General features: G+C 46.6%; 1 protein-coding gene across 1 annotated transcript; it reads right to left on the bottom strand.

Moving 5' to 3' along the window:
• Nucleotides 1-31,126: 31,126 nt before the first annotated feature.
• On the bottom strand, nt 31,127-59,798 carry LOC146860998 (dispanin subfamily A member 2b-like). The gene is made up of 2 exons (XM_085644958.1): nt 59,129-59,798; nt 31,127-31,891 (listed from the first exon to the last, which is right to left on the bottom strand). Exons 1-2 carry the CDS (start codon nt 59,423-59,425, stop codon nt 31,742-31,744), a joined length of 447 nt encoding a protein of 148 aa, XP_085501084.1. The 5' UTR covers nt 59,426-59,798; the 3' UTR covers nt 31,127-31,741.
• Nucleotides 59,799-72,089: the final 12,291 nt, after the last annotated feature.

Raw genomic sequence — 72,089 nt, 5'->3', positions numbered from 1 at the left:
CCCCGGGGCTATTCTTATAGCCCATTGGGAGCCTTTTGAACTTCTTTTGTTTGCCACCCGAGGTAAACGCCGTCCACTCATAGCTATGGGGGGACAGATTATGGCTATAAAAGCCATTGGAGATGTCAAGTGTGGTTTTAAACCGTTTTCTCACGAGACTATCGACGAGAGCCGAACTGTGAGTATTTTGTACCGCGCATGTCCGGCAGTGCGGATTTAAGTGCCGGTAATCCAAAACTAGGCGGTACGATCCGTCAGGCTTCGTCACAGTGAATAAAGGATTATTCATGGGTGACACACATGTTTCAATTACTCCTTGATATTCCAATTGTTCAAGGATAGACGCGACGTGAGATCTTGCCTCGCGACGCATGGGATATTGGGGTTGTGGCTGGGGTTCTGACCGCAACGGAATCGTATGGTTGGGAGAAAATTTATCCCAGCCTACCTGAGTACGACAAAAGGAGGCGCGAGCACCTGCGCCCACTCCCCGGCTAACCTGTTAGAATGTTCCATTGGCACTGTGTGCCCAAAGGATGGGAGGATCACTGTCTCACCTCTAGGAGCATCTAAAACGAAAGCCAGGGGCCAATCCGCCTCCGCCAAAAGTATATCATAGGTGGAGGTTAGATTATCCCAAAAGACCACTTTAATTTTACGTTGTATGTCACCCTCAATAACTAGGACAATTTCAAACATTCGTTCAGGGGGAGCTACGCGAGTATCAGCAGTTTCAACACTTACAAATGTATCAGTTGCTGTCGTCCCCAGATACGGACGCAGCGCTTGTCGCACTACTGTAACTTCCGCCGCGCTGTCTAGCAGCGTTAGCGCCCATCTCTGGTTCTGAAGCTGTGTCCGTACCATCTGAGGCATATCTCGCAGTTAGAGCAGCAACTTTTTTCTTATGAAACGGGGGTCTCTGACGTGCAGATTCGTCCTGCTTGCCTTTTCCGTCACTCTGACGGGGCTGCTCACGACCTTGAGCACCCTTTCCTTTCCCACGATCTCCGCCACCGGATTGAAAAGCCGATGTGTCCTGTGAAGAACGAGGAGAGCGTTGTTCAGGAACCTGAAATCTATCAGGTGACTTAATATTAGAACGATCGCGCAAATCATAAGTGCGTTCAGTTTTTGTCTGTACCGGCGATGCAGAACGAGACCTCCGCTTCTCCTGCTGCTTCCCCTGTTTCTTGGATCGCCAACTTTGTTTCGGGAAGTTGGGCTTTTCGTCTTTAGTAGACGAACTCACTTTACTTTGCTGTACTACAGTAGGAATGATTTTTAACACCCAAGGCGCTACGACCCACCATTCTGTAGGCTTTCGCAATAATTTTAGCGAATTCCTTTGGCCTGTCGGCCGGATCCACAAGGGCTAACATATTGCCCACTTGGAACTGCATGGCATCTCCTTTGAGGTTGCCCATCACCATGGAACAAACCACATCGAAGCTGTCGACAAGCCTCATTCCCAACTCAATGGCCGCTTCCGCACCATGATTGTCCTGGACTTTCTTGATGACGGAAGGTAGTACGGACATAGACGGAGTGCCATAGCACTTCGCATAGGTCACAGCAAAGACCTTGCCCCAATTGTCACAATCGACAATATCAGGGACCAGGTCCTTCGGTAAAGTAATAGTGAGAATCCTGTGTTTATCAACAGGAGAAGTATGCGGAAACACGGCTTCTAGTTGATCAAACTTTTCAGCAAGCCAGTAAGGAAATTCATCCTTATTCTGGGGGCGCTTGCCGACAACCGCATTAACCATAACTGGACTAATGACCACCGCGTGGTGGGCAGTCGTGTGGCCCGCAACTGCAGGTGCCCCCACCTGTACATTGCGAGACACGTACTGCACTAACGCCCTATGGACCGTAATCAGGGCAGTGTGTAGTACACGCAACTCCGCCACCCCCACAGTTAAGTAGCGGGGATGAGGGGTATAACAGGCCAGCACCGGCCATGTGGCCCCTGCAATAGACAACGGGCCCATTCTCGCCGGTACTACCGCATGGGGAAGGGCGCCATTAAACCAAATGGTATGCTGCCAGGCAGTGAGAGGAATTTCAAGTGTCCTATAAGGGGCATAGGCTGCAGGCATCGCTGTGGCAGTATAGGTGTGGAACAAATTATCATTTGCATCCACTGCATCGAACGTCACCCAAGAGTAAAACAACTCATACGGGAACGCCGCATCAGCCCCTACCACAAAGATAACAGCCAACCCGTCATCAGGAACCCCATAAACCCGCAGATGTGCGGTCAGGCGAACCCGACTATGTGCGGCTACATCGACCGCCATTAGGATACACTGAAGAGTAACAACAAGTTCTACAGTAGCACTGGGGTTCAGAAAAAAGAAACCTTTTTAATTATCAAGCTTGAAAGAACCTTTAGTCGAAACCTAGGTAGGTTATGCCGTCACTCCCGCTATCCGGAAACTAGAGTGAGGGCGTTGTGGACTAATAAAAGCACTACTAAGGCGTTTCAGATCTAAAGACCAAACGTTACGTTGCGGGGATTCTGCTTATGCACAGAACTATGCGCAGGAAACCAGGACCTCAGAGAATTGTGGTGTACCAGAAACTCCCCTCAGAACCAAGAACCCCTTATCCGACTAGCTTAGTGTCCCATTCGTTATCCAATATTTAGCTCGGCGGTCCCAATGTATAGACAACCCAGAACAAGCGACTTAGATATTCTCAGGAGCGGTGGGAATCCGAAATACCTGTTTGTATCTATATATCAGTCCACAACAGAATAATAAAGACACAGTAAAGTTTAAAGAGTTTATTTTATTAACCTCGCGTCCTAAGATGCAGTACTTTGGCTAACACAAGCAGACAAATGGTCAAAATCAGAACCATCAGCATTGTTACAATACCATAGAAAATGAAAGGAGCAATCATAATACAAATGACAGTGGATACAACCACCCTCCTTTCCCTAGCAACTAATAGGTTATTATTAGACTAATAGAAGGTCTCTTAGGCTTGCATGGGGGACCCCATACCTTATGGATCAGCTTAGTGGAATCACATCACAGGATCAGCTAGGCTCTCTCCTGCAACAGCTCTTCGTTTCGAATGAATGTAAAAACATGCTGCTCTGTAATATTAAAGGACTCGTCTTTCAGGTATTGGCAGCTGCATGCATGTTATGGCTAAGAAGTGGTACGATCAACCTGAACACAACAACCTGCACCGTCTAGTGACCCAGACTCGTTCCTTACACGGTGTACAGACCAAGGTCACTGCTCACTGTTAAGGATGTTAAACAACAGACGGTTCTCATGTGAAGCAAAGTCGAGTCAGCAGTTCTCAAATGAATAACATGTAACAACAGTGTCACGTGCAAAGGCAGCAGAAGCGGCAAGCTGGCTTTCTAACAGCTGACGCGGTTATGCTAACTTAGCGTTGTACATAGGGAGTGGCTTAACCATACTACACTCCTCATCCCACACACTTGGCTTAAAAGTCTAATACCAAAGGTAAGAGCTTTCCTCTGAGGAAATAAAACTGCCAAGATCACATTTCACAAATGTACGTAGTCCACATACAAGGGAGGAATTGAAATGGCAGATCTGCAACTCTACTACTAGACTTCCCAAATCCAAGTGATCAATGCCTGGCTATTCATGGGACATGAATACCCTGCCTTTAGGCTTGAGGGGTACCTAATCCATGGCCAACACATAGGACTGTAACATAGAGATCCCCTCCCTACATCGCTCCCTCAGATAATAGGACTGCCCATCCTGTGCTGGCGAGCTGCCCTCTATTGGATCCGATGTGACCGTAGACTCACGCAGTAGACCCCCTTCTGGCACAGCACCCGGCTGCTACAGACAGCACGACTGGAGGGCTTTGACCATTGGAATCCTTTTGGTATCTTCAAGCTATATGACATCTGGAATGGTTCATAGATGGCACCCTATGCAGAGCTACAGACAGACTTTGTGCTTCACAAGTCTCAATAATATAAATATTTACAATTACACCATGCCCTGATGATCCACCGCCCCACCTTGATAAACTTGCCTGAATATACTCCTCGTTATGTTATTTAATTGAATCTTGGTATAGCGCAACAACTCGACCCCAAAGGGACATCTCGACTCTCTGACAGGCAGGAGATAAAAGAGACAACTAATCGCTCCTTGGAATCCAAAGTTACTCTGGGCCCATTGGGCAAGGGTGCCATCTCAACACTATACAGATCCCTATTAGTCAATGCCCGAGAACAACTTACAGCCCTGAGAGAACAATGGGAGAGCTGGGTGGGCCCCTTGGATGGGAGTGACTGGCAAGATGTGAACATGGCCTCAAGAGAGTTGGTCATTTCCTTCCGCCTATGCCTCATCATGCTGAGGTATCTCAACTTGGCATACCTCACCTCCAGACATCTTAAGAGAATTGGGGCGCTTACAGGAGCTGCATGTCCCAGATGCAGCAGCGACTGCTGTTTCTTCCACTTGGTCTGAGAATGCCCTGTTTTTGCTCGCTACTGGGCTAAGATTTTCTAGTCATTCTCCCAAATAATAGACCGCCTGGTTGATTGCTCTTCCTGTGTAGCCATGCTGGGAATCAAACACAATCTGGGCAGTCTCAGTGGGGAACGTACACATGTGGGTATTGGTGTGACCATGACTAAGAGAGACATTGGAAATCCGATCAGTCCCCTTCCCATGCCAAACGGAGGGTGTCGATAGACTGGTATGCTATGCTTGAAGATCTGGTTTACACTGCACTGGGATGCCCCACAAGATCTGGGGGAGATGGTGGGCTTACCACAATATAATTGTGCCTGAAATGATGTGTCATACTTTTTCTACATGACCTGCCATTCTTGTCTGCTAACAATTGCACTATGTACCTGATGTGTATTTCTTCCCTCGTTTTTTCCTTACCTTTTCAAAGGTTTTCTGTATAAAATCAACAAAATGTGGTTATCTAAAAAAAAAAAACATTCAGTTTGTGTATGTTATGTTATTTTTTTAAATAAACAACATTGTATTATGTTTGAAACATGTAACAACACACGACATGACCCAGGCACAGTGATAGTGATTCAAGGCACAAGAAATACATCTCTACATTCAACCCGTACATATACATTATAATAGTCCACGATATTCCAACCATTTACCCCATTCATTTGTATGTTTCTTGAGGCATCCCCTGGCCTCACATACAGCCCTCTCCTGTGTTGCGCACCAGTCCATCGCTTGTCTCCATGGTTCTAGCTGGGGCAGAGAAGGCAGCGGACATCCTTTAGCAATATCCGTCTTTGCCAGTGCCACTCCGATCCTCACCAAGGCACTGTCCTCCTGGCATCACACACCCCCTCCAGGACTCCCAATACAATAGGCAAAGGGGAGGTGTCAATGGGCCTTACCACCACTCTGACCAGGACCCTAGAGACCACGCCCCAGTACTTCGTGACCACTGGACAGTCCCACCCGCAACATATGGTAAACATTAGTGGAGGTCCTTGAGCACCGCCAACATGCCAGTAACTGCAGTATAGCTGTGCACCAGAGATACTCAGGTGTCTTGTATGTCATATGCAAGTAATTGAGCAATAAAAGTCAAAGACAGGATGGGATAGCCTGTGTTCTTGGTGCCATGCAAGCGTCAATCCAATCTAGGGGCCCTAACCACTGTTCCTAAACACAAACAGATCAGAGGATGGAATATGAGGGATTTGCAAATCTTTCTACAATAGGCCCCAGGAGGATCTCGAGCTACAGGGCGCCACTGTCCAGGATGTTCCCCATTGACCCATGGTGCTGCTCTAAAAAGTGTCTCAACTGCAGCTATCTATAAAATTGAGACTTTTGACGATCAAACTCCTTCTGCAGTTTCTGATATGATTTGAGGTGATCTCCCTACCAGATATCTCCCACTCTGGAGATCCCAATCTTGTCCCACCCATCAACCGCTCCAAGGAGGTCTGTTGCAGGTACGTCCCCACCCACAAGGGGATCACCTGTGTAATCTTTCGGTCCCACCCCATCCATCGCAGTGCCATGCGCCAAGTCTCAAGCACCACTCTGGTGGACTAAGGTAGGAAAGACAGAATGAGAACACCATATAGTAGCCCTTCTATCTTGTGTAATCTTATCCCGGCCACCTCTGGCCGAAACGCCAGGTCCCCCCCATCCACCACTCGCCCACTCATTGACCACTAATAACTGGGCTGCCCAATGATATAAACACACATCTGCAATACCCAGGTCCCCATCCCACGTGAATTAGGTACATTTCCCTTATGTTATATGGGGTGGATGATCCCGCCACAGAAAGGCTTGAATTTTGGCTTGCAGCTGGCACCACCAAAGCTGTGGTAAGCTCAAAGGATAATTATGTAAGACATAGAACAGACATTTTAAATAATGTGGTGCGGCCCAAAATATTAGGCGGCAATTTCACCCACTGTTTAATATCTGACTTAAAGCGTTACAACACAGGGCGAACATTCAAGCACCATGTAAGACCTGGCTCCAGAACCCCAATGCATGTCTAAGTATTGGAAGCTCAATCTATGAAATTGATGGCTGTATTGGTCATTCCACTTCTATCTGTGGCCCACTCAAGGGGACCAACACCAGTTTAGGCCAGTTAATAAAAAGACCCAAAGCCTTCCCATAGAACCCAAGAATCTGAAACACTCTCAGAATCGTGAGTGACGGGCGTTCTATATAAAGAAGCACGTCATCTGCATAGAGTGCAATCCAGTCTCTGTTGTCACCCCTCAGTCGAAGTCCCACAGCTGGGCATCACAGCAGATTCATACTGCCAATGGCTCGATCACCAGCACAAAGAGGCGTGGAGACAGGAGGCATTCCTGACGGTTGCAAATGAGGCAGAAAATGTACAGTTGACTCGCACAGGAGTCCTAGGGTTAGAGTACAGTTCCCGCACAAACGCTCGAAAATCCAGCCTCAACTTGATCAGCATCTCCTCCAGGAAGGCCCAGCTCACTGAACTGCAGGCCTTCTTAAAGTCCAACAACAGGAGGGCTGTGGGGTCCCCTAGTTAAGAGTCGTGCAAATGCCAAATAGAGTCTGAGTAGACAGTGCCTTCTACTTCTGTGAGCAATTTATTTATTTATTTAAGGTTTTATATAGCGCTGGCTAGACCCAGAGGTATCAGAGCACTTTACATGAGTATGAAGGTGGTAACAGTGTAAAACAATAATTCGACAGCTTGGAATACACACAAGTTAACAAAAGAGAAACAGTATAAATTTACACATATCGAATGAACAGATAGATAGAGCACGAGCTATAAACATGTATAGCATGAATATGGGAGATTAGGTTTTGTATAATGGTATAGGATGGTGATGGGCATGAGGGTAGCACGTAGGAAGGAAGTTAGACGTGTAGAAGAGGGTGGGAGGCAGATGGAGGGGTGAAATTTGTTAGGAGGGGGGTTGGGAAGGACTCGGAGAGGGAGCAGATGAGAGCCGTGAGGAAGGGAGAACGTAGAGCCAGTGGGATGTAGGGGGAGGATAGGGGGGGAAGGGAGACAATAGGAAGGTAGGGGGTTAGGCCTGGACCAGAAAAGTGGAAGGGGGAGGCTGAATACAGGGCGCTGGTTAAAGCTCCCAGTATTTATTGAGGAGGTGTACTTTGAGGCCTTTCTTGAAACTGATGTAGGAAGGATTGCATCACATGTCTTTGGGGAGGGCATTCCAGATGTTTGGGGCATTTCCGAAGAAGGAGCAGGATTGTGGGGATTTGTATATTGGGCATAAATATACATATGACTTATTTTTTAATTTGTATATACATGTTTATCCTTATATACAGAAGAATAAACCCATACATGTAGATAATCTCATCTACATACCCAAGCATACCTAGTTTTGTCAACTTTGAATATACATGCAGTGACAAAAAAAATTGTTTGTTTTTTTAACATCTAAATATGTTGTTCAACCCTTATAGAAAATATAAAAAACCCTATGCATAGGTACAGGTACCTACCCTATAATCATATTTACAAACTCTGACATACATGTATTATCATTCTTAGAAGCATAAACCCAAAGATAGACACTTATGTATATATGTTATGTACACACTATGACACACATATATGTAAAGCAATAAATCCACACTGCTCCGGATGCACCAGTTGTGGGAGGATCAGAAGTAATCAGTTCACTAACACCTTCGCGAATATCTTCACAGTTAATAAGCAAATTAAGATGCACATCGGTCCATAGGTTGGCTCGGTTTAGGTATCACTCCTATGGTAGCTAGATCTAGCTCAGGGGACAAATGCGTTTTATTAATTGGCTTTTGAAAAAGTCCAAGAAGGTGTGGCCTCAATTGGGCCGGAAAGCACTTGTAAAACTCCATGGGGAACCTGTCAAAGCCTGAAGTATTCCATGAGTTAATAGCATGGATGGCAAGAGCAATTTCCCGGGGTCCAGGGGGTGATCCAGCTCCATTCTCTCACTCGCTGAGATTGAGGTCATGGGGATGTCGAACACCAGGGGGCGAGTGGTCTCCCTCAGAGGCCGCTACCTAGATGCATACAATGTTTCATAGAAATTTGCAAGCACTACCGCTATGTCCTCAGCTGTTTCTGCCATCACCCCCATTTCAGATTGGGAGGGAACCACTCTGAAGCCATCCAACACTGGCGGACCTCTTCAAGTGCCAGCTGCTGGAGCGATTTCCGTTGGTGAGCCAGGCAATGCAAGTCAGCAGCGTCCATATTCTCATAGCCTCTACATTTCAAACCCAGAAAGTGGATTTCTGCTCAGTAATATGCAACTGCCGGGCCCACTCCTGCTCTCTCAAGCGCAACTGGGCCACTCTTCTGAAAACTACCATACTGGCTAGTCACAGGGTACCCGGTAAATCCACGGTGCCTCGTTGAGGTCAAAGTACCCCACCCCCCACCTCTTGAGCCAGGACATCCTGAAAGTCCCACTGCTGTAGGAACCATGCATTAGGGTTCCACGTCAGACGGGGCCCAGCTGGTTATCTACCAAATGAGTGTCACCGGAGCATGATCTGAGATCCACCGTGGGCAGGATATGCGACCCAGAGGTACAGGGCAGATCTAACACAGAAAGCAGGATGAAGTCTATACGGGACAGGGACCTATGCGCTGCAGAGTGATGCGTGTAGGACAAGACCTCATAATTCCACACCCTCCTTGCGTAACAGAGACCAAGGCCCATGACCGAAATGTGCAATCCCTTGCACTACCTTCTCCTGGACGTACCCTGCACCACCGTGTCTTCTCTAGGGATCATGACATCATTAAAATACCCACTGATAAAAGTTATACAGTGGGGGAGTCAAAGAATCTATTTGCACAGACTTCCATAGTCTTATGAATTAAAGTGCGTATAACATCAACACTGATGAAGTAGTGGATACGTCTTTGTAGGGTACCCGCAACTACCACAAATTTTCAAACGTTTTATGGAGACATAATGCTGCACCTCTGGAACCCCTAGTGTGCCCCGCATGGAAGACACTGACGTACCCACATCTAGCCAAGAAAGAGTACTTCTTACCAATTAAGTGGGACTCCTGTAGGAGAAGTACAGAGGGCTGTGCTGTTTCATGAAGTAGAGCACTGTCTCTCTCTTAATGCGGTTGGTTAGACCATTAACGTTTCATGTCATAAATGTGTAGGGAGCTGCTCCATACAGCAGAAACCATCACAGCTCATATGGACCCAATAGGTCCAATGGGTGTTTTGGGACGGCCTCGCTCCGGCTTGGTAAATATCAACATGTAGTGTGCCTAAAGAGTCCCCCCTGTCATCAAACAAAACACAAAGAACCAAAATCAAGAACAACAAAACCAACAATACCCAGTTTCCCTTCTTCCCCACCCCACATTTCCCCCAAGAAGCATCTGTCGCCCCCCTAAACGGAAGGTAACTCAGGCGATAGTTTGAAGATGTGCTTCCCACATGGACCTGTGCCAACCCATCACTTTTAAACGAGACCTTGGTGCTGACAGAATTTTCAAGACAAACTAGAGAGACTCCGGCGAGTCCTAGGCCTGGTCCATCTAGTCCACTGACAGATCTTGGGCAGATGCATGTGAGGGTTGTTGCTGTGAGGACACCAGTCCCTGAGAGTCAGTCAGCCCGGACCCCAGGCCCCGGTCCTACCCGTTCATAGAGTTTGCCTCAGACCCTCGCTGACCTCTCCGTCTCAATTTCCTCCTGTGGGTTGGGAATCCACCCTCTTCCCCCCGAAGGCCCCATCTCAGGTGGGTCCCTCATGCCTGGTGCTGGGATTGGCCACAATGTTCGCTGCTCCATTGCCCACTCCCATGCGGCCTCCGGTGTATCAAACAGACAGTTTTGGACTTGTGAATCACCCTTAGGCCCTCTGGGAACACCAGCATGTATTTCAAGTCTTAGGAGTGAAGTTTCGCCTTTACCTTGTCATGGGATTTCCAGGCCAGCTGCACCTGCCGAAAGTAGTCCAGGAAACTCATGATTCGTCGTGTCTCATGAACACCATTCCCAACCTGACGAGCCTCCTGTAAGATACAACCCCGGTCTCTATAGTTGAGTATCTTGGCAATTATCAGACAAGGCAGAGCCCCCGGGTGCGGCTTGGGCACCAGGGATCTATATGCTCGCTCTATCATGAAGCATGATGGCAGCTGGTCCGAGGGCACCCCTGATGAAACCCATTCTTCACGGAAGTGCCAGGGCGCTGCCCCCTCTGCAAATCCCACAAACCATAGGGTACAAGGCCAGGCAATATTCTATGCCTCCTCTCACCTTTCCTCCAGTTGCAGCGTTGTGCCCATCAGCATTTTGACCTTGGCCTGCAACTCTCCCAACATGTTCTCCACCACGGACATCTGCCCCACTGCCTCCATCACTCTGTCTGCCACTCCAAGGAGTTCCTGTCGCAGGAGGGATACTTCCACCCTGACCTCCTGGCCTGGATCGCCAACAAAATATCTCCGGAGTCATCCGCTGAGGAGGGGAGAGCTGCCAGGTCCTGAGCCCCCCTTGCGCCAGATGATGTGCCTATTAATAGGTCTATCTTTTACTGGCCCGGTGCACCAGCAGATTTGTCGTGCGCCACAGTGAGGGATATTTCACTGTGCCACAGCCGCTTACTCCACTTCACAACAGTCTTGGGCCTGGCCCACTTACACCACCCACTCAGTTGAGCAACACATGCAGGTGAAGCCCAGTCCCACAAAAACAGGGGGGAGGGGAGCACAGAGCCCAGCTTCAATTATCCCCTGGTCGGCGAGGGACCCGCAGCCACACCCCCACCCCCACCACCTGGTGCGCCTCCCCCCCACCGACTTGCTTACTTGTTGGGCCCTAAGGGACAGGTGGCAGCCGCCAACTTCCAGACTGTGCCTCTTCCACTCAGGGACCCCAGGTACCAGGACCCACCTGCACATCCTGTGGCCTGGTCTGCACTACTGTCTAATAATAGGGTGCGTAGGGGGTCTCTTGGTCTTCTATCGGGCCTTAGTGTTCATCCTCACTCACATTCTCCCAGTCTGGGAGGAGGTGGGCAATATAAGGGATGAAGAGGCCCAGTACCAGGGATCTCAGCAGTGGCGGCTCCTCCATAGGTGCGTTTGGGAGTTGCCCCACTGCTTTCTGGCAGTGCAAGAAGCAGAAACATAAAACAGTAAAAAGTCCCATTTTATGTTTCTGCTTCTCGCGCTGCGAGAAAGCAGAAGTGCCTGGTTGTGGGAGGGCGGGTGGGCGGTCCTGCTCGAGGGCAGGGGGGGAGTGGCTTGCCCACTGTTGTGGGTACTGACTGTTTGGTCAGCCCTGGAGCTGACCAAACAGGCAGTGCCCACAACAGTGGATAAGCCACTCCCCCCCCTGCCCTCGAGCAGGACCGCCCACTCTCTCTTTTTCCTACATGGAGAAAATGGCGCTGCTGGGGCGCTCTCCTGCAGCGCCTTACCAATCACTTGAGATTGGCTCCCATGTTAAGTCCCGGCCAGCGGCATCATGACTTGCGGGCCGCGACTAGCAGCGTGAGCATGACCAATCACCACACAGCAGCTTCGGAGAAAGCGCGGGCTCGAGGGAGAAAGAATGACTATTGTTACCGGCTGGCTGAGATTTGGGGAACAAATCCTGCACGGCGCAACCTGGAAGTTAAGTAAGTTACTGTGTAGTGTTTCGCTCAATGTGCTGTGCCGGCTTGTGTAGGTATTGTGGCCCAATATGGTGCTTTAAGCATGGTAATGTTAATTTGTTTGCTGTGATGTCTTTTTGTCTTTCATTGCCCATTATCTCTACACAAAAAGGTGCAATTAGCATTTGAAATAGCAACTCCGAGTGCTGACAGGTTGAGAATTCTTCGAGATCTCTTCGCAGCCTTCCCTCTCTTTCCTCGGCCTGGCGTTCTCCTTCACGGCTTTCCTCCAGCAGAAAGCATCTGATAGGGCAGATTTATTGTGGGCAATCAGCCTGTCTGTCGTGGCCCCAAAAATCCGATTTCTTGCTTATTGTTTGTCCGCATTTATTTTTCCCTCTTCTTTTCTATGTGTGAATTATTTCCGCAGTCGTCTCTAAAGAGGGAAAAATAAATGTCCGTTTCCTGCTCCACTTCTTGTAAGATACTTGGGAATATTTGCTTCCAAGACACGTTGATAATGTGTAAACGTGCAATTTCTGAAAGCCTTTTTTTAACATGGACATGTTTCAGACAAAAAAGTCTGCTGTGCACAGTGCTTTATAAACATGCAGCAGCTTTCCTCAGATTTTGAACTACAACTTTGTAATTGCTCTCGCTGTCCGGTGTCCAGTAGGGGCTCCCTTGCCTCTTGCTAAGTGCTACTGGGGGAAAGGTGAGCATTTCAGCATGAATGGTTTCTTGTCTTAATCCTGCGTAAATGCGAGAACACCTGAGGTTTTATAATCGTTAAAGCACAATCACAATGGTGTTGTTGTCAGTTATGCCAGATAGATAATCACACTTATTGGTAAAAGTGTGTGTGGTGGGGTAGGGTGGGGGGGAGGTGGTGGAGCTGGAGGCTTTCGGCTGCTAATCAAGCTGACGGGATTAAGGCTAGAATAAAAGAGCTGAGTTCCTTCTCAGTGATGAGTGCTCGGCAGATTTCTGCTTTGTGTCTCTTTTCGGCTGCACTTATTGGGCTCACATGAAATATTGTGTTTATATTAACTGTGTAATCAATTGAATGAAGTGGGGTGTCAACGGCGAACCTGGACGGTGTTTTGCGACCCATTTTCATTCCATATTTGCAGCGCTTATCTTAAACTCTATTTTCACGCCTAATTGTTCCGGTCAGAGCCTGTTTAGTTCCAGAATATGGGTGATGGGGAGAGGAGGAGGTGTTGATGCTCGCATCTAAGACCTAATTGATTGGAGTTTTGGGAAAATGGGGCTTTGAAAATTGTGCAAAGTTCCCATGTGTGCCATAAGATTCGATATGCTGTATTTTTGTTGTGGAGCTGGACACTGCCTAAACATTCCGGGGCAGATTTATGTTTGACTTGCGCCTCATTTACGCCGCCGTTGCGTCACTTTTGTGACGCAGCAGCGGCGCAAATCCTGCGCCATGGTGCGGGGTATTTACAACGTGACGCATCTGCGAGATGCGTCACGTTGTAAAGCCCTGTGCCACATGTAGGCGTTCCAGGGCGGTGGGGGCGTTCCAGCGCAGGAACGCCTCCTAAAAGTGGCTGAGTGAAATCTACAAGATTTCACTCAGTCACTTTTGAGCCCATGCTGCGTCAAAACCCTGCGCCTGCTTGAAGCAGGCGTAAGGATTGACGCAGCATTGTGCAGATAGGGCCCCCCAGAGCATTGCTGGAGCTGCGTCACGCTTGCGACGCTACTCCAGCAATGCACCACTTTTACGGCACAGATGCGTGACGCATCTGTGCCGTTTTTGCCCCATGGTGCGCCGCATTATAAATGCGGCGCATCCATGGTGGCGGAGCTGGGGCGCAAAATAACTGGCGCATCCCTGCTGATATGCAGGGATGCGTCAGTTATTATAAATATGCCCCTCCATGTGTAACTCAGAAACCGTAATAAATTTGTAATGTAGTTATTCCAGAGGCTGCGAAGAGCAAATTAAAATATTAACCACAAATCTGTCATTTGTGAAAACCGATGACGTGCTGCAAGGTATGTCACGAGACCCTTGTGAAAATGGCATATGGATTTACAGAATCTGTTATGTTTAATGTCTGACAGCACACACTCATCTGATGAGATATAAACTGTCCGCAGTTTTGAGTGGTCTGCATTAGTACGTGTGTGTACTGGGTTGTTTGTGTGTGTTGACTGGTGAGTGTGTGGTGTTGCGTTATCCCTGCCAGCGTGTGTCTGCTGTTTTTGTCTGCATTTGTGTGTGCACGCAAGGAGTCTGTTGGCTGGAAGTTAAGGAATTTTCCTTCTTGGAGGGGGCTGTTGTCTGGTCTGCTACTGCCTGCGATCTCTAAGTAGTTGGGTTGGCTCACTTCACTCGCTTACGATGTAAAACTCAGCCCCTAGTTTTATGCCTCACCACTTTCAAATGTCACCAGCCGCCACTGGATCTCGGTGTTCCCACTGTCTCAGGGGCACCCTCCTCTGCCACTCTAAAGGGAGACCGGGGCCGCTGGGAGTACATGCAGACTGGTTCCACTGCGCCACAGGACTCTTCGCCTCACGCCCCTTGACCTGCCAGAAACTCACGCTGTCCTGCTCCAATCCCCAGGGACTCGCACAACCCCATGTGATGCTAACCGCACCAAACAAGAGCCTCGTGTGACCGACTTGTTGCCCCAAGTGAAGGAGGGCAGGGAACCAGCAAGGGGCCAAGTACAGGGGACCAATGTGCCTCTGTTGTCCCAGGGCACCCGCCGCAATGCCAATAGAAGACCGGGACTGCTGGCTACACACGCAAGTCAGCTCTGCCACCTCACAGGTCGCTCAACCTCTCGTACCTGTCCTGGGGCCTACCGGCAACACACAGGGGCCTGAACCAATACTCTCTGGCCCAATTCGGTCTGTCCGTCGCTGACCCCATCCGACCCTGAGCCCATGAGGCTCGATTTGCTATCCCAAGAGGTGGGGGGGACCCGGCAAAGAAAGGAAGAAGAGAGGACATCCTGCACCCAGAGGCCCCACTGCCAGAATCCCAGGCCACCAGTCGCTTTCCGAGAGCCAGTTCAGGCTGCTGCCATTTTGAGGCACTTGCTGTCCACAGCATCAGGTCGGCTTCCTGGGTCCAGCAGGCACCTCTGGCACCACCTCCCACCAGGATCGAGTGACGCCAATTGGAGTGCTCCCGCAGGCAGGTTTGGGTCAGTCACTGAAGCCTGGCAGCAACAGGATGTATGTGACATTGATGCGGCCGTAGGGAGCTCTAGCAGAGAGTGTTCGTCATCTTGGCCCATCAAGCTACGCCCCCATGCATGTATGTTTTATGGTGCATTTTGGGCATCGAGGCTCATGGGTGTGAGAGGAACAGGTGGAGTGAGTTTTAGTGAAGTGTTTTTAGAGGGTCAGAGACTGAGGATTTGGCGAAGAGCATAGAAAATGGATCATTTAGGAAGAGGGAAATGGATTTAGTTGAATAGGTGTGGCCAAGTATACATATGTCTGGTAGAGCAATGGTTAGGTTTCTTGAAATGGCCGGGTATGAGAGGTACAGAAATATTTATATTTTGTCATCAAGATGAATCCAGATTTAGGGTGTTGAACTTGTTAGCAGTGGTGTGTTTGGCTTTGAGACAATCGAGCTTACAGCAGGACGATTATGGTAGCCATTAAATTAGAATTTGGGCTTTAACTGAAGATGCTAGGATGGGATGTTCATGGGCAAAGATGAAATAGATTGGGAGATAGAAGTCAAAATGTTATGAAAAATAGGTCAGGAAATAAGAAGAGAGTAGGGTTTCAGGTGTGTTTATGTTGGGTTGTCTTTTTCATTTCCTTTCTTTACTGCAGGTGTTAAAGGTTCAAGTAAGATGAGTATGTGTGAAACAAGATCGGATTCACACAAGTAGATGTTGTCGGTAGATGAAGGAATCGTTTATTAATCATCCATCCACATTGGACTGTCGGACATTCCTTTTAAAGATGGGCAGCGAAATATGCATACTAGCAGAGATCTACAGCCACTTCCTCGTATTACCAGCAGCACACAAATGGTGCTATGGTGGACAGGAAAAGGAAGAGGAAGAGGAAGTTTGGGACCTTGGGAAAAAACTAGAGGAGTTTGCTTGGTTGAAGATGCTTGCAGGGGTGTGAAAGAGATTGGCGAATACAAGGAAAAGGCTGTAAATAGGAGAAGAAAAAGGTGGAAGAGTATGGGGAATTGTGATGATAATGTGTACAAGTTAGGAGTTTTTGGGAAGGGGTTGACAGGAATGTTAATGTAGTAGTGAGGTTTGATTTTATGATTTACTTTGCAATGGTAATGAATTGATAATCTGTAAACCGATTGTAGGAAGCTGGCTCCCTATAGAGTGCACTATAAAGAACTACAATGTGTAGAGTTCAGTGGATCCCCAATTAGTTTACAGATGCTGAATTAGATGGTACTAACGCTCTCTTTTGTGGTACTGTGGGTGAGCAGTTAGGCTTATCAGAGGGTAGTGCTACACACTTATTCTCACAGAGCAATAAGTGAGACACACACTTAAAGAATAAATCTGAGACCAAATTAGAAAAAGAACACTTCTTTTAATATAATTTGTAAAACTGAGAACTTGGTTCAAAAGTAGGTGCTGTTTTTGTTAGCAATTTTTACAGGAGAGTAAACATTTCAAAGTTGTGCACCTTTACACACAATGCAATCCTATGGAAGGAAAAGACATGTATGCATAACGGTAAGTACTTTTGGTTTCATGGCTTCACCTTCTGAGTTTTGGGTTGCAGTGGGCCAAGGTCCAAACTACTATCAGCAGTTATTCGGGAACTGCACAGGTTTAGCCGGGAGCAGGGTGCTGGTGTGGTTGGTAGCTGTGCGCACTACGGAGAGGGAGGGCCACCTGAAACACAGTCTGCACAGGGGGACAAGTCGAAGGACTCCCAAACGGAGGCTTGGGTCACAAGGGGTCTTGGAGCAAGGGGACACAGCTTGTTCCTCGGTACCCAGGCCAGGCGGCTCGGGTGCAGAGTGGTTAGGTTGGCTGGGCCGGGTGCATAAAGTTGATAATCGCAGTTAGGGACAAACAGCGGGCAGGGCCAACATCAGGACAGCTGGGCCACTCACGAAGTGGGTCTCGGTGATACTGACATCTCTCAATGGCTGCTCATTCATGGTGCAGAAAGAATCTGGATTGTACTCTCACTGTTGCTCTTTGGTGCAGGGCATCTGGTACCCAAGGGATTAGTGCTGCATGGTTCCGGTTGGTCCTGGTGTCTTCACACTGGGTGAGGAGACAGATCTGACCCTCCAGAGCACGGTACCTCTTTCCAATCATCTGCGCCGTCGGTCAGGACAGTGGGCTGCTAGGCGGTGGACTGGACTATGCTCTTTGGTGCCTGCGGATTGCCAGGGAGTAGGTATTCTACTCCCAGGGAGACTGTAGGCGATTTTCAAAGTGCTGGCAGGCTACCCATGGCTGTGGTGGATCTTGAGCTTGTAGGACTAGTCACTCTGTCACGATTGTTGAAAGAATTGTGATCAGGCAGGGTTTCGCACCAAACGTTCACAGTGCTTCTGCAGTTCTTGCTAGGCAGTACCTCTTCTTCACTCTTCTTCTTTTGATCTGTCGAATCTGAGATCTTGGGTTCAGGAGTGCCACCTAAATACTCAATTTAGGGGTGTTCGGCGGGAGACAGGTAGTAGCCAATGGGCTGCCTACCTTTAGGGTGTCTAAACCCTCTATATGACCACTTCCTGTGGGAAGTGGACAAAACCTGACCCTAGAAGTCTAATTCTGTCCAACACAAGGTGGAGGAATATGAAAAGGTGGAGTCCAAATGAGCTAGTTCACCTTATGGGTGGTGCTGGCTTGGTGATGGACACTACTCCTAATCTTACTAGTTTTCCCACCTGTCATGCCACCAAAAGTGGGGTCTGGATGGGGGATGGGGGGAGGCAGCTTCACTATCCGGAGAGGCCAGGGTCGCATCACAAAGGCAGTGGAGCCTTTGAAGCTTCCCACCCTGGAATACAGATCTTACATGGAGGAGGTGTAAACACCTCTGCCCAGAGCAGGCTTTGTTCCTGACCTCTGGGAGCGAAGGCTCTCACCTAAGGGAACAGCAACTTGTCTGTGGCGGCTGGCTGGTCCAGATCAGTCAGTCAACACACTAGTAGTCGGTAGGTTTTCAGAGGGCACCTCTAAGGTGACCTTTGGGTGTATTTCTTAATAGAAATCCAACACGGGCATCAGTGTGGGGAGATGTTTGGTACCAAACATCTGGGGTTACAGTGAAACCATCATGTAGCTAAAAAAAAACGTAATCACGAGTGGCCAGCCTATGTACTTGTTATGGCTTCCCTCAAGCAGATATGCCCACACATGGGGTATAGTGCACCCTGACTTAGAGCTGTAAGGTCTGCTGTAGGGGTGACATCTATACCACATGTAGCGTTTGGCAAGCAAGGCACACAGGGTTGTGTGCCAAGTCAACTCTTTACTTTTCTCTGCTCAAGACACACAGGCTGCAATGGCAGTTTGCATGAGCTTGGCTAGGGGTCCCTGAAGGTGGCACAATTTATGCTGCAGCCCTTAGGGGACCCTCTTCAGTCCCAAAGTCCTAGGTACCAGGTGTACCATTTACTAGGGGTTCCATTGAGTCTAAAGTGGTGCCAATTGGGGAACAATGGTACAGTTTAGGGAAGAAACAATGGTACTGGTGACCTGGTTAGCAGGAACACAGTACACTTTCAGTCAAAGCTGCATCAGATACCAGGCAAAAAGTGGGAGGCTACTGCAACAAAAACGTATCTTAATAAAATGGCCTTTTTGGCTCATAATGGTAAAAGAACAGAAAAAAGCAGGTGCATCCAGTTCAGGGAAGAGCGGTGGGGTGGGGCAGGGCTGGGGGAAGTCAACAGACCAGGGGATAGGGAAAATAAAATAAAAAAATAAGTAAAACTACTTACCTGGAGCTTGACGCATCGCAGGCGATGCGGCAAGTAAAAATAAAGAAAATATAAAAAATGTGATTAAACTGCACCACTGGCCACCAAGTTTCTAAAACATTTGGTGGGAGGGGGTAGCTATCACAAATATCTTGTAAAAAACGTTTTCATCTCTATTCAACTGGGCATAGTGGCACGAAATAACAAACCTTTGCAGGGATACTCCCATAATTAAAGTGCAACTTTTTGCTATGAGGGGAACCTCCACAAGTTATTGTGATTCTGGTTTTGATGATGACTCCACCCTCACCATTCAAAATCTTAGTAACCTCCTGATGTTTGGACCTAGTTGCACCCCTGTATTCTGATAGGAGCGGAAGGTATGTTGGTTTTCATTATTAATGAATTTGAAGAGTAGTAGGGAGACACATTTTTCAAGTCTTTCCTAACCAAGAGAGGTTGGAGATTGGTTGGAGGTCTGGCTCAAGGATGGGTTTTCTGAGTATGGGGGATACTTGACCACATTTTAGATGAGCCACCTAGAGGGGGGGAAGCATTAATAATGTTACATCAAGCTAAGAAAAGTGCAAAATTAACTTTGATGACAGCAGCATGGATGAAATGATTCAAGTAAGGAGTGGCATTGACGTTTTTCACAATGTTGAAGAGATAGCCTTGTGTGACCAGTTTGAAAACATTCCAAGTATAAGCTGACTTGGTCATGATCATGGTAGTAGACACTTTGGGTGAGCAGCTGTATGAAGCGACAAATGTTGTTGGAAAAAAAAGTGCAGGACCAGCTTGAATTGTTAACAGAATTGTCAGAATGAGGTCTACCTGGAAAGGAGACGTCGGAATGTATGTATTGGAAGAGAGTTCTGGTTGGGATTGGAGAGGTCTGAAGATGGGTAATTAGAAAGCTGATTTGGACAGAAGGGTGAGGTATATTTTGTTCTAAGTTCTTTTAGCTTTGTGTAAGTTATTGGTGCTTTATAGAGTCTCCATTGTTTCTTGAGCTTATGGGTTTCTTGTCTTTTATAGTTCAGGTAAGAGGTAAAACAAGGGCTTGAGGGTCAAAGAAACTTGCTTGGATTTCAGAGAGCCAGTGGGTCAATAGCTTAGGTTATGACTTTGCTGTAAGTGTCAAGCATTGGATTAAAATCCACATTACACCGGGCGATCTTGGATTTCCCTGACAATTGAATTTCTTATAGTTACACTAAGGTTCAGAATGAGTAGCACAGAATATACAGAATGAGTAGCACAGAACATACAGAATGAGTAGCACAGAACATACAGAATGAGTAGCACAGAACATACAGAATGAGTAGCACAGAATATACAGAATGAGTAGCACAGAACATACAGAATGAGTAGCACAGAATATACAGAATGAGTAGCACAGAACATACAGAATGAGTAGCACAGAATATACAGAATGAGTAGCACAGAATATATAGACGTATATACACAGACACATATACTACACAACTTTCCCATTGACAGAAAAACACCAGTAAACGTTTCCAGATGGCCTTTTCGAGTAGCTCATGGGATAAAGTGGCTGTTGAAAACCCGCCTCAGTTACACATGTTGCCTGCACACTATATGCATTCTTTGGGTTTGTTAACTACTACTGCAAGTGGGCAGAGATAAGGTTTGTGTTAGAAGCTGACATCAAGTATGCATTCAGGTGTTCCCATCTGTGTTTGGCAGGATGGGTTTCCACAAGGAAGGGTCACCCTACAGTGGAGCACAACTTGCTTAAATATGACCTGACCGAGAATCGAAGACTGTCAGATGTTGGCTAGTGAGTTAGCTCTTTATCACTCTTAAGTGAGTGGACTAGTGGAGCATATGAATGTGATTGTCTCCAATGGGTTGTAGTGTGGAGGTAGCCACTGGCTGAGGCTACTCCTGCTATATAGTGGGCATACAGCAATACCACACTTACCATGATGGGGCACATACTTTGTGCACTTCTGACGGACAGACAGTCAAACTCCTCTCCGTGCCCAGTTTTGATGAAGAAGCGCTACAAGAGATGACTGGACGTGAACAAGCTCTGTGAGCAAGTGTCAGCAGAGGTGTCAGACTCCCCGAGAGTCTAAGAGGTGACACAATGTTACATAGAGCTGTGAAAGAGTGTTGTCTCATGGACGAAACTTGTGTCAAGGACCAATTATATCAAAGGTTTGTCCTGTGGTTGTAATAGGCATGTCAAATGGAAAATAAATGTCGTCATGAAGATGTAAGTTGTAGAGTTTGCTGTCTTTTGTGCCTAATATTATTCATCTTATATTCGGTTATTTTGGTTACTTCACTGTGTTGTTTTTTAATTCTGTATCTTTAATATTAGTTCTCGTTTTGATATTTTGTGTGAAAGAGGGATGTGTTATGATAATGCGTCTTCTCTGGCACCAGCCTTACAATTGTTTGAGGCTTACAGAATCTTAGTGTAGAATCCATATGTTGAGTTAATTGGAAATGTACTCTTTAGCAGTGGTGTTTATTACCAGTGTGGCTGCGGCTGCTTGTGGTTCGGTGTGCTGTGGAGCATACATTTCAACTCTACGTGCACCGTGTCCTCGTCATTACAAAGGCCCATCAGGTCTGCGGCGGAGCTTCACAGGGTGACTAGTAAAGAATAAGCCCACGGCCCTCAAACCCTCAGGTGGGCGCGCAATTACTCCTAGTCCCTCGGCACATGGAGGGCAGCAGAGTGGGACTGCGGCACCGCTGAGGTGGTCGACGCTTTTAGCACGAGTGCAGCCAGATGTCTGTACTTCAAAATGTCTGTTTTTCTGCTGCTCTGCAAGGTCATTGATTGGACGGGAGAACGGTGGGCTGGTTGCCTTGGGTGAGAGGTGGATTGAGGGAGTTGCCCCGGTCAGTGTGTTATGTGGAACGGTCACGATGCAGACACTGGATTAGTGACCACACCGTCATCCGCTTCAGTCAACACGCATACACAGACGTCACCCAAAGATTACACTGACACTTATTTGTGGGTGAAGAACTGCTGCAGGTTTATTTCATACAACACAGTATGATAATAAAATTGGGTTATCTTACGGGCGATCCAGGGCAGGCAGCCCCTTGCTGCTCCGCCCGCCTGGTGAGCCAGCACACACGGTGGGTCGATGCCCGGCAGTGTGGCACATAATTATTTACAGATCATCCACTGGGTCACGTGATCTGTCTCCTACTCCCGCCCCTTCCGACAAGGGGCGGAGCGTGTTGTGGCACACCCCCGGTTGGTCAGGCCCCCCAACCGCCCGAAGGACTAACGGGGCGCCGTCGCGGTCTTCCCAGAACCCCCTTCGGCTCCTGGACCTTGGCTTGGGCACCCTTACTGTGCCGGACAGGGGTACCCTTACTGTACCGCCTGTCGCAGAGGTACCCTTACTGTACCCGTCTGCATCCAGATCGCCCTGTAACTCCGCCTGCAACGCAAAAAAGAAAACATTAAACATTCCAATAACGCGCTGTGCCTGACACGTGGGGTAAGTGGAAAGGGTGGGATAACGCGTGTCCAGGCTGGAGCGGCGCGCAGGGAACAGAGGAGGAACTGGGCGAGCTGGCCTCCTAAGTAGGGGGGCAAGCCGCGCCCCCCGCCCCCAACGGCCCGCCTCCCGCTCCACACTATTGGGGGGCATAACCCTAGTGGGCGTAGCCTCGCGCACGAGGCAGCAGGGGGAAGGCTCCGACGGACGGCCACTAGAGATCTGCCCTGCTGATGTCCCACTGCTTGGGACGCGGGCAGCGGCATAGTGACCACACCGTCATCCGCTTCAGTCAACACGCATACACAGACGTCACCCAAAGATTACACTGACACTTATTTGTGGGTGAAGAACTGCTGCAGGTTTATTTCATACAACACAGTATGATAATAAAATTGGGTTATCTTACGGGCGATCCAGGGCAGGCAGCCCCTTGCTGCTCCGCCCGCCTGGTGAGCCAGCACACACGGTGGGTCGATGCCCGGCAGTGTGGCTCATAATTATTTACAGATCATCCACTGGGTCACGTGATCTGTCTCCTACTCCCGCCCCTTCCGACAGGGGCGGAGCGTGTTGTGGCACACCCCCGGTTGGTCAGGCCCCCCAACCGCCCGAAGGACTAACGGGGCGCCGTCGCGGTCTTCCCAGAACCCCCTTCGGCTCCTGGACCTTGGCTCGGGCACCCTTACTGTGCCGGACAGGGGTACCCTTACTGTACCGCCTGTCGCAGAGGTACCCTTACTGTACCCGTCTGCATCCAGATCGCCCTGTAACTCCGCCACAGCTCTGGGGAGGCTACCGTCGCTGCCAGAGCCCCCCTTCCTCCCTTCGCTGTTATAGGTGCCCTGCCCCTGCGAGCCAGCTTAGTGGGCTAAATTATGGGTCCTGTTCTGCAACCCGTAAATGACGGCATTAATTTGCAACATTACTCAGGAGCCCAGGGCAGACTAACAAAGGATGTCTTTTTGCCCCACTGCCGTTCAGCTTAGACGTTACTGGTGTTCCTAACTTTCTTTGCGATGCCCCTGCAGATCTTCTTAACGTAATATGGGAAGATCTAGCACCTACATATGGAGCCAGAACTGAACCATAGCTGAATTCGTCAATCCATCGATTCTCTTCATATCCTAGCACGAAGAAGGTTTTAATTTCCACTTTGTCTACAAAGGTGATGTATAGATAGCGTCATGGTTCCTGAATTGCTGCTGCTGCTGCGAGGGGTGCATGATTTCTCGGCAGGACAAAACATTTAACGTAACTGCTAAATGGCGGCTTTTATCATGACTCCGGATAAAGCCAATATGACTGACTGAGCTGCCGAAGAATACATCTCTCAGCTCGAGGACCAAACTTGTGAACGTTCCCCACCTCCCTGGCTCCAAGGAGAGGATGAGCGAGAAGAGCAACACCTAACTGTTTCTCAGGCTGGAAAATATGGCATGGGTAACAAGGCATTGGTGAAATAGGCGCTTATGGACCTGCAATCCTATTAAGATTTTTCACTTGGCCAAATTAGGTGCCTTCCTGGCTTGGGATTGTGTTCCCCCCAGCTACAGCACAATAAGCAGGGTGAAGGTAACGTGTGAGTTAACCACTTTACCTACGTATATAAACACAAGCTGACATCACGGGTATCTCAATTTTCTTCCTTTCACATCTTATTATCCTATTGTTTACTACAAACTGACCCCTATCTTAGCAACATCTCCTCGTTTTAGCCTTTCTATTTGCAAATAAAGTTACATTAAATTTGACGATAGTCTTATACTAGTCCCGCTGTTTATCCCAATCTTTCCGTACTCTCCACTGGGACAGCGTAACCAATTTCCTTGCTTGTTGAATAGAAGCTAGCTATTGGACTTTATTGCTGCTGAAGGAGTTAATAGGTTTGCCTGCTATACCGGTGTTGCTGGGCTATAGGTGATTCGTTGCACCGACATCGTGGCTTGAAAATGAAACTTCTCATTTTATCAAATAATATGTTGGGAGCCCCAGTGATGATTTCGTTGACATCTTCATAGTTGGCAGTGTCTCTATCTTGCCAATACCTGGGTCTCGTCCGCCTTAAATGACGACATTACATCTGGCTTTTCCGCTAGCCTTGCCCATTAACCTGTCAAATGTCTGTGGAGGTGTTAAGCCCTTTCCCTTACTAGAAAGTTTAAAAGCAAATTCAAGAGGTATGGTCGCTCTCTCAATTATTACCATGTAGCTGAGGGCATGCCATTCATGGGTGTCTGGTTGAAGTATGCACAGGTCATTGACACTCTCCCACGTGCAGTGCTGTGAACCGTTTGAAGTGGGCTCGTGTAAAACCCGGCCACACCTCCAGTTCAGTGAAATTTAGTAATTCACGACACTGACAACCCCAGGGGCCAAATACTGGGCTGTGTAAATGCGGCCCAATACCACCATGAACAATTAGCTTCGAGTGGATGGGTGTTAACCTAGGCTGGCTGAAGGCAAAACCTTTGACAATCACTCCTGGCAAGATGTGCCAACGCAGGTTGAATAAAGAGTTATCCAGCCCTCCTTACTTCCTTTCCCAGTTCGACACAGGTCGAAGAAGAATGCCCCTTCCAGAAGGTCATGGCCATATCCCTGAAGCCTATCCAACAGCATTCTACCGGAAATCAACAGCATTGCTTTGTAAAGCTTTTTGTGGTTCCACAATTATTTGTGGTCGATATGCTATCCCTCAGTTTGAACAAAATCTTAGCTAATCGTACGCCTGCCTAATTCCCAGGGCTGTCTGGCTTAATGCTTTACGCCTGTAATTGCCCCACCAAACGTGGCCTTGCACTGAAAGTTAACTTGGTTGTCTCAACTTTCCTTTTAGAGCTAGGAACGCCCCCTGAGCTGCTTGTGCTTACTAAATGGACCCGCTCCTTAGTTTCCAGCACACAATGCACTTAAATGTCATCTGGCCCTGGCGCCTATCAAACAGTAACCGCCTCTGTCACCTTCATACAATACATAAACAAACCTCACAAGGTCGCAGAAGCGGCAAGCCAGGCTAAGTTTCGGTAAACCATGTCACTCTGTGCTTTCCCTGGCCCTCTGTGGAACTGGGAGAATAACCTTAAAGATGTTATGTATGACACACAAACCCAGGCATTCCGCTTGTCTCCAAACAGCTCAGGCTGATGATTTCCTGTATAAACTAGCTGCCACTATGACTGAGTTGCAGAAAACATTACACCAGCTCTTTCAGAATCGCAAGGCTAAAGATGAAAGGCGGCCGCATCTCTTGACTTAAGCGTGGAACTCACAGTAATAAATACCTTCACGATGTTCTGTATGCCCCACAAACCCAGGCCTTCAGCTTGTCTCAAAACAGCGCAGGCTGCTGACTTTCTGTATAGACTGAGCTGCCACTATGACTGATTTGAAAGAAACCTTACACCAGCTGTTTTCATACTGCAAGGCAAAGGAACGACTTACACAAGAGGCTGGTAAAGCAGTGGATACTGCTAGATGTTGCACTTGGCCACACAAGAACTCACACACTAGGTCAGCCTGCCTGTCCCAACGCAGGCAATAACCGAGAAATCACACCTCCTTCCCGGCCAAGAGCCATTGACGGATCTCTAATAGTGTGGGAGAGCTGAAGATTGTCCTTGGATAAGGGTGAAACCCATCAAATTTAACAATGTATATGTAGACTCTATGAGTCACACACTGCACAAAAGGTTAACAAATTGTGACACCTAGCAAACTTCACCGCACTTTAACACTAAGTAAACCATGGCCACCAGAAGCGGCTTCCGTGAGATGGCCTTCTCAGTAGAGGGCGTGGAGCAAGCACCTCAACAGCAAAGTGCACCACCCTTCGCGCAAAAAACAGGCCCGAGAATCTCGCAGAGCATATTCCAGATAGGCCAATCATGCTGCGTGAAAATGCAGGATTCTGCAGCATATTCATTTGCTCCTTTGTGCCCCCTGCCACAAACTTCCCTGTGCAAGAGTGACAGCACCATCAGAAACCAGCGAGATGAAAAGGGGGTGCGCCTGGGTGGAAGCATCTGCATACTGAAAAGAAAGGCCAAAGGACTGAAAAACAACAAGCACCTTTGCCAGGTGTAAAACCCACTCTGATCTACGCGCATTGCCGCCAAATAGACAAGAGCAGTATAATACCGATAAAATCTGTTTCCAAAAAGCATCATCCTGGTGTTCCCCTTTGGGCCTCCCATCCAAGTACTAACCAGGCCTGACCCTGCGTAACTTTCAGGATGACCCATGAACGTGACATGGTGGCGTGAAAACAGAAACCTTATTTTATCAAACAATTCGTTGTGGGCCTTAAGAATCTGGCGCTTCCTGATCACATCTGGGATGACACTATGACCTTACATCCTTTGGCGCCCGATAAATGGAGTACCATTCAATTGCGCATTAATAGAACTTGTTATGTACAGCGCGTTGTAAGTAGTGCTGGGCTCTGATTAGATGCGCCATATAACAAATAAGTTGATATTATTATCACTCGTGTTCCATTCTGGGGGCTTAATAGAACTATCATCAGGTTGTCAGGCTTGGGACACACTGCAGCTGGCCCCTACGCTACTCTGCCAGTCTCAGGCCTATGACCGCAAAGCGCAGCAGCACGGGGCGAACACCGCAGATATTCTATGCGCTTACGGCTGAAAAAATGTTGCATATTTATATGGCGCGAACTCGTCCCGAAGTTATGGAGCGAAAATTTCAATCTTTCTCGACCACACAGTGCATTTCAGGTAAATAGAATGCTTTAGACCACACCGTAAACATCCCCGCAGTACAAGCGGCCGGAATTCGTACCGTTACGTTGCTGCTACGAAAACAATTGACGCCCCTGCCATTTAGGCTCGTCCCTCCGCTGAATATTACTTTTTGACCCAGAGTTCAGATATTAGGCCAGGATCGACCGAGAGTCTGATGGGAGGAGCCATATATAAATTGGGCATGGCCCGCGTCATCAGCAATTTTACAGACACTGATTGCGTGTCGAGTAATAGAACCATCCCCATAGTGTCCGCCAGGTGGCATATATCTATCCCCAGCCGGGACCCCAAACCACGCCACTAATGCTGTGTACTCATGGTGTGCCTGCCAATTTCCCAGATTCAAATAGTGCGCCGCCTTTCTTACCCAGTCCTTCGTGCTTCCTATGGGTACCTGAGATCAACAATATGGGAGCGGACCAGACTACAATTGGAACCTAATGTTCACCGGGGACCATCACACGTCTATAACATGCGCGTATTATCGCTGCATCCAAGCCATAATTATCCGCACATTCAACTGATGTTCGAGGGTTGCCTGACGTCTACAGTATATCCTACTTTAACCCCGAGGGATGTGTCCCCACCAATAAACACAGGACTTCACCGAAAAAAGCATTTCCAACAATGAAGCACAATTACACCAATACGGAATCTTTCCAATTTCCTGCAGGCTGCTTGAGGAGACCCAGGCCCCACGTGCGTTTGGAGGCTAAACATAGGAGGAGGACTTGATGAAGCGCCTGGGAAAGGATTCTTGGGAAGCTGTGTCACCCCCAGACTTGCTCCCGCCTTGTATGTGTCCGGTGCTCACCTCCCGCACTGGATATTGAATTCGATAATTCCAGTCTTTATAAATGGAATCACTATAATCACTAAAATCACTATACGCTATTGTGAATGTCCACGCATATTAAACTGGAAACCAGCATAAACGTGAAGTGTCTCTGCTCATAGACTCGACATTGAGACACTGTTGAATTTATTATCCAGTCATTTAAAGTGCCATGGTCAGGTTGTTGTGGAAATGAATCTAATCAATCAAATGTTCGATAGAGGTACTAAATGTGTAGGTGTAAAATTATGGGGGTCGAAGCACGATAGAGGATAGATTGTGCTTGCCCAGGTCTGTCATGGGCTGAAACGTTGCCGTCATTGAGAATTAAAGTTACTATACACCACTGGTGTACAGTTATTGTATATTGCAGTACAGCATTATATACAACAATATTGTATACCACAATTTTATCTGTGTTAAAGTCCAAGTTTGCCCCCTTGTATGCAATTCCTCTGCTATTTGTTTAGAATTTATCATGGCCTTCCTTGTGCATTTAGAAATCGGCATCGGCTAGAATTACATATGTAAATTCTGTGATTAAGCTACCCCCCTGTACGTTCCTCCTGGATGTAAAGCAGGAGGAGATTGTCCTGTGTTAGACTGATTTTTTCTGTGGGTAGGAACTGCCTGCTATAAAACATTTATTTGCCCGCCTAAGAGGGGCCTAACTCATAGCAAAGACACCAGCATCCAACATATCCCATTCTGGCCCCCCATCCAAGTGCTAACCAGTCCCTACCCTGCTTAGCTTCCACGGCGACCGAACGTATAATTTACCAGGACACGGTAGCGTGTGCAGGGCAGCACAACTGCATATAAACGCGAAACACCGCAAAAGCAGAGGGCCTGCAGTGCAACAGAGGAGGCTGCTTCCCCACCGCAGCGAAACACGCACTATGCGCGTCAAGCCTGCTGTGCCCACGATGAAAGAAAGGAGAAGACGGGAGATCTAACCTGAGACCTCATGCGCTAAACAATGCTCACAGCTGCGGGGGGCTTGTCCGCTGTCCGTTGCCCCGAGCAAACTGCACCACACCCACAATGCCAGCGACGGACGTAACCCTAGGCGCGAATGGCCCGCTCTTCTCCGTTGAATGCCTGACCCGAACTTGGACCCGGACCCAAGTGAGTATCGCTGTTCCCGCCACCAGATAAGACCGCTCGCAAGCAATGGCCATCCGATACCTCCAGGATGCAGTGCTCATTTCCTGGCCCTGACGGCTGTTCAAATCCGAAATGCGGGGAACCTGTCTACAAACATACCCTTTGCCGCTCATTATCCCTAGTGTCCGCCATGCATCAACTTTCCAAGCAGCCCGTCGTTGCTTTGGCAAAAATTCCAGCACATTTTTAACAGTGCAGGACAGCATCAATCATGGTGAATCGCGAGGCTTCCCACTTCCTTAAGTGGGACAGTAAAACCCCACTCCACGTGTCCCACCCTCGCCAGATCAGCCCGGATGCTACCTAATCACCTGCAACCCTATCCCGCCGAACTCGACCGCCGCATGAACAATGCCCCCCTCAACCAGGCACAGCTCGCTGCCCTCCCCTTATTTCAGAGGCAAGCGCGGCTCAAATGGGGATCTCGAGAACCGGGCTCTACCCTGTGCGAAATTAACATTATACTTCGAAGGCCTCTCGTAGAGAAAAGCTACGGCCTTGTTGCGCTAGAAATTAGACCATGTTTAAAAATGTGCATAATAATTGATTAACGACATTGCCAAGCAAATCCGGAGAGCCCGGGCCTCAGCCCCGAACCATCATGCCACACTGGCTCTCGACATGGAAAACGGTTCATAATTAAGACGGACGTCCAGGCTTTCCTTCTCTTAAATAGTTAGCCGGAAGTGCCCGAGGAGTAAAAGGGGCGCTCCCTGAACACCCAGCGACTTTACCCAAATAAATGTAAGACACGCGCCTCAACGGCACACAGAGTACCCGATAGGTGTCAGACGTGCTACAACGCAGCTCCAGACGACAGACCCTCCCCGCCGGGATGTACAACCGTTACTTACACAAACAAAATTAACATTCTCGACCCGCAAATTCTCAATACATAGCCGACACAACCCGGTCCCCTGACACACAATTACCGGCTCTTTTCCGGGTAAACGACCACGACAAACGGATCCGCCAGCCACCGATGGAGCCTCCACCGAGCACAGCACCACGCACGAACAGGGCGAAGCGCCCATCCGACTCCAGGTTACACGGCGCCATACGGATCCCGCGCGGGAAGGAGCGCACAATAACACAATAACGCGTGTCCAGGCTGGAGCGGCGCGCAGGGAACAGAGGAGGAACTGGGCGAGCTGGCCTCCTAAGTAGGGGGGCAAGCCGCGCCCCCCGCCCCCAACGGCCCGCCTCCCGCTCCACACTATTGGGGGGCATAACCCTAGTGGGCGTAGCCTCGCGCGCGAGGCAGCAGGGGGAAGGCTCCGACGGGCGGCCACTAGAGAGCTGCCCTGCTGATGTCCCACTGCTTGGGACGCGGGCAGCGGCAGTCTTCTCCTGGTGCCAGTGAATTAATTGTCAGATGTGAGGGGAGGCTGAATCATGGGGATGCAGGATGTTAAACGTGTTGTATGCATCACTGACAGCGAGACACACGGGGGCTTTCTTTACGGATAGACGACTCTGGGGAGACTGAAGTACAGTGAAATGTAGGGTGGTTGGCCACGAGGAAAGCTGAGGATTTTTAGACAGGCCGGCACTAGACTTTAGGGAAAGACACCAGGCGTTCTATAAACCGGTAAGGGTTAAGTTACACGTGATACTGGGGTTGCAGATGGGCTTGGGTGTCACGATCCCACCACCTAGTGGTTGTAGCCGAAAAGGACACCTTTGTTTTGTTTAACCTTAACTTTTAAGCCCACAAGAGTGAAATCAAAATCCCATATGAACAAAGAGGTTGTTTGACATTGAATTCAAGGACATAACACATTGATCCGACAAGGCAGCTGTATCTTAGAATCGTGTTTATTCGCACAGTAATAAAGAGAGCAAAGCAACGCTATAATTGTTAAAAGAACAGAATGACGGAGTGAGCGTCGAGCTTGCTTTCAGCTGACCCACACACAATGCTGTCGCGCTAGGCTTAGACAAGAGCTGCAGTTAACAGTCATTTAAGAGAGCATGGCTAAGGGCGATGAATTTCCTTCCTCCACAAGTTCCTTTTCCTCCCCATTCCCAGGGTTAACTCATGCCTGGCGAGTCTCTGAATGGATACTAGAGGGAGTTCATCGCGTACCTGGCTCACCTCTGCAAGGCAGTATGGCTTGGGCAGAGTCAGTCATTTGAAAGGCCAAAATGGCTAATGTCCACAAAAGGTAGAGAAGGGCAGGTACGACTGGGACAAAGTAAATCGTATGACATTCAGTCAGTCTCTTTGGATTGAAGGTGGTCCTGGAACCTGGTGTTTCAAGTCGTGTCCGTCATGCACGAACACGTTGACTGATACCGCTCAGGCCTCCCTGTTTCAAGATGGTGGTTCGGTCGCAATTGTACCTGGGTAATTGTTGGCCTTGCGTGCGCTGCAGCGTAGGAAAACATGTGCAGATCAACTTCTCAAAGCTTCTATGAGCCCCAGTGTCCAAGGCCGACTTTCAGCAAGAAGAAAGCGATGGTGACGATGCCCACTGCGACAGTGGCAACATTCAACCTCCGGGCACTGTCCCCATATCGGCGGGCGGCTGCGACATCCCTCATGACCATGCGATCTCGCGACTGAAAAATACAAAAACAAAATCAGGACTTGATATGTAATGGAAAGGCAATGTAAGACCCAAGCAGCTGCAGCGCGAGACTCATAAGCCAAGGGTACATTTGTATCCTGACAGACCTGGAGCACAAGGGTAGGTATCCTGACAGGAGTGCAACGGCCACGGGGCTAAGGCCTTCTCGGCTGCCATGGGCTGGGCAGAGACTGCTGGCCATGACTTCAGCCTCCCTCATCCTAAATATTCTGCTGGTTCTCTGAGGCCATTCACAGCTTGATGGGGCTGCCTGTAATATGCCATTGCTTTTGGTGTTCCCGACCCCAGCCTTGTTCTATCGGCCTGATATATACTCTTGCAAGGTAACCATCAGCCGCAAGGGAGAGGGTGGCATCATGGATGAAAGACCAATGGCCATCAGTACTGTCCTGCTCAGGCAGACAACAGCTAAAGTCAAAGATACAAGCTCATCACAATGTAACTACCTATGCAGAGCAATGACAAGCAACCATCTGAAAGTGAGTTTGCCTTTCAAAGTAAAGTAAAAAAAATTAACGAAAGCTGCTCTCTTCCTAATTTGGCTACTTTGACGCACGCACACACACCTTTACGCCATCATGCAAAGAAAGGTGTGTGTGATCTCTAGCGTAGGTTCTGCACTGGAAGTTAATAACACTGTGCTTAGACTAACTTTAAAACTTTTCCCACAGGAACCTAGTACCATTGCTTTTAACAGTGAAAGGGGCCCCCACGAGTAATCGTGTTTCTGTTTTTAATATTGTCTCTGCTCACACCATTCAAAATCTCAGCCACCCTCTAAATTTTCGGTCGAGTTGTACCTCTGCATTATGATAAGTGGTAAAGGTATGTTGGGGTTTCTGGCCCCACATCGGAGTGGCTTTCTGGTCAGCTCTTGATTGTCAGCATCTGCAGCACCTTTTCAAGGGTACATCACAGTGGCGTTCCAGACGCTCCACTTAAATCACGCAAACCAAAAAGCCCCGTATGGGCTCATGAAGAGGGTTGTCTGCACGTTGTTTAGGTCGAAGCCTACCAGACACCTGAAGATATCTTGAGGACATTCAGAAAGCTTCCCTGGGAATGCATTTCACATATTATTTACCATTGGCTTTGTGGTTTGTCACTCACATTTCCTTGTTTTTTATTTGCTGGCTCCATTTGTTTTAGGCTGTCCAGCTTGGGTTCGTCCCTTCCCTTGCCCAAATCGTGTTACTGTTTTCTTCTGAGCTCTCACTTTCTGTATACAGTCCTTTAAACCATGTTCTTATCTTGTCACATTTGCTGTACATTTAAACACAAAAGTCAAATGCCAGGGTACTTTTCCCAGTTCAGTTTTTATTAGAGATTTAGATCTTAAAATGAGATCTACAATATACAAATTAGATCCATTAATACAACTTTAAAAAGGAGCAAAACATTTTTTTTTACAGCAGACGAATTCACTAGCTAGGCAATTTCCATAGCATATTTTTTTAAGTGATTTTAAAAATCTCTGCTGAAAAATAAAAATAAAATACTTGTACTTGTACAGCGTAGCTAATCACCTGTGAGGGTCTCTTGGCGCTGTCCATAGCCACGGGAACATTCGGTGATTTGGCAAATATATCACAGTATGTTGAGTCGACGCCGAGACTCAAACCTGGAATCAAAGCTCCAAAGTCAGTGGCTCTGGCCGTTACGCCGCACCCTCTCACCCTGCTAAACATTTCAATATACATAGCATTATGCATCCTCGTACTCTATGTTACAGATTTCAGTTCAATTAGACTTGAAGAACTGCTGACTGACATGATTGGAAAATACTATGGCTCCTTTGTCCATGGGAGCTTGGTGTTAACTTTTCTTTTGGTGACTTCAAAGGGAGGGCATTTATAGAGGCATGCAGATTACTCTCCCCGGGAGTCTGCTCGTGCCTCTTCTGTGATCCAGTTTACGAGGCTGTACCATAACACCAATGCACAAAGGGAGGGACAGAGGGCAGATGAAGGTACAGCACACAGGCTCCCAGAGGTGCCGGTACACTCAGAGGTATGCAGTTCCTATGGAAAGGGAGGGTTGAGAGAGAGGAGTGGTCGGAAAGTACCTGATAGATCACATTAGGGGATCTGATCCATCAGGAGCAAGAGCCCTCACACACCTCAAGGGGTGTCATGCTTTCATCATCGGGCAGCTCTTCCTTGGGCTGGCGCTGCAATGTCTCACTCTATGCCTCTCTACTCTACTCTGCACCACTCTACTCTATGCCAATGCACTCTACCCCACTCTGCTATGCACCACTGCACTAAACACCAGTCCAGTCTAGGCCACTCCACTTTACTCTGCACTACTCCACTCTATGCCAGTTCACTCTGTCACTCTTCTCTGATCACTATGCCACTTTACTGGTTTCGTTTTGCACTTGCATACAGCTTCTCCCTCATATTCTCTTTTGGGTCCAGAGACTTTATAAAGCGCACACCATGAATGAAATGATCTCCGAGCCCCTTTATTCGAAATATTTACTTTTGGGTCCAAAAAGGGTGGTGTAGGGTCATTTGCTGTATTTTTTCCCTTTGTATATATTAAAAAAGCCCTTTTAAACTTGTGTGAAATGATACTGCAGCATGCCCACAGAAAGCATCTTGCCATCAATCCCAGTAAAGCAGAGAGAAAATTAAGTGGCCGGTGTGTGTAGTGTAGAAACAAAGTATAATCTCACGCAACACAACTGGAACAACTAACTCAACAGGTTTATTTGTGTGGTTGAGAGTTGTCCAATAACAATGCCCACGAAGAGCAGGCTGGAGCCTCTCGAAACGCTGCTGTCCAAGCCTATCATCTGGTTGGAATGTCAGATAGACAACAGCAGCAACCAGGGCAACAGAATCCCCAGCCAAAAGTAAACATGTATGAAGACACGTGCACATAAGGAACGCGTGCATGTGAATAATACAAAGCCCCAATACATCTCCCTTCCTTAACAAAACAAGAGAGTAAGAATTACATACACCATAGGATAAGAAATGTGCAAACCAAGCTGTAAAAACAAAAGCAATAAACTAAAAAATGAGAATAGATAGTATCACTTAATACAAATAATAATTTTATTTTACAGGCAACACAGTTTTCCTTCTAGTACCATTGCCCGTGGAATCAGAAGTAGAAGAATTACAAACATTAGTGTTGAGATCACTGACTCTTCAACCTCATCACTCTCTTCCTGGTAACTTGACTCTGTGTGAGCTTGAGATGGATTCATATTGTTTACAGTGACAGATTCAGGAATATGAATATCTGGCTGATCCATGGGATTTGTGGTAACACTGCCAGAAGTAAAGTCTTTTACCTCTATATCTACATCCCATGTAATACAACTACTTCTCGCACTATCTTAAACAAGCGTCTTTTTCTCTGTTGTCTCCTTCTGGAATGGTTTAATACTTACAAAAGCTCCTTTGTTCCAGCACCACAATTTTTAAGCAAAACAGCAGAATGTGTGACGCTTACAATTTGAGTAGGATATATGAGATTTGATTCTCCCTTAACCGTTTTTTTTACCAACTCCTATTCTCCTGTATCAAATTGTTTTGAGGAACTCTGCTCAAATTCACGCTCAGTCGTTTTATATTCATGTGTAAAATTCTCACTGACACATTCATCCACGCTAGAGTGAGATTTCCAACCCTTCTCAGCCAAATGTTGACCAGAAAAAGCAGCCCAACTGGGAGCAAGATTGCAACTCCTCCTCTCAGTAAAAAGAAAGTTGAGAAACCAGTGGTGGAATGGGGTGTGCTCAGATGGCTCCAAACCATTTTACGCAAATATGTGCGCACATGTAGATTGGAAGTGAATGCGGTTTGAATTCCTTCTTTTGAAGAATGTATTTAATCTCTCTACTAATCCATTGGCCGCCGGAAACTAAAGTGGTGTTCTTTCTTGCTTAATCTCATATTTTCGCAGAAATTATAGAACTGTTTTGGACAGGGCCGTTTCTACCATTAGGCAAGACTAGGCGGCCGCCTGGGGCGGCAAAAAGGCTAGGGCGGCAAAAGGAGAAAATAATTTTTCATTTAATCTATAATAATCTGGGCCATCAATCATTCATAGCGCGAACGCGCCACTCGTGACAGCCCTGCTTCTTGTTGCAGACCTGCTCTCAGAGAGAATGGACCAATGAAATTAGGAGGGGCAGCACTGTCATCATTCGATTTGCCTCTTGGCGCGCAGCGGACTCGGAGCTGAAAGGAGGAGTCAGGAGCGTCAAGGCAAGGACTGGTTGGCCGATACTGCAGCCTGCTTCTGTTGCACGTGGCGTGGGAGTCTTTAGGTGCCAGCAGGTGTATTACGGACACGGTAGGATTAATTTAGTGGTCGAAATCATTACCACTTTTACTTCTCTGACACGGTCAATTGCCCGTCTCTGTTCCTCTTCCTCTTCTTACCTCAGTTTCTCTCTCGCTGCTCCTCACTGTGTGTGTGAGGGAGGTGCATGCGTTGTAAATATGAACAAGCGAGGCATTTCTTGGCACGCTGTCTAGACATGGAATCTGTAGTGAGACGTGTAAAGCCTACAGCCACTCTCTTCTTGCTCCCTATCTTTACAGCAATTGGGGTTTAATTTCTAAAAACAAACCGTGAAATGCCGCCCTTGTGGTCTGAGGTGCCGGCCCTGTCTTTACACCAACTGGATAAGGGTGAAAAGGAAAGCTGATTAGTTGTTTCATTTCACGTTTCTTCCTCCCCCTGTACCCCTCTCCCCCCCCTCCCACACTCCTGGCCTAAAAGCTGTTTAAAGAACGGCAGTAGCATGTCTTGAGTAGGCGGGCAGGGGCCGCCAAAATCGCATCTGCATTCTGATCTAAATGCGAGAAGATAGGTCCTGTGACTGAGGGAGTTGAAAGGAAACCGGGAGGGGGCATCGTCTCCTCGCCCACTCTCGCTCCGACTGTCTAGAGTTTAAGGACTAACTTGCAATGCCAACGGCCCCAGTCATTTGGGTGTCCCTGAATGGTTCCCAGCGGCGGCACCTTCAGACCACAATGGACCCAGCTCCCGTCCATCCGCCCTCCTAACTGCCCCTTTCTGTGGGGCGGGGGCTGTCTGCCTGGGTGATGGCCCAGGAAGTTAAAAACACACACACAGCGGGACTCTGCTTGCAAGGGTACTTGAGACACGGCCTCGCCCCTTCTCCCGTGCTCTGGGGTCCGTTGGAGGAGCGAGGGTCATCAGACCTTACACCATAGGGAGCAACCATTCTGCATCTGTGCAGGCCTCGCAGGAGCGTGGGCGCTTTTTTTTTTATCTCTGTTTGCAATATAACCAATACTGTCCCGTTCAAAGCTCGTGTAAGACATGTCTGCTGTCAGGCAAACCGAGGGGTGCCATGGGAATCCATGTTCATCTAAAATGACTATAGGTGCAGTAGGCAGCCATCTGCAGGCGTGTGACACACACTTGTGTTCGTTTGCTTGCATAGTTGTTTAGGCCTTCAGTGGCTTCCGGGGTTGGTGTGTGAGGGTAGGTAGGGGTTATATTACTCTTGTACATAATTAGTAGTAATATGGAGGGTGGCGGCATTTTTCAGTTCTCGCCTAGGGTGGCCAAACTCCTAGAAACGGCCCTGGTTTTGGACACGAAATGAGTGTCATTGTCAGAAACGAGTATTTATCGAATTCCCTCATTAATGAACACTATCTCTAAGAATTCAATAACTGCCTCAGTAGTAGGCATAGAAACAAATTCATAAGATATCCATTTAGAATACTAACCTGTTGGTACGATAAAAAATGTCATGTGCCGTGGAAACATATGAAACGGTCCTGTATGAAACTATGGCCACTTTGAACCAAGGTTGCTAAGGTAGGGGATTAGTAATATCCTTATGTATGTTGAGTTTCCACTGCTTGTCAGATAGCAAGCATTCCGGACACTTATTTACAAACTGCTCCACACAAGCATCCATGCCCGGCCATCAATAATATTTTCTAAGTAGCTTTTTAATTGCAGACATTCCAGGATACCCTTAATGCGCCACACAAATCAACTTGTCTTTCAAACTTTCAGGTGGTATAAACCAATTTTATCTAGTTACCAGACCATTTTCTACAAACGTTTTTGCAGAAACTTGTTCATAAGGCACCATACTTTTCTGCAGATTTCTCACAGGTGGCCAGCCTTCTAAAATGTGTATTTTTACCTCTGAAGGACCATGTCCTTGCCAAAGGCTAACATTCATTGATTCTCAGAGATACATCCCATAGTGTGTTGTGAAGCATCCATGACAGACACAGCACACTCCTGTTCTTGACTTAACTCACAATCACACACATTCCTAATAGGCAAACAAGATAGTCAATCCGCTCTGTAATGCTTCCCGCCCAACATATGCCGCACATTAAAATTATACTCTTGTAATTTACATAGCAGCCTTACTAGTCTGGATGAATCCGTTCCATTTCCATTCATCTAATAAATCAAAGGTTTGTGGTCAGTGACCAATTCAAAACTATTTCCCTAAAGGTAAGTTTTGAATTTTTCTACCGCTAACATCTGTTCAGTTGTTCTGTAGTGAGTTTCAGATTTGTTCAGGGTACGTGAATTGAAAGCTATAGTTCGCTTTTAACCACAATGTGACTGAGTAAGTACTGCACCCAGGCCAACAGAACTGGCATCCACTATAGCAGCACACTTGTCAATACTGCAGAAAGGCTGTAACACTGTTGCAGTGACAATCATAGCCTCAATTACTTGAAAAGCTTTATCCTGCTCCAAATGAACTTCTCCTTTTCAGGTTGACCCTGGGAAGCGCATGCGAGCTCTGCGAGGTCTGCTGTATTCAGGTATGGACTTTACGCTCTGCCCATCTTTTCAATTGGCTCCCGTTACTGTCCTTTCTAAATCGTTGCTTTTCATTCATGAATAGGCTTAGTAGTCTCTCTTTAGTACCGACTTGTCTGCATTTTTAACCTCCCATGAGGATTGCACTTTTTATTTTTGTTGTTACACAGTCTACTTTATCAAGGCTGTGAGACCTAGTTTCTTCAATGATTTGCCCCTATTCTACCCACTCTGTGATTTCCTACAAGCAGCGCACTGCCCGCTTTTATTTTAATTAGTAATTTCAGGCCGCTTTAACTATAGCAGCTGCCCTTATTTATTTATTTAATTTGGCAGCGCAGTCCGCTTTAACTTTGGCAGCCGAACTACAAAACATTTTTTTTCTTCATTGAAAGCCCCCATACCATACTTTCACTTACATAGTGTCCGCGCCCCTTTCTTTAGACGCTGCTGCAGTATTCAGATTACAGGGAGCCGCGTTTAAAGAAAGGGGCGTGCCTACCATTAAAGTGAAAGCACAGCATGAGGCACTTTTACCCCCAAAAACCCATTTGTTTGTGAACAAATGTTTTTTTGTTTTTTGGGTAAAAGTGTCCCAAGACCTACTTTCACTTTAATGGTGGCCCCGCCCCTTTCTTTAGACGCGGCTTGCTGTAACCTGACTACGGTGAGCAGCGTCTGAAGAAAGGGGCGTGGTCACTATGAAAGTGGTCTCGCATTTGCGAGAGTTTGAACTATTGGCGTTAGAAATGGCAATGCTTTTTATATTTGTGTTGGTTTTGAAAACACATATACAACAAGCATTGAGATAGCCAATAGGTCTCGCCTTTGGGACCGTATAAGGGTTTAGCCATGCAACAGTTGATGTTGTTGCACCAAGGATATTGTGCTGCATAACTAAATACTTACAAGGTCCCAAATGCGAGACCTATTGGCTATGCCAATGCTTGTTATTACCTTACTTACTGGTTTTATTTCAGCTCATAGCAGCGGTGCCTGCACGTGCTTCTGGCTGCCTCCTCCACTGTCTCGCTCCCTCCTCATGCTGGGCCTCTCTCGCTGCTGTTCATTACTGGATTTCTCCCTGCACTGTGCTCATCTGCTACTGCTCCCGTAGATTCTTCTAGGCCTCATACTTGCTCTCTTTTGCTCACGATGTCTTCCTGTATTTGGAAGATCATTTGAACTACGTCATCACGCCTTCAGTTCCTACTTCCTGGCTTCAATGTCAGCTTTCAATTGGAGTTCACCTACTTCCTCTCCGAAGTTCGTGTTCCATCTAAGCTTGTCTATAATTGAAATAGAAGATAGACTGTGTTTTTCTTTCTGAGGGAAGATTCCATTTTGGGTACTGGACTGATTGGTTTGCTTTCCAATAATGTCATCAAGTTTCTTTTTATGTGGATTTCGGTTACATGTGTGTGTACCGGATTAATACATTGATGTTATACTTTTTTTATTTTGTTGGTGAGTTTCTTTTCGCACGTCTTCTTTTTTGTTCGTTTTTTGTGTTTTATTATTCCTGTGCTCTCCTGTTTTAGTGTTTTTCTTTCTTCTCTTATTTTCTTCTTTCTTACTCCTTCCAACATGCAAAAGGGCTCTCCTGTTCCATTTGTTTTGGTTTTTCCAGGTGAACCTGTTCTTCCATGGTCTAAATAGAAAAAAGTCTTCATAAATTATTTTAAATTTGTCTCCAGAAAGGAAAACGTCTATGTTAGTTCATTTCTATGTTGGTTCATTTTTTAGGACCTGCCTAATATTGAAAGTAAGAGTGAAGATGAGGGCGCTACACAATCTTTGAATGACTTTGAGATTGCCATTAAGTAATTGGATATTCGTTTCCTATGTAAAGTGTCTATTATTTTACAGAGATACTACTTTGGTAAAAGAATGCAAAGGGAGGATAAGCCCATTGAAGATGCTGTAACCACTTTACGTAAACTAGCTTCTTCCTCCAATTTTCGAGACAGTACAGAATAAAGGATAAAGGACCAATTCAGGTTGGAATGTAAATGTAATAAAAGTGAAGAACTCTGGTCTAAGAATGATCCCAAGATTAATGAGGTATTAGTAATTGATAAATGTGTTGAACATTCTATGTTGTGTATACAGGAATAATGTAAAGACAAAGGAACTTGTCATTCTGTACAATCTGTTTCTCCGAATCAAAAGAAAAATAATTAGTTCAGGAAAGACAGTGCTTCTTACTCCTCCAAATGTATCTTTCTTTTTTCCTCATTGCAAACCTCAGCCTCCAAGATTACTAGGACTTGTCGCCTAGATATTCCAAAAATTAACAAAGTACAACCTGTTGATTAGACTGTCTATGATATTCAAATTAGGTGCTATAGATATCTAGACGCTGCCACGAGAAAGTACTTTTCAATGCACATTTAAAGTGTGCCTAATCTTACCAAAGAGCTCTTTTCAGTTGCCAACAATCTTTTCCCACTTGCTGAGAAGTTCACACTGGGACGTGTGTGCTGGCATTCGTACATCTGCTATTTCTTTCATCACAAACCTTGCGACACGTGGTATCTACTTGGTATCCATTTTTTCTGAACTAGACATTCCTTCCCTATTCTTTTTCTTGACATGTTTTTACCCGGTTCAGAGTTGGCGTTTCTGGACATCTTCCTTTGCTGTACATTTGAAAACCTATAAGTAGCCTGCCTTTCAAACATCTGAAAACCACGACTTCGCTGGTTCTGCTCATTTGCTTGCTTCCCTGAACACAGGAGTAGTTCCTGAAGACCTCAAGGGAACCCGAAGAATGCTACTCTACTTATTAGTCTATGAAAGTACCAGGTGATTTTGTTTTTTGCTTACCCCCAACAAAAGTGTGCAACATTTGATTAGATGATCATGCATTGATATCTGAAGCGAATAAGCCTACATAGGTCGGTTTCTGCTCCCTCAAGAAGCATTGAATAGATTCTGGATAAACTCAGAGAAGTTTTGGATTTGATGGTATTGCAGCCTTCATTACGGACATTAGCACAGCATTCAAACCCGCAAACCACTCTAGCCTTATTAATAGACTCGTGTCTACCTGGGAATAGCTCTTGGCTGCATTACATCTAGTTTTTGCCTCCTTCAACTTCTTCATTCCACTCTTTGGCACTCAGAGGTCTGCAGGACTTGTCCATCAGCCCTTTTCCATTTGTTGCTTATGTCCAACCTCTAAACGAACTCAAACTTTCATTTGATTTCTATGTATATGACTAGAACACACAACTCGTTCACTGTATGTAAAGGAATCTAATTTTTGTGTCTTCTGCGTTGAGGTCCACATGCGTGTTATTAACTCATTGATGAGGGATAATTTGCTTAAACTGAATTCCACAAAAGTCGAATCCATGATTCGCAGAGGCCGACCCTATATCGGGTCTTTGAACTTGGAATCTGCTCTACCTTGATGGAAACTTCTCCTGTCTCTGAGTAAGGGGTGTAAATTCTGGCTCCTATAATCCACTCTGAGCCACTCCCCTCAGTTTCTGAGCCAAGTGACATCCTGATGTTTCTTTATTTTATCCCCGGTAAAGATGATGACAGCTGCTTCCTTCAATTGCTAAAGGATGTTGCTGGGGAATTCTGCCAGCGCTCAAGCGCTGACACTTCTGGCCTCGCCATGTACTGCACAAGCGTTCTGTGAGCAAGGGTGTTTCATTTACAGGACTCTCGTGCTCAAAAGGCTTGTGGTGTATTTGACCCAACTATTTTATACGAAGTCTCTCACGCTATCAACCGAAGGTACTTCTGTGCTCCTCCAATCAGGTTCTTCTGGGAGCCGCTCTCTTTTAGTGCAGAATCTTTGGAATGTAATTCCGCTTGTTCTTTGCCTCACCGCAGATTATACTAAATGTGGTAACCAGCGTAAAACCTGGGTTTTTCTGCTACTTAACACTACCTTTCTTTTTGGTTGCTTAAGAGTCTATTACCAAGAAGTCCTGGGATATCAGTGAGCCCTGCAAGGTACAATAAAAAACAACTACCCCTCGCCCTCACACTAAAAAAAAAATCGGATTTTTATTTAATGGGAACAGTGTTAAGGATGCCAGTATTTTTCAATACAGAACATTGGCTGGGGAGCCTTGGAGAAAGAATTATAAGTCACTGAAAAGCACTAGGATCAAGGTAGACTGAATAGAAGTATAAATAAGATAGGCAGCCCTTGATAAAGTTGGTAGCTTTAAAGAACTGGCCTCCTTCAAATCTCACTCCTTACACATAACTAATCACAAACGCAACTCACTCATTCCCAAAACAACTAGCCGCTTACATTAAAATTCCACTCCACTTACTCTTCTTTTAAATATTCAAAGAATACTGTAGTACTGAAATGCAACCGGGAGAGGGCACCAAATTACAAGAAATGGTTATCTATTTTCTTGCAAAATAAACAGTACTCCGTGACACACCCAAACATGAGGGGTAACGAGCATTGGCAAAGTCAAGAGGTCTGTCTCTGGCTGCCTGCTTGCTTGTTTTGTCATGGATCCTCTATGTTTTGAAATGAGGAAGCTGTCGTGCCTCCTCAATCTAAAAAAACGGCCTAAAAGCAAAATTATTTTTTGGTCTCAAAAAGCAACCATTGCCATGGTAGCCCTTTTAACTGAAGGTAACTACTTTTCGTGTAGATGTGCTTCTTGAGAAAGGGCAGAATCCGGTCACTCACAGTGAAGTTAGCTGACCCATTGCTCCATGCTGCAGTGGGGTGAAGAAAAATGTGAATGACACAATAACATACCATTGTATGAAAAAGGTTGGCTGAAAAGCCCAAATAAGTACTTTGCACAAATTATTTTATTATACATATAACTGTAGTAAAATCAAAAGGGTTTGACAATCACTAGTCCTAGATATGAAGACTCAGGCAGAAACAAATGTGTAGAGAAAAGCAGATCTGTGCACTCCAGAACAAACAGGCCTGCCTCCACACAAGCAATGCACACATGCACACTTCAGTCCTACACCTATTGGTCCACTGTCGTGACCTTATGAGGCCTATGATGTAACAGATCACAGGAGACACCAAAAGGTTGGCATCCTATGATATGCTTAGATGAAAGGGATGCCGAGTGCAGCACCTGGCCAAAGGCAAGGCACTGGAGTCAGGCGGCTCTGGACTGCTAACGCTTGTCCTAGAAGATGGGTATGGAAGTGTCGCTTCATGTAATGCCCCCTTTAAGACCATTCTCTGCAGCAGAACATAGCTATGTATGTTCAGCTATGTCTTCCCATCTGCATCTAGGCAAAGATCCAACCTATCAGGGCCTAGAGGAAGGGGTAGTGAGCTCCGGATCCGGGCAAAGAGCAAACACTGTGGCTAAGGCATGCCTGGCACACCCACAGGCTGCCCAGAAGGCAGTTTAGGTGCAGGGGCTGAGTGCTGCACCTCACTTCACAGGTTGTGGTGTTGTAGCTTGATGGTCACAACAACAAAGAGCCTGCGCCCAACCACATGAGGAATTTAGAGCTACTAAGCGACTTCTGAGATGCTATCAATGGCGATGTTGAATGTGGTGTCATCAGTGATGCCATCAATATTGTCATTTATGATACCATTATGTATGAGTGGGCGTTAAGGCTGCTTAGCTACTTCAAATCACCAATTTAAGGTGGTTTTAACTTTATGTTGTAGACACTGACGCTCTGAATTAGTGCTGGACGGATACCCGGCATCTGACGAAATGGGACAGGTATCCCATCTGCCATATTCAGGGTGTATGCAAGTCTATATACTCTAAATAGGGCGTCAACCATATGGAAAGTATCCCCTCTAATTGGTGAATATTTTGTGCTGAAACTATGCCTGCCACAATGCAAGTAGTGCTTTAATGAAAAAACAGAGAGAAGGCCAGACTCCAATTAAGCATGGTGGCCTGATCAGAACTTTTTCTACTTTTCAAGCACACACTCAAAGTCTTTTTTTGGAGGGGGGAGTAAAAACCTCAATGTCCTCATGCGCAGGACATCTGACTCTTTTGCCTGTCCAGGATAACCCTGCACACCATGGTGGTCCAGCAGAGATAAAAAGCTGGTAATAGCAGCATAAGAAGGATACCTTAAAAGCGTGGCCCACTACAGATATTTTCACCTGTTTGTATGAGGCGGGTGGTGCTTTGGACAGCAGTGCAGAAAGCTGCTCCATCATTGGATAGACGCGCATTGTTCACGAACAGCATATATTGTTAGCCAGATTCCCGATTTAACTTTTTCCTGATGGCTGCAAACTTGTCATTCACATTTTACAGTGACATTTTTGCTTATACATCTAAGGTGTCTGGATAAAAATGCACCAAAAAAAAGCAAGAAGACGCCAGACGCGGCCCATGCAGGTAAGAGCGGTGAGGCCATGTGGGGGGTATTTCGATAGACAATGACAAGGGGAAATTAATTATTTATTTAATTTTCCCTCATCATCGTCTGTCGAAATCCCACCCCACCTCCCAACCCCGCCTCACCACTCTTACCTGCACCGGCCGAGACATGCAGCGCTAGACTTCTTTCTGTGTCTTCAAGACGCAGAAAGAAGTCTAGCGCTGCATGTCTCATAAATCGGTGTGCTTTCGTCCAACCATTTTTTCACTTCAAGTTCCTTATTTGGGTGCCAGAATATGATTTTGGGATGTAGAGGAAATAACTATTAGGCTTTTATTTTCATCAGTGTTTTATTAAGGATTTGAATAACCTAAAGAATATATGTAATATTCACTGAAAAAACAGTTAGGATCAGAGTTATGGTTTTTGCTCAAATGCGACAAACCACAGAAATTCACCAGTTATGATTCGCACTGCAAACCAATACTTGAGCCAACACCTTGTGCTGCATATGACATTGCATCACTAATGACATCACAAGTGACATTTATAACATCACTGCTTGTCGGTTTATAACGAGTTAGAACGTAACCGGTGAATTTTGATGGTTTCACATGTTTGACCCAGAACCATAACTTTCCTTTGCACTTATGTTTTTGCCTGGAATTTCATGTTTTTCAAGCTGTACCCAATTTCCAACCATTGTTATGCACAGCCAGGCCCTGCACCAGTTGCGGCTGGCATGACTCGCAGACGGGGTGCAGGAGAGGCGCGGGGTGGGTTAATTTTAAATAAACCGTACCTAATCGGTCCGGTCCCACATCGTCCTCGACAGGAAGCAGACTCAGGCAGCCTCCCTCCCATCCCCTAAGTCAATCACAATGCTGCAGTGGCAGCATTGTGATTGGCTGGGACGCCGATCGCACAGGCATCTATGGGTTGGCCGTTTTCACCATGTAGGCAGCATGCAGCCTACATGGAGAAAAGGGAGAGTGTGCATGACTGGTTTGGTCGGCCCTGGAGCTAACCAAACAGTCAGCACCCACAACATTGAGCTAGCCATTCCTGCCCTGCCCTCGTGCAGGACCGCCCACCCGCCCGCCCCCAACCAAACCCTTCTTCCGCTTTCTCGCAGTACGAGAAGCAGAAACATAAAATGGTATTTAAACAATTTTATGTTTCTGCTTCTCGCAGTGCGAGAAAGCAGTGGGGCGATACTCCCCCCTCCCATATGGAGGAGCCGCCCCTGACCTGCACCCAACCAGCTGTGGGCAATCAACAGAGGGATGCATAGCGGGAGTAAGACTCAAGAATTCACCTTGTTTAAGCCCTCCACTGAGCCCACTAAGGACGGCCAACTGTTGCCCAGCCCTGGTGTGCAGAGTCTTCACTTAGGGGTAGGCAGGGGTTGGTAGTGTGCCCTGAGCTGCAGCCAGGCCCTGTCCTGACTTCAATACGTGCCCATTTTTCTATTCTTTTAGTTCCATAACTTGCTTTGTTGGGTGCAGAGATATCATCAGGTGTCATTAAGTGACGTTAATGATGTCACATGTGAAGTCATCGATGATCTCGTGTGATGTCATAGGCAGTACAAGGATACTGGCAAATTTCTGTACTTTGTCACGTTTGAGACAGAATCGCAACTGAGTTTGCTTTTCTCACTAAACATCGCGAGTTTTTAAAAACATTTTGCATGCCATCATCAAACTTGCAGTACAAGGCCAGGCCCAGCACTAAACTGGCAGGCCGCTAACTTCCACAGCGCACAGGCCTTGTCCGTGCGCATTGGAAGTTGAGTACCTCTAGCCAGGACTTGTGCCCAACCCTGTGCTAGGCTGCCACCCCTCCGTTTATGGCTTTGAGACATTTGCAGTGGTGGATGCCAGCAGGACTGTTTGAGCTAGCAGGACGTGAGCTGCAGCTGGGTCCTGCACCCAACCCACTGTGCAGGGCCTCAGACTCAATTCACGGTGGCCAGAAAACCCCACTGTGCTTTCTTTACATATGGTTCTTGGAGTAGAACTCTTTTGTTTGGATCTCTCTTTATACTTAAAAAAATATATATATTGAAAAAAGGTTTAAGTTTTTAAAACTATTTCGTAAAACTGTATTTTGTGTTCTTCACTTCTTCGACTTTGTGGAGAAGACGTTGTGCTATTTTTTCAGGTGATGGTTCATTGCACGAGAGAGGACAACTTTGTTAATTTCCCCCGAAAATGTTTCCTTTTTTTACATTTATTGCAGTACATGGGGGAATATCTGCAACCTTGGGCCTTCTTTCCGATCCACGGCTTGAAGTAGTTCCTCCTGCCCTTCGTCTAGTTGTTGCTCAGGTGCATGGCTCATAGGAGTTTAATCACTTCACGTATGCCAAAAGAGTGCATCTTTGAATGTCTGCGCAGTATGAACTGGTCGCACAAATTCCTTGTCACCTTTCCTGCTTTTACTTTCTTCTCTATTCTGGGGTATGTGAAAAATGTCCAGAATAGGGATTCACATGCAGAAAGCTCTGCTCTTCCACCTTCCAAATCTTCATCCTTGTGTGGGACCACATCAGATCACTGCACTTTATTGGTTCCCGATGCTTGCGGCCTCTGTCCAAGTTCCTGCGCAAATATTTTGGGCACAGCAGAAGCTTATCTCTCTCACTCTCTGAGTAGAAAGTGGAAATAACGCACCCCAAAGCGTGGGCTCCTTTTTCAACAGGCTATGGACTTGTTTTTTATTTTTATTTTTATTAATGTGGAGTATTTAACGAATCAGATGTTTTTTCTTTGCAGAATTTGTGGTTCCATCGATGCTCCTCATATAGGAACAGGGCTACCATACTGCAAGTCTTTTATGGATCTGATGATGGCAGCGCAGGGCTTCTTTTACAGCTACTGGAAACCCAAAATCAAGTTTAGCAAATCCAGTGCATCTTTTAAAGTTGTGTTGGTGACACAACAAATTAAGATATATTGTTTGAGGGTAGGAGTTAACTAAGTTCAACTTTAAACTCACAACTGTAGTAGCATATTTAATATTTTCCACGATTATTTCCAGAAACCTTGTGAACCACTGCAGAGGGTTGATGACTTCCTGGGACTGTACTGTTCCACATTCAAACAGGTATTGACTATCCTGCAAAGATTACTGACCTCCTTGTGATAGGAGATCTAAGCAGTAAAGGAGACTGTTTATTATTATTTTTTTTTGGGGGGGGGGGGGCTGCTGTACGTTTCTTGTTTGGGAATCCAAAACATTTTGCTCTTTTACCTCCTGGCCGAGAAAAGCAGGACGGAAATCCAGAGAACACGGGAGGGGACAAATCAACTGGAAGATGTTCAGCCTAAGGGTTCAATATAGCCACCAGATTCCAGTGTCTGAAAATGTTTCACCATCCCAGCTGGTGAAAGAACATGTCTTGACGTTTGCTTTGTACTACCAGAAGCTGAGCAGAGGTAGCCAGGGAAACATTGCTTCTGAACATATCAGTGACCAAGCATCTTAGTGCTTGGCATGAACAGCAGTTCAGCGCTGAAATGAAGAAGAGGGAAGCTGATGGGAGTACATCATCTCCAGTGGTGCAACAACACCTCATCCCTCCTAAAGAGAGATAGCCTGGAGACATCTTGCAGGAGACGCACGACCAGAATGCATTCCTGGGTGTGCCACAAGGTGCTGCACAAGAGTATCTCTTGCAGAGAGCAAGCTGGAGGAGCATGGAAACATCAAGCATTTCTCCACCAGCAAAAGTGTTCGTTTTTTTACCCCGTTGTTGACGTTGAGTTTTTGTTTCATTTACTACCGTTAAAACCCATAAAACTAAATGTTAACAAAACGTTATTTTCAGAACCAAATGTTATGGTTGTAAAAAGATAAAAATCCATGTTGTCTGTTTTGAATGTAAGTAAAAGGGAGTGGGAGTGATGGCCAACAGTGATAAACAGCAGGAGAGGTGGGTGAATAAGAGAGTGAGACACCATGTGAAAGTGAGGTGAGGGACTGCGCAGGTGGGTTGGCACCAACTTGCCACGGAAGGCCAATTCCTGCAGTGCAGCCTTCATCCCTTCACTGTGGGGGTTGGGCACAGCAGCTGGCCATAGGCCAGGCAGTGTGCCTAAACAACAGTGGGCAGCCAATCGCTGCTGTGTATGCCTTTTGGTTATGTAGAGCATGGGTTGGCCACAGGGCCTGCTATCAATTTGCCTCAGGTGGTCAACCACCACTGTGCTGCAGGAGTTGGCCGCAGGGTCTTGCCTCTGGCCAGGTCAAACTTTTAAGCTGCCATGGGCAGCCAACAGACTGCACGCAGCCAATACCCTATGCAAGCGTCAAACCTCATTGCCAGGCCAGGCCCTGTGTCGAACCTTGCCAGGTCCTGCGTCCAGGTGTAGGAAGGTGGATATCTGACTATGGTTACCCCCAACATTTTGCCTAGTGTCTAGCTGGTTTTTCGACTTAGTTGCCCTGAGATCCTGCCATTCAGGGTCTCAGGCTGTCTGCTCTCTCTTTAAAATGGACTCCATGTACCCTAGGTACATACCCAATTGGTAAGGATCACCTTATTGGACCCTGTACAGTGTACCCTAGGTACCCAGGGCATAGGTGTATCCTAGGCCTCCCAGGGGCTGCAGCATGTATTATGCCACCCCTGGTCTGGCCTTCCAATCAGACACAACTGGCTGATCACTCAGCTGGGGCAAGGTCATGTAATCACCCCTTGCTTAGATATAGTATACCTATATCTACCCTTATATATAGACACATGTGTACCATCAGCCACTCCTATGGCAGGCCGTGACAATCCTGGAGGCAGAGTGCTTGGTAACATGTGAGATGGTGCTCTAGCATGAGCTGAGCCTGTCTGCAGCTTTCGGAACCATGTCCTTATAGCTGTTCTATGATATAGCCTACCATATACTCTTAAAGTACCTTATAATCTTAAATGGTTATGGTAACTATGGTTTGGCTTTATCAAAACATGTTGTGTAAGGTGTCTAACACTTTGGAATAATACCCCCATACCATTTCTGGTAATGAGGATATTATTCCTCCCTTCTAGAGGGAGAGACATGTTAAAATCCTACTTTGCTGTTTAACTCTCACCAAAGCCTCAGCATCACAAAATAGATGCTGCTGCCACAGACACGAGTCTGACCTCCTGCTGCTGGGAGCCCTCCCAGCCAGGGAGGCCTGGACAATAGGTTTCCTGCTTGGGGAGGTGCTAGCACCTCCCCAGACAGACTTTAGTGTATTGGGGCAGGGAGGGCTGAAAGGAATGAGACATGCCTGGGGCACACAAGGTGCTCCATGCATAGTCTAGTTCAAACCGGTGCTGGGGCACTCCAGCCCCAGCTCTGGCGCAAAACTGGACAAAAGAAAGGGGGTGTAGCCACTCCCCTTCCTGGTCCCACCCATAGGAGGGACCTTGCAGGTAGCCCAGCCCACTAGCCCAGTATATTAGTAGCTAGTTGGGCCCTGCTAAATTAGATTATCCTGAACCTGCAACTTGAACAGAAACTCTGGACCTTCGACATTCGACGAAAGAAGAAGACTGAAGAATCTCCCTTGTGGCCAAGGAGTGGCTACCCTGTGCAAACAGGCACCATCAAGAGACTACCCTTTGCTTTGCTGAAGTTCTACGAGGGACCAACTGCAGAGCCCTGACTTCCAGACTTCTCCGACCCTGATCCACATCCACAGCCGAGCTGAGATCCGTGGAGGCGACGAGAGACGTGGGACCGGCTACCTGGGAAAAGTGGCGAGTATCTTCCAGCGCAGCTTCTGAGGCACCCTCGAAGTTGTGCACCGGGGATTGAGAAGCCCCAACCCCAAGCACCATCTGCACCGAAGATCAGCCCCCCACACTCCACGAGTCCTGCGTGGGGCCCTTCTGCATTTTCCTGCTTGCCGCGTCTGTCCGGTTGCTTGCCCATTGGCTAGCGGCCTTTGCGACGACACACCTTTTAATTTCAACTGCTGGTTTGGCTCCTCCAGACTGGCGCCTGCTCCTCTGCAAAAGAGAAGCACCCCAGACCTTCCTGGTCTGCACCAGAAGCAAGTCCTCCATTCTTCGTGGGTTCCGCTTGCCAAGGCTTGGTGAGTCCTAGTTCGACTTCGATGCCGCCGACAGCAAGAGCCTTCGTGGGACAGCTCGCCTCCTGGTCCTGGTCGTCCTCGACGTCTCCTGGTACCCGTGGCTTCTGCGACAAGCTTCACCTCTTCACCTGCATCTTCACGACATCGTCTGGTTCCTTCCTGGTTCCACGTGGTCACTGGCTAGTGACCCAGACTCTGTCCCTTCTGCTTGCAGGTATCCTTCCTTCTTGATCCCGGCCTTGGGATCCACCGGACACTCTTAACTGACTGCCTGTCAGCAACTTTCCTTCAGGCATCCATAGAAGTCCACGACGAAACCCGACGCAAGTTCACACCTATGCACCCGCAGCCCGTGGGCTAGGTAACTTGGGTACTTCGGTGCTCACAAGGGTACTGACTATCCTAGGGTCTAGTTTCCGAGTCTCGACTTTCTAGCTATACCAGAAGTGTCCTAAAACTGCTTATTTCTAACTGCTAGTGATTCTATCGACTTTTACGCATTACGCGTGAGTGTTTCCACTCTGCACCTGAATCCCGTGGGCCTCCCACTTCCTAACTGTTGGTAGGGTAGTGTAGCCCCAGCGATTCCCTAGGCCTAGGCCTATTCTATTTCCGTGACAGTGGTCCTTATACCACTTCTTTAGTATATGGTTTGCGTGGCCCCTAGGGCCTAACTGTATTACTTGCCTGTGTGACTTAATGTATGCTTGAATAAGACTGTGTTGTACTTACCTCGAATCTCATAGAGTGCTGAGGGTTTGACTAGAATAAATACACTTTATTTTATATATATATCTGTTGTGGTGTCCTTTCATTTGGTATTCAAGGGATTATATATGGTATAACAGCTGGCTTCACATGCCATTCAGAGTTTAGCCTAAGACTGCTCTTGTCCATGCTACCACTAGGATAGCTGGTCTATAAGGTTGACTTTACAACCAATCGCCATAAGGGTTGCTTGGACTGATATAAGGTGTACACTAGAACTAGTGACATCATACATCAGGCCAACTTCTCACACCAGGCCACCAGGCTGTGTTTTTTTGGAGGGATCGGTCCACGGATCCTCATTTTACATTTACTATCCAGGTCAAACGTCATGCTTTAGAACAGAAAAACCAGAGCAAACTTCACTGGCCCATGCCTTGGTGAAGCTTACCTTAGATTTGCAATACCAGGCCATGAAACTTGACCTGGATCTGCAGTACATTTTTGGGATGCCAGGCACCTCCACTTTTGGCTACGGTCCAAGGTAAGTTTGTTAGTACCATTGATCAGGCCATCATTTTAGGTGCCGATGATCTGCGGCTCCCAAAAAGGTACTGTGGATCCCACAACTCTTTTCCTTTTTTTTTATTTCCCCAAAGGGACCCTTCTATGATCCCCTCACTTTTAGTGTAGGAGTCAGGCAGTGCTCATGCTGCCCCATCATAAGACGTTTTATTTTTTTATGCAAGCCGCAGGGATCTTGCCCTGCGTCCTGAAAGGTTTTTTCCAAGTGAACGTTTTGTCATACACCCGCCTATCAGAGCTCTTAGATCCACCATTACAACTTTGGAACCGCAGATTTGAACGTTTTCAATTTCTGGACTTGTATGGGAACTGCAGATCCCAAATGGGAGAGATATGCATAAGTGTTAACCCTTTATAGACCACTTGCCAACTTTTTTAAACGCTTGTATCGCCAACACAACAGAACTCATTTAAACCCAATCAACAAAAGCATGTCTACAGTATAAAGCTCTACTTTCAGGCCAAGTTTGGTATAAATCCTTTCAGCGTTTTGAGCTATAGCGCAAACTTTTTTTGTGAAAGCTCCTGCACTGGTGGGGTTGTTAGGGCCCAGTTAAAGTGTGGTGAACCTCTAGACACTGTCCCTCTCATGGGTGTGCCTGTGTTTGTGATGGGCAGTTTATACACTAGTGAGTGTGCCCATATTTGAACGGATGTGTGTGGATGCATATACATATTCATGTGCTTCTGCGTCTTGCCAGGGGTAGTAAGCGCTATATAAATGCCAATACAATATATATGTGGGCACGATCAAGGTTCAAGACTGTCAATGTTCAAGTTCTACCAGATGACTGCCTGGTTTAGAAGTCAGGGTAGAATTGAAGCTAAGGGAAACTCGATAGAAAAGGATCTTCAGGATCTGAAACCAAGGAAGGAGGTCTCATGCTGGTATGAATACATGGTGGCAGCAGCGGAAGAAGGCATGCCAGCCCCCCCTATCTCGTTTTGGAAGGATATTTGTCAAGTGCGGAGATAGAAGAACTATGGAAAGTATCTATAAGCATGCTTTATACTGGGATAAAATCTGCTGCCCGATGGAGAAACCGCTTCTTCACTTTGCACAGAATCTAATGGACCCTGGTGAAGCTGGCAAAGATAAGAGGTGATGGGGATTCCAGATGTAAGCGATGTGGAGCCCGCAAAGTGGACAATGTTTATATGTTTGCCAGCTGTCCCATCCTGACTGAATTTTGGAAGACCGCAGGTTGGGATGTGAAGGTATGCCACACATTGGTCATGATCGGTGTGGTACAGCAAGATCGAAATTTCAAAGCCTTTTAAATATTTTATTTGATTCTTCTGGCAAGAGGGGAGATATGTAAACAGTGGTGTCAATCTTTACCTCCAACTGTGCGGGTGGTGGAACTCAGTGAGATACTTTAGGGAGATGGACAACATGCTCAGTCGGAATAGGGCTAAGGCAGAACTTGGGTCAGTTTGGAAATTGTTGGAATTGGATTGGTGTCTGTGACGTCCGATGATTATACCCTTGGTCACTCTCAGGTGCATGGTGTCGGAAGGTGCTTCGGCCTGGACAGTGCCTGATAAAGGGCCCTGAAATAAGCAAGGGAGTGGATGGATCAAGAGGGTGCTTGCGAACTTGAGATGACATGAGGACAAAATTAAATATATATATGTGTGTGTGTACATTTAAGTATATTTGTGCATGTGCATACATAAGTTTGTTTACATGGGTATAATTGTATACTCTAGCATGTGTGTCCACCTGTGCAAGATGTTTCTGAGGTAAGTGTGAATATTGGTATGTCTGCTTCTGCATATGGCTCTGTAATGTACATATGTTTGTTGGGTACACATGCACAGATGTGCATGCATATTTGACTGTGTGAACAGATGTATAGTTACATGTGTGTACACAGATTGTGTATGTGGGTGCCCATACAAGTGCCTACATGTATATTTTTTATTGTGGTCAAATGCACATGTAAGTGCATGTAGGTGTGCGTATTTATAAACAGGTTAGGTATGTATACAAGCATGTGTGCTAAATGTGTACAGATATGTATCAGTGTCCGTGTATTTATTTGCATGCCTGTCTATGTACATACGCACATTAATATGTAAAATGAAGGCATGCAAAAGAGGGGAAGGAGATATGGTCTAGAGGAAGGTAGGTACAGAAAGGCAAAGTGACAGGTAGAGAGAAACAGAGTGGGAGGTGAGGAAGGGAAGGAGAATGACAAAAGAGTACAGGAGGGGAGTGGAGAAGAGAGAGGAGCGCAAGTGGAATACAGCGCTTTTCTATTATACAGTATTACTATTGTTATAATACATGGGATGCTGCAATCCCTGTATAAAAACATGTCTCTAATTTCTTTGATACGCACCCAGTTGTCTATTATAAATAAATTACATTAGAACTCAACGGTAACAGCCTATTATAGTTGAGTTCTGCAACAGTTTTGCAGCTGTTTAAGGAACAAACTGAATGCCTAGCTGTATAGTGACAAGCAGAAAGGAAATATTTATGGCAACATGTTTATTTTTATTTTTTGCACTGCTTAGGTAAATATAGAAAAGTTAGAATCTTTCTGCATGTTTCCACACCTTCAAAGCTACTGCGCCTCCTTTCAAAAAACACTGACTTGTATCAAACTGATTCTAATATCTTTTTGCAACAAATATCTAACAGCTTTTTTCATGTGTTTAATTGATTTTTGGGTCATTTTATCTGTACGTATCCACATTTATTTTAATAACAAGCAAGATAAGGATGCTGCAGCTAGTATTTTTTCACATTTATTTAAATAGACAATGCGCACTAGGTTTAGATAGATTTATGTAGATGGGTAAATGGGTTACTATTTTTAACAAAAAGATCCTTTTGTTACTTTCAGTTCATAAATTGAATTCCTTCTAATATAGCACAGTGAGCTATGAAGGACATGTGGTTCTTACACCTTGTAACCAGCCGCGGTTGGTAGTGGGAGTAGCTGCCGGGCGGTGGCGTGGGGAGGGGGAGGGGCAGGGTGGGGGTAGTAAACTATGGATTAAGGAGGTTTACTGGTAAGTACACATATAAATAAATAAAACGAATTTCGTTGCGCGCACTGCATCCCCAAATGTGATGCAGTGCACGCAACGAAATTTGTTTTATTTATTTATATGTGTACTTACCTGAACACCTCCGTAATCCATAGTTTACGACCCCCCACCCTGCCCCTCCCCACGTCACCGCCGGCAGCTACTCCCACTACCAACCGTGGCTGCTTGTAACCCTCACTGTCTTATGTAACACATTGATTTACACACATATGATTTATTGTCAAAGTATAATGTGTATGTGTGAAGCAAAGCGCTCCGAAACCCTGCATTGGGATGAGTAGTGCTATAGCACTACAAAGGAAATCAAACAAATTAGAGGTACTTCAATTGTTATTTGTGTAAATACTGGGACAGACCAACACATCTAACATTCCTACAGTGCATGCCTACATCTCATTTACAGGGAATGAAGAAAGTAAAAAGCAGGCCTCTCTCAAGCGCCTGAGAAGTGATCGGCTGTGGGCATTTGTTTTCCCTCCATTGCTTTTAGGTGTGAGTCTCCTACCCACCCCCATAGCTCCCAGACAGGATACTACAACAAAAGGAGGCCTGATGGCCCCTTACCATCTGCCTGTGTTATGGCAACAACCTAGTCAGTCTAGTCCAGGAATGGCGCACTTCCCCACACTGGAAAACAATGCTGTTCAAAGAGTGGAGAAAACGAAAGTAGTGCTTAACTGGCAAACTTTGCAAAGTGCTGCTACTGTGTTTGAGCGTGAATAAAAACCAATCTGGCCACTTTGAGACTACCGTATCTTGTTTTGTCTATTTTTACGTGTTTTTAATGTGTTGTTCCTTCTTTTTTTTCTCCGTCCCAAGGCTGCACTGTGGAAGAGAAAAATGTCAGGAAAAAGATGACATTTCCAGCAAAAGTGGTTCTTTTTTTGTATCCATTTCACAGGGGACCCCTAACAAAAAGCCAGCGTTGAAAGCAGCTGAAACCTGGTTGACCAATCCACAAAGGCAAACATGTTACATTATTGTAAAAAAAATCTCAGTTAACATATTTACTTACATTTTTCCGTTTCACTTTATAACTACAGACAAAGAAAAAATATTTTTCCGTCTGTATTTATATGCAAAAATCCATTAAACTGAAAACCGGGAGCCTTAATTATATGGAATAACATACCCCCTGCTGCTCATTGTAAGGATATTGAAAGTTACTGAGGAGTTCCATGACCATATATATATTACCTACTGGCGGTCGCCAGTAGGTAGTTATAGTTAGGACCACGTTTCCATAGGAAATACGCAACATTCTATTTTGAATAACTTTGGCGCCGGTCGACGAATCCTCGCGAATTTTTCAAAATAGGTGGGGCGCTACGCTCCGCTCCTACCCTGAAAGTCTCGGGGGGATTCGTCAAGCGGGGGCTGAGATAAAAGGGGGGTCCCAAAACGCGTTTTTCCCATGCATTTTTCCATAGGACCTTTAGACACAGCTACAGCCCGAACGGCTGAACAGAATTACTTGAAATTTGGCAGAGAGGTAGTCCTCAGGTCAAGGAAGTGCCTTTTGTAGGTTTGGTGTAAATCTGTTCAGTAGATTCTGAGAAAATAGCCTTTAAATCAATATATATATCTGAGCCAGCTTACGGTGCGCTTACGGTGCGCTTACCGTACGCGTACGGTGGCGTGCGCGAGCGCGATTCTGATTGGCCCTTAGATCTTAGTAAACATTCGAATCGGTCGAAACCAGGAAGCGGCGGCCGCCATTTTCTCTCTCGCACTCTAACAGGGGGTTGAAAAACAAAGTGCAAAAACATGTAAAGGGGCTGTTTACACAGCTCCCAAGCACCTAGCCATGTCGAGGGAGTCCCCAACGATCCCCCAAGTGAAAAAAAGCAATTTAAATTTTTTCGAAAACTTCGCCGATTACGCTTACCGTACGCGTACGGTAAGAAATAATAAAAAAAAAATATATATATCCACATTCTCCCCACCCCGTGTGCAAAAGGTGCCCGAAGGGCACCTTTTGTGCATGGCTGATCAGAGCTAAACAAAACATATATTTTACCTGTCACAACGATGCTCATCATATGTAAATGTTGTAAATGTTGTAGACTTGTAAAGCGCACAGCTGCCCCAGCAACGGGGCGTCCCGGTGCTGTAGACCGCTGGGGAACCCGTCCTGGCTATCCCTGTGAGATGGTCCCTTTCTGGGTATCTCCAAGGTGAAACCAGGCATCCCCGGCGTCTGTGGGGGGCCGTTGTAGAGATGAGGCAAGCTTAATGCCCAGAGTTGCCGAGTGTGTTCCTGGTTAGAGTAGGTACCGAGGCGAGAATTATCAAGTCTGTTTTGACCCTGGTCCACGACCCTGCCGCGTCGGGAATTGAACCCTGGTCCCTAGCCGATTCTCTGCTTACGGGTCTGCCACCTCTAACCAGTGAGCCACACCTCTCCACCATGTCCACCATGTCCTCCATGTGCGCACGGTGCGCGAAGCGCATCGTGCGTTCATGGCCCATCTAGCGTAACGTGGGCACGCGGTGCGCAAAGCGCACCGCGTGCTCACTGTGCGCGCACGGAACGAACTGCGTTAAGTGGGCGCGCACGCCACAAATGGCGTAAAGTAACTTAGCATTTAAAAAACCGTACAAATTCACTGAAAAAACCATAGGTTTCACACACGTTATAGTTAGGAATTAGCATTTAAAAAACCTTGCAAATTCACTGAAAAAAACATAGGTTTCACACATGTTATAGTTAGCTGGACATTTTACTGATAAAAAACCAATGAAATTCCCCCGTTATAGTTACTGTAGGCAACTATAACTCACGCGACCGTAATCCTCTGCTGATGACATATGTGTCTTTATGAAAAAAAAATATTTGTAATATATGTATAGCTAAAATTTAATGGAAGAAGACATGGGCAAATAAGTGTCTAAATACAGTATTAGCATCAGCAGAGGATTACGGTCGCGTGAGTTATAGTTGCCTACAGTAACTATAACGGGGGAATTTCATTGGTTTTTTATCAGTAAAATGTCCAGCTAACTATAACATGTGTGAAACCTATGGTTTTTTCAGTGAATATATATATATATAGGGAGAGGAATGAGGCCACAGGGTGAGTTCCTCTATGTGGTCATGAACTCTAAGGTGACTTGCTATAGCCTTGTAATGTACATTAGGGGGGACTTTAGCCCACATCTATACAGAAAAGAAATGAAGGGTGGAAAGAATGGGGTCACAGAGGTAGAGGTGAAACGAGAGGGGAAGAAAATCAGATTGAAATAGAGGCATTGGACCAATAGGAGTTCAGAAAACGGGTGGGAAGAAAATTAGTGAGAACATAACAGGAAATAAGGGACAATAAGAAAGTAAAGGCGAGCGAGAAGGTAACAGGGAGAAAATAATGGAATGTCAGTGAGTGACAGTGAGAAAGTGAGTGTGAGACGAACAGGTGGGGCGGGTAAGAAAGTAATGCGGAGTAAGGAAGTGGGAAAGTAATAGTTTAGAGAGTAAAGGAGAGAAAGTGAGTGTGAGAAAATAACTGGTAGTAAGAAAAACGCGGAGTTAGTGAAGTGAGAAGATAAAATTATAACGAGTTGACTCGGGTGGAAACCGAATGGGTGAAGCAAAGAGCAGCCGAGCGGACGAAAGAGATGTCACGCTCGCCGCGGCCAGACTCACCTTGACGGAGAAGGCGAGGGCGACGAAGCCCAGGCAGTAGAAGTTACAGAGCATGGCATTGAAGAGAGACCAGAGCACGTAGTCTTTGGGCGGCGGGGCTGTGGGCACCGTCAGCTGCACAGTGTCGTGGCGGCTGGAGCTCATCGCGGACGCGGGGCTGGGCTGCAAAACATAGGGTGGAGGGGGTGGCCCCGTTTCAGGGCGCCCCGAGTAGGGCGGCGGCGGGTCTTGACACTTCGGGTGCTCTTCGGGGCTCATGGCCACGGCCACGAAGCCCTTCTCTGCGGAATCGGCCATCTGGTCTAGCTCGAAGTTTCAAGAGAGCCACGTCCGGGCAGCCCGAGTAAGGTTTGTACCTTCACTGACAGCAGCGGCCCTCTCCCACTCCAGAGGCGGAGCCTGGGCTCATCGCAAGCGGGAAGAGGGGAAGCACGGCCCGGAAACGACCACGAGTCCTGGCTGACGACCCCTCGAAAGCCGTGCACCCCCCACACATGGGCCTCCGTCTGCCGCCCCTTTCACAACACCCCACAAGTGGGAAAAGGGAGGGGGCGCAAGGATAAGGGTCCTTACCAGACGTGGCTGCAGCCATTCGCGCACATGCTCCGACCCTACATACCTCTCATCGGATCTCTTTACATGTGACTTCTCTCAGTGCTCTGTATCGCACCTACCGACATTTAGAGACCGCTTTTGGCACGTGGTGTCACAGCCCCCCCAGCCCCAATAGCCTTTCAGAGATGAGCCCGATGTGTAAACTGTCACTGCCCCACCCGAATCAGCCTCTCAGAAACAGCACTCCTCGGCAGGTGTGCGACACTAGTTATAACGTCTCTCACTCCATTCACATTTTCAGAACAACGAGTGTCCGCCTCTGGTCTCCAGCTGTGCCCTTGTTTTTTATGACATAGTGCACCCCTGTGTTTGTCTCCGTTGTTTTCTTTCTTAGCTATAACGTACATTGCCCCCCGTGTTTGTCTCTGGCCTCCAGCTTGGTTTGCCCTTGTTTTCGCAGCAGTGCTGCCCGAGACGGACTCCTGCTCACCAGTGCCAGTTTCCAGGGTCCATCGTCCCGGGGTCCAGCATTCTCCATACGTTTTATCAATGCTATCAATTAAGTCCTTCAACTTTACCCTTGCATTAAATGCTGTGTCTATCCTTTGTCTCGGACAGTGTCTTTGTTTTGTCAGCATTTGGGTTACTATCACTGTCTCAATACTTTTTCTCTCCATTGCTTGCCACTGGTCTCCAGTTTTACATGTTCGCTCCCAGCAATGCTATTTGTCTTTGTTCGTGCAAGTGTCCCACGTTGCCGTGTTTTCTGAGGTGTTCGTTGACTGTAATCAATTTTACAATTGCTCACTTAGTGCTGTTGCCAGTCTCCAGCCTTCTTCTTTGCAATGCTTAATTTGAGCCGGTGGTTTCTGGTTCTCGGCACCGGAATTTAAAATGTGTCAACACTGGCACTTATGACAGTCTGCACTATTTATCTAAATTAGAGATTAACACAACAACAGTTCATGTTGTTTATTATTTCAATGAACACTAAAAATAACTAATATCTGCTGCCCAAGCAATTATTGTAGCTCTGGGGTCTGGAATAGTCTGAAATGATGTCATACTTGTAGGGTGTGTTGATTAGTAGTTGCAGGGCACACGTCGGGGGCTTCACGCGGGTGGACGGCGTCCACCCTGCCAAGAATTTGGGCCCCAATGAATAATGTGCTGAACTCGTCCTGGTGTAATTTCCAAACACTGGGACACTTTCAGCAGTGCCTGCATGTTGTCTGCTTTCCTTCTGCAACAAGCAACAACATGCAGGCTGGGACAGGATGGGGCTGTCTTATTTAAGACCCATAACACAGGCATCATTTTGTTCCAGTCTCTTGGCTGGGAGCAGACAGGAGCCTCACACCTGATGCAAATGAAGCGGAGGGGAAACAAAGGCTCACACCTTGTTAGCGCTTCACACATACTAAGAGAAGCAGCTTTTCACTTTGTTCAGTCCCTGTTTAAGAGAGATGCATGCACTGTAGGAATACCAGATGTGTTGGTCTTTCCCAGTATGTACAACAAAACAAACTGCATTTAAGTAGAGCTTATGTCCCCTGAGGAGTCGTTGAACTAATTTAAGTACCACTATTTTGTCTTGTATAGCACTACTCATTCCAATACAGGGTGTCAGAGCGCTTTACATCAACACGTGCATATTACATGTACAATAAATTATGTTTGTAATGAATGTACAGGATGTGTTACATAAAACTGGGGGACTGCAAGGTGTAGAAGTCACTTATAATCTTCCATAGCTCACTGTGCTATTATCCTCGCAATGCGCTCAAACGTACACATGATGATAGACCTGCTAAATATATATGTGAGGGCGTTAGATCTGATGTCACTTCTTGTGATGCCACTTCCTGTAAAGTCGTGGCTTGTGATGCCACTTTCTATGATGTCAATTCCTGCCATGCCATGGGTGACGTCATGCGCTGTTGTGCGCCGTGATGTCGCGCACGACGTCACTAGCGTACTGCCTAACTAGGTTAGGCAGTACGCTTTTTTTTTAGGACTTGTGCCCTGAGTTGTGTTAATTCCGTCACTGGCGGCACGTATTGGGGCAATTGGTAGTGCAAGCTGCAGTGGCCTCTTAAAGAGGACCCAGGCATTTATTTTTTTATTTTTTTACAAATTAAGCACTGCTTTTTTCCACCCTCCTTCCTGTCAGTACTGTTTGTCCTGGCCTCCAGGTTTACCCATGCTTTCTCAGTACCACTGCGAGGCCGGGGGCGCTGCTGCTCCGCTGGGAAGCAGCCAGCGTCGTCGAAGCACACACACGCACGCACACACACACAGACATTCCAGGACACGTTCAAGTCCAGGTCTCGACGATTTCCTGTTAGGAATAAGTCTCCCACGGGCAAATTAAATTCTTTCCATAGTGCGTCATCAGTCTAAAAGGATGGGGCTGTCACTGGCAAGCAGTGGGCTAACCAGAATTATTGCAATTTTAGAGTGAAGTGAGGGGTGGGTGGGGGAGATGGGACCCACCCCCTCCCCCCGCCCACAAATACCTTTTCCACAAACCATGACCCAATGAAAGTTTAAGTGTGAGGCAGAAAAGCTCCCCAAGGGTTACAAAGAGGTCAGGCGTGTCTCGGCCAGGGAGGGAAGGGCGGGCTTTGGAACTTTGCCCTCTGCTAATGCCTCTCGAATCCAACATCCTGTTATTCCAGTAATGCGATATCTGTGCGCCTGGCTGGGGTGAGGTGCGGGGCGGAGAGGGGGCGCCCGGAGAAAGAATAGTGGGAAAACTTCATTTGGGGGAAACATATTTTGCTAGATATACGTGTATCTCACGAGAACAAAGAAATGCATTGGACCTTAGAATTGACATGAAGTCCAATGTTAATGGTGTAAATGTCATATTTATTATACAATATACTGTGAAATAACTATATTAAAGCAAAGTTATGGTTCCTATCTGACATGCAAAATAACATGAAATAAGAAACTGTAAAAAATCCCATACACAACGTCAGCCGAAGAAGTGTCATGGTTACCTTACAAAACTTAAAAAACACCTCAGATCCCCCAGTTACAGGTCGTTACGCTGCCATGACTCTCCATATGCTCTGCTCACAACTTCACACGTCACAGATTACATTATTGAGTGCAGAGCCCTGCTAAACGCGGGAGCGCACCCACTGCTTCGCTTGGACATGGTGGAAAGGAAGGTACGATAAACCACCTCATCCCGCCCCCTCCCCCTTTGCAAAGAGAAAGGAGGATACATCGCTGCCAAGTTTCACAAGTCTATGCGTGATGTGCTGCTCTACTCCGGATTTTGTCCTATATTATAATGAAAACAAGCATTGGAATTGCAATAGTCTCACATTTGTTTGAGTTAGAGCTATTGGCATTGTAAGTGGCAATGTCGTTTACTTGTGTGTTAGGTAGTTTATATATGTGGTGTGTAGTGTGGTTATGTTGGTTGGATTGAATTAGTTGTGGAATTGTGTGGCGTAGAATTGTGTGGTGTGGAGTGTTTTAAAAAAATATATAGCACAAACTAGACCCAAGACATCGAGTATCAGAGCGCTTTACATGAGCACCACTTTCGTTACAGATGCACACATTCATTTTTGTTAGGCACGGGGAGATTAAGTGATTTGCCCATAATCACAGGATGTTGAGCGTCGTTGCCGAGACACAAACCCGGTTCCCCAGCTTCGAGGTCGACCTCTCTAGCTGTAAGGCTACATCCTCTCGCCATTATGTGGCATGGTGTGTTGTGGAATTATGTGGATAGTAATTATGTGGTATTGAGTGTACTGGAATTATGTGGAGTGGCATTGTGTGTTATGGTGGGTAATAACGTGGAATGGTATTTTGTGCTGTGAAGTGGTATGTAGTGGAGTTTAATTATGTGGTGTGCTGTTGAATTTTGTGGCATGATGTGGAATTGTGTGGTGTGGATCGGATGTATGTGATGTGTTGTGTATTTATGTTGTTGAATTGTATTATGTGGTTTGGTGTCAAATTATGTTGTGTGGATTCGAAATGTGTGGAGTTGAATTGTGTGGCGTGGAACTGTATGGATAGCTTTGCTTTATTGGTGGTGGAATAAACAAAATAGGTAGGAGCTAAGCTCTAGATCTGTGTGTTTTGGTGTTAAAAAAAGAAAGAGAGCTATTGGCATTGTAAATGTAAATGTCTCTTATTTATGGAGTGAAGTTGATGTATGTGGTGTGTATTGGAATTATGTGGGTTGGATTGGAATTGTTAGTTGTGGCATGAATTATGTGGCGTGGAGTGGATTTGTGAAGTAGAATTATGTGGCATGGTGTGCAGTGGTATTTTGTGGGTGGTATTTGTGTTTGAGTATATTGGAATTATGTGGAGTGGGATTGTGTGTCATGGAGTATAATTATATGGAATGGTATTTTGTGTTGTGAAGTGTTATGTAGTGGAGATAAATTATGTGATGTGCTGTTGAATTTTGTGGTATGATGTTGAATTATATGTTGTGGTTTGGATATATGTGGTGTGCATTTGAATTCTGTTGTGGAATTATGTGGTTTGGTGTGGAATTATGTGGTTTGGAATGGATTTGTGTGGCGTTGAATAGTGTGGCATTGAGTGAAATTATGTTGAGTGGAATTATGTGGCATGGTGTGGAGTGTGCATATCTCGTGGGCATTGTGCCTGGTTGGGTGCAGAGTCAGAGATGTGCCTATGTGATTGTGGGGAGAGAGGTATACCTATGTTAGTGTAGTGTGAGAGGTGTGACTGTGAGTGCAGTAAGAGGTGTGCTTGGCTGAGTGCAAATTGAATGTCAGAGTAGAAGCTTTGCTGTGACTTTCGTGAGTTTGTAGTGAGTAGGGTGCTTGCAGTATGAATGTCTGCTGTACTCGTCAATGTAGGGTAATAAAAAAAACAAGGCATTTTTACAAGATTTAAAACACCTGCACACTTGATTGCACAGAGATCTGCCATGAAAACAAAAAAACTATTTCATCACTCAGCCTCTTTTCTGCTCTACCAAAGTGAAACAAGCATTTACAATGCAACGGTCTCGGCATTGTTAAAGTTAGAGCTATTGGCATTGCTCATGACAATGCCGTTTCTTTAAATGTTTTAAAAACAAAAAACATAAGCAAAAATAATGTCATGAGCAATGCCAATAGCTCTAACTTTACCAATGCCGAGACCATTGCATTGTAAATGCTTGTTAAGAGAAGAAATGGGTTAGATGAGTCTTGATGGACAGCAAGTATCAGACCTACAGGCCTGGAATTTCGGAGACACCAGGAGGGAAGCAGGGGACGGGTCCAGCCCTCACCGAAATCAGCAGGAGATGCAGCCCAGTTCAATGCCGGGATCCAACGCGGCAGTAGGCTCAGGGACCAGGGCCAGCATGTAGTCCTTCCCAGTTATTTATGTTAAGTAGCTGAGCCAGTCCTTCTCGGATCTGCACCACGAAGGGTGGGTCGGACGGTGTCCTTCCTTGACCTCCTCAGAGGGTGGGTCCTGTACTTCACCGAACTCTGAGGGGCAGCCGGATGTCCCGCGTGGGGCACTCTGAGGTTACAGAGATTGCCACGAAAGCCGGCCTTGGGCACCACTTGCGAGAAGCCCAAAGTTCTGGACACAGCCATGCGTGTGTGCTTGGCTGGAGCCGAGGCTGCAGTGTGAGGTGAAGTGACTGAAAGCTCTCTCTCCTTTATAACAGCGCTGTGCTTGAGGAGGGCGGGGAAGGAGGGGCCCTGGGACGTCTCCATCACTGGCCGCAGCACACCAGGGCGATTTTTTTTCCTTAATAGTTGGAAAAACACCAATAAAATATGAATCCAAGAGTTCGTGCAGAGAAGGGAGAGGCGGAGCTGAGCTGCTGATGTCCCGGAGACCCGAGGGAGAGATGAAGGCAGGGCGTGCAGAGACAGCCACGCAGCACAGAGAAGACAAGACAGAGACGGGATAAAGGAATGTAGTAAGGAGTGCGTAGACAAGAGACAGCCGCACTGCAGAGAGAACAGAGTAAAGAGGCAGTAATAACACAGAGATCTAGTGACAGGGAGAGAGTCATAGAGCGCAAAGGGCAGAGACATGCGACAATTACACAGGAGGAAGAACGGAAACAATAGACAGCGAAGAGATACGAGAAGGTCACACAGCAAGTAAAGCAGACATCTATAGCGCAGGTAACAAAGGCAAGTCACCAACAGGACAGCAGCATGGACAAGTGGGAGGCAGCATGGTCTACGTGCACAAACACGGAGCCACAATCGTGCACACACCAAGCCACCCCCAAAAAAAATCACATAGGAAAGGAGCAAATCAAATGACTGTAGGAGAAGATAAATAATTGAGCTATACGCAGAAATTCCGGCACTCAAAAGGTAATCAAAAGCCACCCTAAAACTTAAACCAAGGGGTTAATTATTTTTAAAATGACATATCGCTGATTCAGACTGCAGCAAAATAGGCCACGTATTTGCCAATCAACTGCATCTAAACAATTAGGCTTACTTTAAACAGTTTAGGGATCATGTCCATACTTCCCACAGCACGCATGATGGTACTAGGAGAGGATGGGGTTCGTCGGCTAGACTGCCGACTTTGGTGCTGGAAACCAGGGTTCGAGCCTTGGGATTGCGTCCACGTCCTGTGATTCTGTGCAAATCACTTAATTTCCCCGTGCCTGAATGTGTAACGTAACCGGTGCTCATATAAAGCACCCCAATACCTTCAGGTCGAGTTCGCGCTATATAAAATATACAAAAAAAAACAAAAACCTAGAGTTCACCTCAAGACAGCGCGGGGATACCCTTGCGGATGACAGTAAGTCGGTGATGTCAGTGCTGTATTTATACGCATACTGAGGTAAATGGGACCACTGCAACCGTTCGAAGATGGCACTCGCTGCTCTGCTTCTCCACGAACGCCGGTAAAAGGACCCATTTCAAGAGGGACGTTTCTATTACGAACGGATGCAATACTGCTCTTGCATCGACCCGCCCCCTTCAGCTAATAGATATGTCTGATTGGTGTATGACCGGCTTTCCGGATGCATGGCGATCTATTATTCTCCAAAATTCTCAGGGTTCAATGTGACGTTTCTTCCAATTGGTGGAATCGGCTTGTGAAATGAAAACAGACTGTTTCGGTTGGTGACGCCGCGCCCGAGTCGACTACAGCTAGTATCTGCTGCAGGGAACCGTTCGTGGCAAATTGCCCACGGTGGCTTCACAGAAACCTGAAGTGAGCAGGTCAAGACCGTAAGTGTGGTTAACGATGGGCACCTGGGGTGCTAAAAGTGGCCGGTGAGGACGTAAAAAAGTTGGATTGGGGACCTTTTATGGTGCAAGTGCCTTTAGAGAATGACCACTCAGCAGTTTGTACACGAATCAGTCAGCGCAGGACGAGAATATCGGGTCCCCTGATGGAACAGGCTGCAGGGAGCTACAACAGAAACACTGGTCTCGAGCACACCACTGCCTTTCTCCGAGGCGAAGCAGAAATGCCTCGGAGAAAGGCAGCGGCGGTTTCGAATTCGGGGGCGTGTTTTCCTTTACTCTCCTCTTGCCATTGGCTGGAGGAGATAATTAGACTTCTTCAAAAAAACACTCCCCCGAATCCGAAAAGGACGGGGCCTAATCGGAATGACGGACCTCTTTTCCAATGGCTGGCCAGCATTCAAGAGGCCAGCCAATGGAGAACAGGGGAGAAGAGGGGCGGGTTCAAGCCCCTCTTCTACAAGTCATTAAATCTCGGATCGAGACTGCGCAAGCGCAGCCTTCGAGCCGAGACCTAAAAAGGGAGACTACAAGTCCAGACATAGCAATTGAGGAATCTATCTGAAAACTAAACTATTGTGTGCCCTCACGAAAGAGCATATTTAGTAAAAGCCTTACTGCAGCAGTCCCAGAAAATGTAAGCAGCCCCACCCAGGCATGTGGGAGTGCTTTCATCGTTCTAAACAACTCCGCTGATACCGCCATTCCGTTTATAGCTTTAGTCTTTCCAAAGAGGTGAACGCATGTAACTTTTTTCTCCTTTGTGATATTTTTCCATTGCACTACTTAATTCTATTGAACTTTTTAAAAAGTTTTTATCGGGAAGATTTCAATTAGAAGTTTAATCTTTCAACGAAGCTGTTAATGGGTGATTGCTATTATGCTTCCAATTAGATGCTCAAGAAACAAGGAAACCAGCATTCGAAACGCTGCTCCTGCTGGCTGTATTTGTGCTGCGTGGTGAGAGGAGGTCACCGTGAGCTGAGGCCAAAGAAAAAGTAGTGCCAAACCTACATAAATGGCCAGAAGGGAACTGTAACTCAAAAATAGGGACTGGGGGCTTTTAGGAAGTTCAGCATACGTGCCCCAACAATAGTCCATACAAAAGGGTATGAAGTTCCTAACTGTTTCAAGGGGACAGGAGGGCTAGGTGGTCACGAGTTACAGGGGGACGGGGAATTCCTCCTGTTGGAATTAGGGCCTTCACACACCCGGCTGGGTGTCATGCTTCATCATAGGGCATGATCCTCGTCAGATCGGCGCTGCAATACTTGACGGGCACCCTATGAGGGGCTCTTTGGCAGGGATCTTTTATTCCAAGTAGCCGTTTGGTGCTGTGGGGGTGAGGGGCCTATGTGTGTAGATGGAAGGAGTAAAGGTGAATGAACCAAGGGAAGTTAAAACAGGAAATGGAAGTACCAGAGAATCATTTTTAATCAATAGGGCTTCCAACCTGATTAAAAACTAGGTGGCGCACCTCTGAGGTAATGTCTCAGGATTGGCGCTCTGTTAGATGGTCAACATGTTTCTCGCCTAGTAGTCATACGATCTAGCGGCGATTCATCAGGACCAGTTTAAACAAATCTATCTACACGAAGGTGGTTGTCTGGTGATATGTCCCTAATAAACCAGCCTAAACAAACCTACAACCTGTAATAGGATGACCTACCCTAATGGGTCGGTAATTTACAGCATCAACGCTCAGCAGGTAAGACACTTGGAATTCCCTAGTGTCGTTTGCTCGGTGGCAACACAGTCTGCAGAGCTACCCATTTGCTGCAGCCCTTTGAGCCTTATGAGTGTTGTGCGCCTGCCCGGAATCCTGTGTGGGTGGCCAAAAGGCATGCACAGCAGATTCTTGGAGTAAGTGACCGGGAGGAGGTTGTGGTCAAAGGCGAAGAAGCTCATTACACTGAGGCACCAGTGAATTTCCAGAAGCTGCAAACAATAGCTTCTGGGGGCACAGCACCCGGATCCTCCTGTGCACACTTTGGCCACCATCATAAACCATGAATAAGGACGTGTAATGAATGAGTGTTTCCACGGATTGAACGCTGCGTTGGTGATCCAGTGACTCTTGACCAGGTTTTCGTGTTGACCCCTGTGGGAGCGGCGGGAGCGGGTGGATCGGGAGCAAGCGGACGCGCGGGAGGACGCACTAAACGCCGCGGCTGAAAAGGCGCCGGAATTTTGCCGAAAATTTGCTTTCTCCCTTGGTCCCCGGTCCCCCGTCCTCAGTCCCGGCCTTGGCTTTGACTCCCCACTGACCTCCCCCTCCCACTGCGGGGGTCAAGCGTTGACGACCGGGCTGAGTGGCTGAGAGGTTGGGAGACAGGCAGGCAGGCCAGGGATACGGGCAGTTGGCAAGTCAGGAAGAGAGGCTGCAGGGGTGCAGACTGCAGTTCTGAGAAGGCGTCTCAGCAGCCCAGCGGCGGATTGCTCACCAGTGGATCGGTGGAGAGGTGGAGGGCTGTGGGCTTTTGATCATCTGGCGAGTTGGCGCTGGCATCGGTTGCCGCCCAGTATCCCTGCGCACTCAGTACCTGCAACGGTGTGGAATGCTGCCAGAACCGTGGGAGCCTTTTTGCACCTGGCTGTCTCGACCGGACCGTCAATTTAACAACTGGAAGCAGATGTACAATCAAACTAGCAGGAACTCCTTGACTTCCGCTCCGACTTCCGCTCTGCACGAAGCCCGCGTAGTCTGAGCCTCAGACAAACCTCAGACGACCGGACGACCGAAGCCATTGCCGTTACCGTTGCCGGAGCTCCGGCTCGTGCGGTGAGCAGAGCAGGTTCAGGTTCAGTGTCTAGTGTCTGGTGTCTGGGGCAGGGTAGTAGCCCGTGAAGCCCATAAAACCCGTGAAGTTCGAACCACTGACCGCATTGACCGTATTGACCGCACTGACCGCAGACCGTAGAGGCCGCTTGCCAGAGCTAGTAGCCTGTGCCGGAGATCGAGCGGTAAGCAGGCTCTGAGTGCAGGGCAGATTTGGGAGCTCAGCTTTCACTAGCTTCTACTGGCATTGTCACTGCATTGACCACACTGATCGCAGACCATAGACTGTAGAGGCCGCTTGCCAGAGCTTGCTGTTCTGAATTGACCGAACTTGATGTTGTCCTCGGCGCCCGCTGCCGGAAAGATAGTTGACAATGAGATCAGGCCGTCAGTGTGGGACACTGCCAAAATTAAAACAACGTCAGAAGACTGAAGAATTCATGGATGTGGTGTCTCAATCAAAGTCATGTCAAAAAAATGAGGGAAGTAGTGGTGCTAGTGTTTTAAATGAGCATAGGAATGAGTCGGTTAAATTGGATGTTTCCCTTTTAATCCCCGGCCAGGACTGTAAGAATTCAACTCCTGATACTCAGCCATCCATTAAGAGTTTCTTTTTCAAGTATCATCAATATCAGCTTCAAAAACAAAAAACAAATATAAATAAAAATATTGAGCTTGTTAGTGACTGTGTAACATCCCTATTACCATTATGTGAAAAAAGTGTTCACCCTTGTGTAAAAATAGAGTCTAAGATCTCATCAGAGATAGAAATAGAAATAGAAAATCCGAATGTTGTAGCTGGCTCACAGGATAGGAATAAGAATGTTTGAAAAGGATGTAGTGCCATTTTTGTCTAATCTTTTATTATCATCTTCAGGTCAGACACAAGTCCAAATCCATTCACATTTACACAATGCTTTGATACACCCTACTGAGTTAATTATGGTTGATGACTCTCAGGTTACCAGACAGGAGGAGCTTAGTAAAACGACAGCCGAAATTGGAAAAGTGGCTGGGTCAGTAATTGATATCTCCTCCTGTTTGGTTCATAATGTGAGCGATGTTGTTGTTGTGTCAGATGTTACAATTGATGAGTTACATTCCAAAAGGGGGTTGGTTACAACAAAACCAGTTTTGGATGAATTAGTATCCAGCCCAATTGACCAATTGGACAAAATGGGTAAAGCTGGACCCTTTAATTTGGACCAGTCGAGTATAAATTTGGAGGATAGTTTTACTATTAATAAATCACTACTGGTTCCAGGTGCGGCGAGTAGGGTTAATGTTCCCAATGCAAATGAGCAGTGTAAATTAACCAATATAGCTGATTTATCTTTATTAACTAAATTTGATGGGAGCTTCCAAGTCAGATCTGGTGACTTGGAAAATAAAGTTTCTGGACCTGAGCGTGGTATTTTGGGACTGTCTATTACATACCATGGACTCAATCACTAATGCTCTGAATTTTCATTCAGACAAGTTAGATATTCAGGTAGACATCCTTAACACACTTGCATTCCATGTAGTAGGAATTGATGCAAAGCTTCTGCAATTAACTAAATTGATTACCAAGGTACAGGCAGATGAAGAGAATCAGTTAATAACCTGTACTTGTGCACAACTGATAGATCAAATTTCAGATTTACCATCAATTGTTAGCTCTATGGTGCATGAAGTAAAATTGTTGTCAGGCAGAAAAGAACCTAGCAACTTAACAGGTAAAAAAATTATTTAAATGGCCCTGTTATCTTAGGGTCATTATCTAATGATAAACTTTCTATATCAGAAAAAGAAGTGATTAGTAGAAATAGTATAGTTTTGGATAGGAATGACCAATCTGTAAATGATGCCAACAAACCGCAATTACCGAAGGTTTCCCATGTTCGTCTTAAAAGTATTAATAACAAGGACCTTTTGGTGGTGGAGGAAATAATTGGCGACTACTCTGAGCCAAATCAAGCTACAAGTGTCGGTAAAAACTCTGAGATGAAAAAGATTTACCCTAATGTAAGTCAAGCAATAGGAGATATTACTAATCCTGAGATTCTGTCCAAACGGGCAAGGAAAATTTTAAGAAAAACCCATAATAAAATATCACAAGGAAAAAAACTCCATAGTGAAATAGTTAGTAATAATCTTAAAACATGTATTGAACCTGAAACGAAAGCCTTCTTTCCGATTTTCAGATCAACGAAAGATTCTATAGTTAATTTGAAGGCCAAACAAATTAACGAACAGGTTAATAGTGCTAAGCATGAGGAGGCTAATTTAAGTATAGGGCTCAAAGCTCAGCTTCAAATAAAGTTAGTGGCTGTAGTGTCTGATCAGTCTAGAGATGAATTGATTGTCCAATATGGAAATCAAAACATTTTTAACCAGAAAT

The sequence above is a fragment of the Triturus cristatus genome, chromosome 3_1 (genome assembly GCF_964204655.1).
Source record: "Triturus cristatus chromosome 3_1, aTriCri1.1, whole genome shotgun sequence".
In the NCBI taxonomy this organism is placed as follows: Eukaryota; Metazoa; Chordata; class Amphibia; order Caudata; family Salamandridae; genus Triturus; species Triturus cristatus.
The sequence above is the reverse complement of the archived record's forward strand: the minus strand, read 5'-3'. Positions and strand labels throughout refer to the sequence as shown.

Coding starts and splice junctions, on each gene's coding strand:
- LOC146860998 (XM_085644958.1), bottom strand. CDS start 59,425: ATGGCCGATTCCGCAGAGAAGGGCTTCGTGGCCGTGGCCATGAGCCCC. Junction 31,892..59,128: donor CCCTCGCCTTCTCCGTCAAG/GTGAGTCTGGCC, acceptor TGTATTTTTCAG/TCGCGAGATCGCATGGTCAT.